Raw genomic sequence first — 66,572 nt, 5'->3', positions numbered from 1 at the left:
ACTTTTTGAGAAACTTTTTAAAAAGTTTGAGGAGTGTAACATTTACTCAATTATTATAGGCAAGTACGATATTTTGCCATTTTGATTGATTTTACATGTGTAAGGTGTCTTCAGAGGAACCCATGAATAAAATGCAATATTATTATTATTATTATAGTACATTTAGTCCTATTTAAAAAATACTAGTGAAACTCTGTCTTTGTGTTTGAATTACTTTTCTAATATTGGTTGGTGCGGTGCTTCACTCCCACTTAAGGTAAATCAAACGCACCTGTCTCAATGACGCAGTGTAATTGGGCCCTCGCGTCTCACCTGGTGCTGGACTCACCTGGACTAACCTGGCTAAGCTAACCTGGCTACCCGCAGTGAAACGCGCTTTAAGGAGGACACCACCGTGTTTTGTCGTTAGCACAGTTAGCAGCTCCCTGAACAGACACTTAACACGTGGACGCCGGTGTCCCGCCGGGCGGAGACTGAGACCAACAACTCCCACCAGCTAAGCTAAGTATCTGCTACTTGTGCTAACAGGCTGTGGCTAATGTCCTGTGGCTGCACGCTCAGATTTGAATGTGGACACATGCAGAAACACCGTGAGCTAACGTGAGGCTGCGGGTTGTTTGCTGTCCTGCAGAAGTTGACACTGTCTGGTTGATTGTGAGGGGTTTGAAAGGCTGCGACTGCTGCTGCATGTTTGTGTCACTGCTGGGAATCTGTCTTGAACATCTATTACCACTGTACCTGGACATGATTGACAGCCTGGTGCTTGTCCACACTGGTGTTTGTGCATCTGGATCTGTGCTGGTTTATGAGGGGAGGCAGTGAAACCTGCTGCAACGACAAGGCTTGTCTTGTAATTGGACTTATGTAACAGCGACCTGTGACTGGCAGCTGGAGAAAACAGATGTTCGAACAGACTCGCTCACAGTGCAGGTGGTGGTCACAGAAGGAAAGTGTTTCCATAGAAATGTGGATGTTAAGTTTGCTTCACACACAAACACTGGCTGTGAGCAGAGGCGTAGCACAAGATTCTGGGCCCCATACACAAGCAATCTCTGCAGGCCCCCTTCCCCCTCTCGATTCATGATGTCCCTCATGCATATTTGAATTTCTTATTAGAATCAACTGTGCACATGAATGTGTAGTGTACTGTGTGTTAGTGTCACTAAAGAACAGTATACAGCATACCCAATTTAGTGTAAGTACACCTCTTGAGATTTAGAGGTGTGGAGATACTGAATTTGTGGAAACATGATGGATACTGGATATTAATTGTTATCGTGGGAGAATATGTTGATGGGTGCTATAAAGAAAGGGGTATTTGTGTTCTCCCACACCCATATAAATGTATTTCAAGTAGAGCTTTGACTGCTTTATGTGGCCTTCGATACCTTATCTCCCACTCAGGGTATATTTTCAGGGAAGCAAAATACAAAGTGTCTCACCAGATCTTCAGTTTAAAGGTTTTTGACATTGTCCTCCATTTCCAGTTGTTTTCAATAATTTAGCTTACAAAAGATACAGCTGTTGTATTTTTGCATGGGACTGTAGTGGTGAACTGACAGAGACCAGATGAGATACACATCACTATGAACAAAACAAACAAGAATGATGGAGCAGTAACTTGTACATGAGCCAGACAATGAGATCAGCATATTCTGAACACCTCTCCACTTTTGGATAGTTATCTTTAAGTCTGACATTAAGCTCTAATGCTAGTGGCATCCCTCAGACTAAACAACTAGAGTAATGAATGTGTTATTTAGTTTCATGGAACATGCTGCAGCTTTGACCCAATGTGGGATTACATTATGTTCAAGCATGATTCAGCCTGCAGAGGTTTTTATTAAACCAATCAATTCAGCTGTAACTGTGTCTATCAATCTCTATCTGAAATACATTCATGATTTGGTTAATTACCATTAACTTATCACACAGTAGAGTAGAGCCTACCTCTGCCGAAGCCCAACAGTCCCCTCATGAAAACACATTCAAATTTCACACAATCATAAATACCAGAAAAAGAGAAAAACACAATTTTAAAGAAAGTAGGAGCAAATCCAATCTCAATAGACCCCCCTGATCTGAATCCATACCAACATTTCATGGGGTTTTCCTTGGGTCATACCCCCCCCTCCACAAAATTTCATGGAAATCTGTGGAGATGTTTCTCTAGACTGGTAATTATGGGTGAAACCAAAACCACTATTCCAATTCTGTTAATTTGTTTATGTGAAGTGTTTATGCCAGTTTAGTGGCATGAAGACAGTTTGGTTGACTTTTATGGGGAAGCATTCTGGCATTTTCTCTTGATTATGAACAGCAGTTAGGATTTTGGTCTCAATTTATTTCCCTGTGCCTGTTATACATGCTCTTTGTCTTCCAAGAGAATGAGGTCAGCAGTGTGGGAAGCAGGAATTACTCTACTCATAGTCACGTATACAGTAGCAGCAGCTGATGTTGGATGACCTCACCACTTTAAAGACTCTGCACAATGTAACTTTAACAAGAAGCTGGAACTCTCATATCCCTGTTATGTGGTTGTTTAAAGCATCGAGCCTGCAGCATTAGTGAATGTAAAATAGAGTGGTTCGAAGGATGTCACACTCTCTGTTCTGTTAGGTGAAGAATGTGATGTGATGTGTTAGGTGTCATAAGTGGCTTAGCAGAGACAGGCCTGCACGTTTTTTGCGGAGGCAGTGACGTAGATCCAGGACGGGCAACGTCAGGTCTTGGTCATCCCACCACTTAAGCCCTTACTGAAATATTTCAAGAGATCTTTGACATCCACTCATGGTCCCCAGGTGATGAATTGTCGTGACTTTGTTGATCCCTGGAATTTTCCTCCTGCGTTACCAGCAGAGCAAAGATCTTATCATGTGGGATATAGTGATGATCTACTCGATGAAGTGGAAATAATATTGTGCAGACTGGGGAACAGAGACCAAAACAAAATGAATCAGCAATTCTTTTGATAGTTCAAAATTAATAATACAGATTTTTCAACCTTCTGAAATGTAATAATTTCAGAAGGTGAATATTAAATAAATGGAATATTTTTGTGTTTTTGGACAGTTTGATAAAACAGTAATTCAGCAATCTGAATATATTTTATTACACCTTTTACTATTGTCTGACCTTTTATTAACGGACTAAAAATAATGTTCAGATTCATTGATACCGAAAATTATTATTGTTTGCAGCTCTAGTATACATACATGTTCCCCTCAGGATGAATTATCTTTGCTGATCCAATGACTTTGCATTTAGGTTAATTCATGATATCCAATACCCTTTGTGATACCTGATATTCCCATCATCCTTAGCTGTTTTAAAATAAATACTCAGACACAAAACTGTGGAGTGAGGTCTGGCTATTTGAGCTTATAGAAATTGTAATTATTTTATTTATTTATTTCTAGCTATAAAATTGTACATTTGATCCTACTTATTTTTCCCTATTAATTAGAGTCAAACTTTTAAATCATCTCTTGCCATGTACTGTATTTTTATTTGCATTAGTGACAACATTCCCATATGGCTCAGATACGTCCCTGTAGTGGTCAAGTTCCACATGTTTTCTTAACAGACACGTGGGAAATGTGGCATTCACAGGAAATACTTAACACAAGTGGCACTAGCAAATACCGCAAACGTGGGATATTGGACATAGTCAGGTATGATACCTGCTTAACATCTGCATGTTAGCACTGTCTTCATGGACTTGTTGCTGGCATTAGTAGTACTTAACTCAAAGTATCACTGTGTAGTACAGCCTCACAAAGTCGCTGGCATGACTGCTCTGTAGACTCTGTCTTTATTTCTTCACTAGCGGCAGACATTCATGAACTTTAGAAAAAGACTCCTGTTAACAGAATTCATTTTCCTTTGTCATCCAAACATTTACTTGTGCTTTCATGGGTGAAATATGCTTCCCTTGTCTCACTGAAATGACTGAAAACAAATTTTCATGACGGTGATTGTCATGGCACGTTTGGTCTCCAATGTTTGTTGGCAGTTATTCAGAGGGGATTAGAAAGAACACCTGCAGATCCTCTGTTTATTTAGTCTTCATACTTTTGAAAGTTGTATTCCAAGAAGCACGAGGCAGTTTGAGGTTGCCAGGAAGCACAGCAGTCAACTGTAAACAACTGAAATTGGTTCTATGAGGTTCTTGTAAAGCCTACTGGATATAAATGTGTCTTTAGCCGTTTTCAGACAAGAGATCTGGAGAATTGGCTACAGAGTTTACCTGCAGTTTGCCTTTTACACATGCACGACACAGTTGGAGTTCCCTGCACAATCGCATTCACAACAGCAACAAATCATACAAATCTCTTAAAGGGTTTTTCCTGGCTTAAAATGAGGTGGTGGTACCTGATCGTGGGCTAACAGGTGCACATGTACTGTGCCTTCAACTGGCTCAAGCAAGTGTTTAACTAGCAGTCTACTTTAGGAGTTGTAATTACATGAAGTATTATTTTAAAGCATATTCATTTATTTTTTATGTGCTTTGTTTAACATTCAGTTCAGTTACATGGCAGCTTAACCACCACTTACTTGCACAAGTAATTTATCCTGATAATCATGTGACAATTCCATTCAAATTCAACATTTTTAAAGAAAAAGGCAATTTTTCATCTGCTGTCTGGACAGGTGCTGTCAGGGCTTTTGCAGCTGCAATGCTGAGAGCAGGATACAGTAGAGAGGGTTCAGGGGAAACAAGCCATAGAAGCACCTCCTCCAATGACTTGTTCTGGAGTAAAACACAAGTGAGAACAAATACACAAACATTTCATATTTATTTATCCTGATAATCATGTGACAATTCCATTCAAATTCAACATTTTTAAAGAAAAAGGCAATTTTTCATGTATATTGGGTGATTTATTGATTGATTGTACCTTCAGATCAGGATTTCTCCCTCTCAGTCTGTAGGAGGCCCACTCAGACAACAGGTCAGGCTCAGTCTAAGAAACAAGTTTGAGAGTGTCTTCAGTTCAGCATCCCCATACCCTGCAGAGTTTGTCAGAATCTTTCTGGGACAGAATACATTGAAGACAGACTGCTGATGTTGGGGAATCGGCTATCGATGTTTTCAGTCAGTGCATTCAACAATAGCTTCATCACCTGTAGAAGATTCAAAATTTAGGTTAAATTTGAATAATACAAATATTTCAATAAGAGTTCTTGAATATATATATTCAAAGGTAATTTTATATCATATAAAATACTTACAGTGTTTTTGAACCTCTCCCAGACATCTTCTCTGAAGAATGCAGGGATTTCATCCTGCAGAGGCTTCAGACCAGCATCTGACTGAAGCCATGCCTGCCAGCGGTCCTTGACTGTGTTGGTCTCTTTCAGCTGTGTCAGAGATGCTTTTAGCACTGTGACCTGTAGTCAAATGTAATAGCTGAGTTAGGAATATCATTCACTAAACAGGAAAACAAGTACTGTGGGGCTGATCTCATTACCTCTTGCTCCACCTGGGAGAAGAAAAGGTTTCTCTTCCGAAAAACTAGAAACTGATGGTGGGTCCTCTCATGTACAATTTGAATTAGGCAGAGTGCAGGGGGAAAGAACTTGTGCTTTACAAAGGAATACAGTCCCTGAGCTGTTGGTTCAGTTCGGGCTTTGAGAGATACGCAGATGTAACATGGGGAACACAGCAGAGGGGATCATACATCGACTTACTGTAATTTTTGTGGATTTCTACAGACTTTATACTATGGGGCAAGTCTAAGAAAGTCTACAGAAACTGTGGAGCATTTCATTCGGACATTTGCGTTGGTACATGCACCTCCGCCAGAGAAAATAAGGAGGATCTGCAGGGCTCAGTGCATGTCTGAAAGCAGCTTAGGAGAAATCCATCAGCTTCAAAATGATAGAAAATGCATCATTTCACACACAGATGTCTGTAAAAAGTCCTAATGAGTTCAGGCTGTAAACGATGTGTGGACTGTGGCAACATGGTGATCCTGTGGATTTTACAGGAGCCACAGTTTCCATTGCTCTTTCTTGGATGCTGTTTTAATGGTTGAGACTTTGCAAAATAAGCTGTCTAGAGTTTATTAGCAGGATTAAGACCATTAAAATGCCTCAGCTGTTCTATTTTTGTCCATCTAAAGTGGAGCAATATTTAATTGATACAGATACATAGATAGATCCAATTGTAGACTATTGTAAGTGACACTGATAAAGCCCAAAATCATTGGCAGGATAATTAGAAAATTTGAGCTGAAATTATTCGTTAAGAAAATTCAAAAGATGAATAATGGTTAAAATAACATTTCAAGTTAAAAATCCAATTATTCTGATTGCAGCTTCCTCATTGTGATGATTTTCGGCTTTTCTTATGTTATTTTCTAACATTATAAAATATATAATTATGATAGTGAGCTTATAAAATTATAATTCTTAAGTGCAATGCACATTCAATTATTTTATTTTCATTATTGTTTTGATTTCATTCTTACTTACTGAACTGAATATGTTTTGGACAAACCCCTTTGACTCTTGGAAGCTGTTATGGACATTCAAAATTTGAATTGCTAATTATAATTAAATGGTAATTGAGCTTGAGAATAATTGTCAGTTATAGCCTTATAGATAGCAGTTATTCCTCATTTACAGTAACATACGTCAGGAGTGTTTTAAAACCTTTTGCACCACATTCTTCATGAAGATGTCCAAGTCAGGAGTGTGGATTTACAGACATCCACACAGAAATCTCTACTGATGTCCTCCTCTGTGCTCGCTGTGATTTGCTAAGAAAAGACTAAAATAAAATAAACCATTCTGATAGCTCAATACTCAAAACATCAAAAACATCTGCCAAGAGACTCCTGTCTAAGAATGGTTATGTATTCTTTGTGCCGTATTGTGCCATGTTCTTGTTTGCCACCATGTCCCACATCGGCTCACTAAATGCTTTTCAGCTATGAAATTAGGTCACTCCCCAGGGTCTTGTCAATACATAATTAAAAAGACAGGATACAGATAAACTTCCCTTTGCACACTCTGCTTGCACCAAGCAAACCATCAGTGGTGGATAGATCAGGTCAAATGTTAAAAACATTTAATTTCTCTTTGGACAATTTGTATAAGTGTAATTTGAGAATTGATGGGGAACATTTTCTCCATAATATTCAAGTTAATTAAATAACAATAAATCATCAAATCTGAAGTATAACGACTGAGTAATAAAGTGCTTTGCTGATGTCAGTAGTGTCACTGTAACTGAAACGTTTACATGACCAATGTTACTCCCCTGCAGCTGATTTATCCTCCACCTGGAAGCCAGTGAGCTCATTCAATAAATAGTTTCTCTGTAAAATATAACTCATACAAATTGTGAGACAATATATTAGGATTTGTTTCCCATTGCATCACATAATGAATTGCATCTTAAGTGTCATGTAATCCTTCACATTGCAGTTTTGCTTTTGGATTGGAGGTTTGTGATGAAACATACCACAAATAACAACATGAAAATATAATTTATATAGAGTTATATATTTATGTAGCACCATTGAATAACAAGGCCAAAAAATTATGAAAATGGAAAGCAGCATTTCTTTCATTGATGACATATCGAGCTATTTGCTGTATTTCCTCTGGTAGGGACGTGTGGTGGGGTAGTGGTTTGCACTGTTCCCTCACAGCAAAAAGGTTCTAGGCTAGAATCTGAAAGCCAGGCCAGAGCATTTCTGTAAGTGTGTATGTTCTCCTTTGCTGTGTCCCAATTGAGGAATGCATCTTTCAACGGCAGCATTTGTAGACTGATTGCGTCACGGCGGAGCGATTAGACTGTCCCAATTGGAGGGCTCCTCCAAATGCAGCTGACAAATGTGTCCCTCCGGCCCAGAGCAACGAAGGCTCACAGAGTAAATCCTTTCTGGCTCAATATATCCCATGATTCATTGCGCTTTAGTGACAAACTGTTTTTTCAAAGAGGTAATGGCATTGGAGGATGCAGCTGACGTCAGCTGCTTAGACCATGGTCCTCTACATGTGTCTTTCTGGGTTTTCCCCTAGGTACTCCTCCAACAGTTCAAATGCATGCTACTTTTGTACATTACTATGCTATAATGAAGTATATAGATGAAAATGTGTTAAAACTAACAAAAATCAAGTTCAACCAGTGATTGTTATACTATACCATTAAATAGGATTGTATAACTATAGCTAGGATAATTTTAAACATTGATAACTAAAGGAATGATGTATAGAGTATATTCTGTAGGGTGACATCACAGTATAATGACATCCCAATAAATGTTTAGCTTGACATAGCATGAGTTCAGTTTTATTGTTGTTTCCAAAACAGCAGTTTCACTAAAATAAATAAAGGGTCATGTTCCAGGACTGTTTTATTAGTGTTCTTGGATCAAATAGCTTTGTTGAACAACTTCCTGAGAACTACCAGGGCCACCTGGGGCCTTGTGCTCTTTGGAAAGACTCCTGGAGAAAAGACAATGTTTATAGCTTGAGCTTTCATATTCACTACACTATTAATGAGATTGCCTGCTACAGGACATGTTAGACAGAATTGCCTACTAAGAAAAACAACATGTGGAAAAGCACCTTTTAAGAAAAGGTTTTGTTACTTGAAAGAAATGATAAACTTTAGTTGGAGGGACATTTCACAATTTGCCAATCCAAAATAATGTAAGAATGAATAGCTTAGAAATTACAATTTATAAACAATTCAAGGTTTCATTATTAGAGGGTGCTTCCATCCTTAAATGAAGAGAAGCTCAAAAACATGGTGTCATTTAAATCTGTGATTACCCATGATCACCCCAAATTGTTGTATCAACTTCCAGTGATGATGTCGTCTCACAACTACCTGATATATTAGATTGCTTTCATCACCAAGCTGATGTTGGCTGTGGTTACGTTTTTGCTTTTTCTGACCCAGTTATTCATCTTTGAAAGTAAAAGTCTAATGACACATAACATTATGAATTACAGTTGTTTGTTTTGTGCCAAAATACACATCTGCAATAAGAATAAGAACTCCTTTACTAGTCCCGCAAATGTTACAGAGGCAAAAAGACATCAAATAAGTAGCAGACAATACTTGGGTGAAGGAAGTATATAGAAATATAGAAAACATAAATGTATTTAAACTGGTATTAACAGTGTAAATACAACACCAATGAATCCTGCATGTGAGAAATCTTAAACTCTGCTGCTGCGTCCAGCCATGATGGATTCTTAATCTCATCCAGAGCAGGCAGCACTGTTATTGTTAAAAAGTTTAATGATCAGCCAAATATGCAGAGTCAGGTCTTTTGTCAGCCACTTTTGGAAAATATTTGTATTGATGCTCACTTTGCTCAGTCAGAGGTTTCCTGGAAACCAATACTAAACACAGTCCAGAAAAATGAGGACATTAGTCTGTGGGGATTTTAGATTTATTTAAATCATTGCTAATAAGAAATCACTGTCTTGATTACTTTAAAAACAAGTGAAAACTAGCTTGCCACAGTTGTCAGATTTAGTTTGTGAAACTGAATTCAACAGCATATAAAACTCAAGAATCAATTTATTTACAGCCTGCAGTTATTCCCAAGGTTTGGACTAAACTGTTTACAACATCACTCAAGTAACAAAACACAACCTGTTTGGGCTTTTCCATGATTTTATTCTCAGAGGGTGGGAATCCTGAAGCACTTGGCAGCAGCGTTGTGTGCAGGCCTGTTTTCTTGTTGAGCTCACTTGGCTCTAGTTACATAATGCTAATGGTGCTACATGAACTATGCTCTTACAGTGATGCATAATATAGCTTACTATTACTTAGGATACACTCCCAGTGCTGGTTCCTGGTCAGAAAAAGACCCACATTCATTCAGCTTGATGACGAACAAACCATTTGTTTCTCCATGATTTATTTTTATTAGCAAAGAAGTAAATGTGAGAAGCTTCGGATTCATAGCTTGCAATAACTGTTGTTGCTTCCTAGTTGATGTAACCATGGTGAATTCAATCAGATAGCAAATATTTATTGTTAATCTAGTTTTCCTAAACTTTAGTCTGGTTGTTGGACTATGTTCAAGCCAATGACTGGACTCTGTGACTGCTGCTGAAGTGCTTTGGTAGTTCAACGTAGTGGAGACTCTTATCAGGAATAATCAGCAGATTCTGATATATTTTTAATATTGATGAAGAACTGGAGCAGTGCTCATTCTACCCATGCCAGACTGATAGACAGACAGACAGAGATTTCTGGAGTTGTTACAGATGAAATGCTCTAAAATGTCTCTGTCTTATCTATACTTTCAGTATTGTGAACAAGAGATGTGTATTGGAATTTTAAGAATGACACATCCTTGATACGCTGCAGAACACGTAGCATAGCTACTGTTGTGCTAAAATGCAATGGTAGCTGTCCATGCAATGCAAAAGGAAAATATACAGGAAATAAAATCCACAACCAGATGAACAGATACCAGGTTCACCAGCTGCTGCTGCCTCCTCTCTCCAGGCATCTTTGATGTCTGGCAGGACCTGTATTTATGTTAAGGTGATTTGATTGAACAACTGCACTTGAGTATTTATTAAATTAGGATTTGATTGACTGGTGCCTGCACTGTTGCTTGAAAAGTTGAGCTTTGCCAGAACCAAAATGTAGTCTGGCAAGGCATGATGTCACTTCATTCAAAGTGACTGAGAAGTGTTTCTATTGAAGCCATAAGAGCAGCCTGAGCTGTTTGACTGTTCTTGGCCTCTGCTGCAGTGATAGAATCATTCTGAAGCATTATGGGCATTATACTGTAACTCTCATGGCTAATGCATGGAAATAAGGTTGAAAATTGTCCAAGTATTTCTTATGGGAATGTGAAGTCAACTGAAGATACTCTGAGGAAGCATTTAACATCCTCAGATTTCACAAGAGAGGAAAACTGGTGAAAAAGTCCTGATTTACTCATCACCTCCCAGTCTCAAGAAATGCCCTGAGGTAGAATTAACATCCAACATTTACAGTGAAAGAGGGAAAGTCTTATTTTGGTCCTGGAAATTACATAAGTGTTAGTATTGGCTAGCAAGTTCTGAGAACTTCCAAATACTTTTTGTTTGTCAGGAACTACATAAATCAGGGGCCAATTGATTAGTTTCCCAAGGATCCCTTCAGGGAAGCCTCTGAAGGAAACACATCAAAGGTGCCAGTAAAGTATCCATGTCAGCTTTACTGCTGACCTCTAAACAATTTGAATGCAAAATATTTTTTTTCGACAGATTTAACACAGGACCTTATGATGCGTTGTCTCTTCTGAAAATGAAAGGTATGTGTTTCAGTGTTGGGCTGGTTGTAACTTAACCCTGCAGAAAGTTCTTCTTCTATAGAAAGTAAAACCCCTAAAACATAATGCCTCTTCAGCCAGGAGTTGTAGACATTCAATCAGAATTAAAGCTACATTAATGTCCATGTTCAAGTAAAGAAGATTGGATTTTTGTCAGATTAGACTAGAAAAAATTTAGTTTTATGAAATTTGGACATTTTCATTATCACTTAAACATATTATTCATAACAAATTAAAATGGCACAATGTTTAAACCTTTATTTTTAAAGTAAATAATTTTGCAACGAGTGATACATGATTAAAGCAATTTGTTATAAGGATCTTGTTATAATGAGAAGTCTCCTTTTATTGAGCCTTGAGTCCAAAATGTGCTTACATGCAAGATTGTCTAAATGTCTTTTAAAAAAAAAAAGAAAAATGACCACCCCTGTCATTGTATGCACAGGCTATATTATATTGGCAAAACGTAGATTCACTAAAATTGATTTCACCTGTTTTAGTCGAGGAAATAAAATACTGCACAGTAAAAAAGGGGATCAAGACTAGCTCTGAGGTAGGCTAGAACTTAAGCTATAATGTGTTAGAAAACAAGAAAAAAAAAAAAAGGAAATGGCCATCTATATGTGTTCTAGTAAAGTCATAGAGACAATAGATTTTACAGGACATTTAATGAAAGGAAATGATGGTAGTAAAACTTCCTTTGGCAGTGTTGTGGAGTGTTCAGACCACTGTACCCAGACAAGCACGCCAGCTCTAATCTGTCTCAGTCTGGATGCAATGACCTCTTTTGTTCAGTTGATGGCTTATTACCAGTATTGATTTTGGCTCCTTTATTTTGCAGACTTCCTGCAGGGAGGCAGATGACCCGTGCACATATCAACCACTGTTCGCTACGAGAACACCAACAAACATTACCAATTTGTTCCGCTCAACAAAAATTAATTGCTTACTTTTCTTTTAAAAACATCAAACGACGGTTCATAATGGATAAAACCTCTCCTGCTGTGATACTGGATCATGTTTGAAGCTCTCAGACATTAGTCCGTGTTCTATTTTGCCTTTCTGTTCCACCTCGCTGATGGAAGCGTCTACTACCGGACTTAATCTGCTTCAGTTGGATCTGAGCTGAAGTCTAATACTGTAAGTGCTGAATGATGACTGATTTGTCTTACTCTGATGCTTCAGTTAAATTGACAAACGTCTTGTTAGAGAGACTATGCTTGGTCTTAGACAGCAGGCTCATTGAAATAGAGCACTTGATGTTTTGTAATGCTAATAACTAGAAAACAACATGGACAAAATAGCTCACAGCTGTAATGCCACTTTGGGTTTTGTTTAAGGGTTGCTGAAAACAGCAGCTGGCTGATTTTTCAGCACATCTGTTTCAGACCGACGACATCCACCGTTCAAGCTCCCTGCATCACTGAGCTTTCCCCCTATCAGTCTCACTGTTTGAGATGTTTGTGTTTTCCTCACCATGGTTTTAGAGACCATAGTCACATTCTCCTGGAGACAACTGGCAGTTTTGAGCAAACAAAAACAGATGCCATAAACAACCCTTAAAGTGTTTCAGAGGTCAAACTGTTGAGGTCAAATCTCCATTATCCTCAGGGGACCGGCATCACAGTTGTAGAGTTGCATGAATCACTCATGCAGTACAATACAATATTCTACATGTTTGTCTTACCGGACGACAGTGAGTGTGATTGCTTTTGTTGAAAATAACTTGTTAATTGTAGGATTACAAGTGTAATGGCAGTTAGGGTTGCAAACTAGGGTTATTCTTCATAATAATTCATTTATATGACCAACACTTCGAAACAAAGATAGATATTAAATGTAGAATGTTAGAAAACAGAGAAAATCTTAGGCTTAAATTGGTCATTTGTGAAATCTAAATTAATTTACCATTAAAATTAGCCTAAAGTTTAAATTCACTGTGGGATGAATTGTGTGGTGTGGTAAGTGTGTGTGTGCCATGAAATCTTTGAGTAGCTTTTACAGACATTTTGTACCTCCCACAGTCGCCCACATCTGAAGGCAGCGGTCCAGTTGTCATGGTCACAGCAGATTGTTTGGTTGGTTTGGGGTTTTGATGGAGGCAGGGGTAATGAGTAGCTCTTCCCCACGTAAACCATCAGAAATGTCCCTTATTGACCTGATGTGCATGGAAAGAACAGCTGGTGCACCATTTGTAGAGTTTGGGTTGGATGGGGTAAAACATGAGTGAAGCAGACTGGAGATGAGTTTGCCAATAGATGTATCAAACAAAAAACTGCACATGTTGGCTGTCTGGGTTGAGGTTATACGCCACATCTCATGAGTCATGAGAGTTTTGTGGATTATGATTTCTTTCATCTCCTGCTGAAAGTTCAGTTTCAGTGAAGTTTATCTGAAGGTGATCCCTTCCACTGCTGTCTTCCACACAAATGTCTGTGGTACTGATCTCCTCCTGGCCCTCACCACTGTCTGACTTCATATTTGGAAGCACGTCACTCATGTTCTGCAGAAAGATTTGGTGGTTTGTTGCTTCCCAGTCCATTGAATGTTCACTTGCATCAAGTTTCAATTTCACCTTGAAAACTATTGTCTCTGATGGGGAGAAATGGTGTGGCGGTGCCCTAGCACCCTCTATTGGTCAGTCACCTCTGCTAATACAATGGTTTATGACCCAATATATGAAAAACTGACATTGTCATCCGACCTGTAGAGTTGTTGTCTTTCTTTTTACCCACCACACCGCTATTGCTAGGGATTGGTTTTGTTAAATAGGGTGCGCGTGGCATGCGTTACAACTACCTGCAGAGAGCTGTATGCTAGTTGCGTGAACGTTCAAGCAGAGTCCATGTTGAATCCTGCCTGCCAACAAAGGACAGTGAAAACTTTATGGATGTTTTTAAAGGGCCAGTGTTGTAGGTGTGATTTGTTCCACAGGTCTGACTGTGAGACAAAGAGAGGGACAATTTACACAGCGCTACAATAAACAGTGCAAAATACTTTGACTTTCACATTTTTGTAATCTATCTTTTATATGATGGGGGCAAAGTCTTGAAAGGGAGATGGCTGCAGTCACAACTAAGTCTTGATGACAAATCTAAATTGTATAAATTGTATACTTGAAATGTAAACTTGTTCTCAATCCTAAATTTCTAAATGACAGTCGTTTCATATCAGCTTTTGATTACTTTCCAGAGTAATTAATCCTATTAATATACACTTGACACAGTAATGTTTAACTTAACATAGACATGTTAATCCAGTAGTTTGATCAGATTTTCCAATAGCCTGAAAAGCATGACATCACTTCTCATTTTCCTGGCTGTGTGCAGTATCTGTTGTGTTTAGATCACAAAGCAGCTGCTACATTTTAAACTCCTCTTCATCTCATATTTATCTCTAACAATGATGATATCTGCTGGAAATGACAGATATGTCTCAGTTTGGTATAAACATAAAACAAGAGTAAGATTTCCTGCAAAAATGGGCAAACAATAAAAAAATAAAAAAAAATATGCATTTGTTTCTACAAAGGTGACTGAAGGGTGACTGAACTGCTGTATATCTTTCTGGAAAGTTGTATGAGTTGTTCCAGGAAATAACCTCTGTTGATTGACAGCACGTTTTGTTTTTCTTCCTTTTCTAAATTTGTGTGCAACACTCTTGTAAATGGCTTGACCACATCTGGTAAATATTTGGTTGCACTTCGTGTTTGTGTGTGCATGTGTTAATGTTTCCTACAACGTTTTATACAATTAGCATCATGTTGTCACGCATTGACCATGCTAAAGTTTTCTCCTGAGGTGGCTTTGACTTCTTCAGACTGCAGCTTCTGTTGTGTTGTTGTAACGGTTGCTATGTGAATGAGAAGAGATGAAGCTCTTATCTCTGCATACACTCACTCTGAGTTAAGAATATGTGCAGTGAGTGCAAACCTGCCATCATCAATGGTGATCTGACACTGTGATTCACTATGGCAACAGGTAAAGAGAGATATTTTAATCCACTGGAGCCAGAAGGCTTAATGTGTGGTAAAACACCTTTATCGATCAAAAAACAGCAGTAGCACTGAAATATACCAGTTGGAGAAAGAGTCAATTAGTTTTTCTCACTATCACATTTTATCCAGTGCAGTCCACAATATTTAGCATTATTTCTTCGATGATTGACCAAGTTCTGCGATCCCACTTTTTGCTAGATTAAATTTTCAAATATTTATATATTATGCTGTAACTTGATTGGGACAAAGTGATTGCATTTTAGATTACATTTTCAAATTTTCAGCAGAAGAAAATATTGATCAAATAAAATAAAATGAAAAAGATTAAAGATTGTAACCTTCTGTAAGTTTGAACCTGTGGTCTACATTTAAAAATCGTGATCAACAAAATTTAATGACCATTTCTTTCTTTTTGTGAATTTAGAAACTGAAATGCAGTTAAGACTTTTTGTAGCCCATCAATGACTCTCTTCTAAAAACCCACGTCCAGTTCTTGTTTCTTATGGTATCTTAAAGGCACTGATATAACTATGATAGGACTGTTCCATGAGTGTGGTCAATTACATCATTAGAAATTATTATTTATAGATCAATGTCATGTGTATAAAGCTTCACACAGATATTTTCTGAGCTGATATAGTGAAATATTGGAATGTAAGAGATTGCTATCTCTTGATCAGAACAAGCAATGTCAGCAAAGGTCTTGGACAATAAACCCATGTCCAATAAGGATTCTAAACTTCTCCCAATGCAAATTTCAGCAAAATAATATGCTTGCATATGTGCTTTCATATTGACTGTGTGAATGAGGAAATTAACCCTAACCCTAAAAACACATGGATAGAACCAGCCTGATGATGTTGTGGAGCCTATGCACAGAGCTCCACCAAAACAAGACTGGGTTATTCACAGAAATGCACTTGCTTTTTCCTGCAACTCAACATTGTCCAGCAAGACACAAAAAGGGCCCATAAAATACAAGGAAACCCTCATTCCTGGTAGATTATTTTGCACTGTCAAGAAAGCATCTCTAATATTTAGTCCAGTGTGTAAGATTTAGGTGAAAGGGATCTAATGGCTAAAATTGAATGTAAAATAATTCTTATGTTTTCACTGTGTTTCATCTAAATTGTTTAAAAAAAGTTGTTTTCTTTACCCTATAATGGAGCCTTTATATTTAAATTAAAAAAAAAATATTTACATCAAGGGTGTCCTCTCTACGGAGAGCACCATGTTTTTTTTTTTTTACAATAGTTCAAACTGGACAAAATAAACACCTTTTGAGTTTTTATGACAACTGAAGGTTTCCACATGTTCTCCTTCATGTTTGGAAAGGGAGGGTGAGCTGAGGGGTATTCAGCTGCAACATGCAACTTCACCACTAGATGTCACAAAATTTTACACACTGTACCTTTAAGTCCTCACCACTTCCCTGGGTTTACCAATGTAAAATATCTAGGACTGACTCCTGTGCCAGTAGATGAATGTGGTGATGGTGGTCCAGATGTAGTTACGATATTTCTTTCCTCCTGATGAACTGCAAAATATCATCTCCATGTCAATGTCAGTACAGGTTTTGTTGAGATTGTTAATTACACAGAGGAACCAAATTTCATTTTCCTATCTAATGTATGCATCCCCAACCTGCTTTTATTTTATTTTATCTTTGATCAGTTGCAGACATCATTGTCTAAAGAAATGGTGCTCTGTGCTGCGTTAATGTGGCCTGAGAGCTAGTATGAAACATGCTGTCTCTCTATGTATTTATTTTAGACAAGCTGTATTTTATATGTATTATGCCCTCCATGCTGTAGATCCAGTGTTGAAAGATATATATGACTGGCTGGTTCACCTGCACATCAGTCAGCAACAGACTGGAGAAAATAATTTAGCGCTGTCTGATCCCAGACCAGTTATGCTGTTGTCGTGTGTTAGTGCTGCCTTCACTCAACCATGCTATGTATTTAGTGTGTAAACAAAGCATTTGAACTAAATACAGTGTTTTTGTTTTTTCTTTATGGGATTTTGTCTGTGCCAGCAAATTTATGCCACAAGTTTTGGCACCATAATGTCAATTAAGTTTTAGAAATTGGCCTTAGATAAGAAAAGTGTTATCATTAAATATTTCTTTATAGATTTACCACATTTTAATTGACTATTCTTATGTATGCAAAACTAGGACCTCACAATGAATGATGTCATAGGAATGAGAACGATCATTTCGTGCTCCCACACATTTTCCATGTGCCGTCGTCCAAGTGTGGAGGCAGCAAAGTTCCTGCATCAGCGTGCATTGGAGCACTGAGTAACTGCTAACTAAGGCCAGACTGGGTAGCCTCTGTGAAGGCCAGCCATCTCCCACAGTGGGGGAAATGTCAGCTGGATGGAATGAGGCAGGCCTGGAAAACGAGACCGTGCTGCAAACACAGCTCTGCAGAGAGCACCAGTTATAACTTATCTGAGACTCTATTCAGCTGCATGCCATGACTTCTGAAGGATAAGCTGAACACAAAATGACATGTTTTTACACCACAATATTAAGCTGCCAACATTGCTCGGGTCACATGTCAAAAAGGTTAAGAGAAGCTGCATTCATAAATAATAAAATGACCCTCAAGCTGTCTGTCATTTAAAAGTTCAAAGCTCCTTTGTTCATAGAAATATGCTAAGCAGAACAGAGATTTAGCAGGACTGAAGCTGGCATGAATGTCATCAATTCCCGAGAGACAATTACTGTCTAACTGGGGCCTTGGAATAATTGTTAAGCATGATATCTTAGTTGACACATTTGCAGCTTCACTTTGGGAGATTCTTGTCTTTTGGGACTTTGCTGATTTATTTTGGGGCAGTGTGTAATGCTAGCTCTTAGTGCTTAAGACGATTTGTTGAAGGGAAAATGCAGTTGTCACTGTGTCCTTGAGTTGGAAAGCTTCACTGCTATTGTGATAAAAACTTTGCACTTTGTCACCATTTCTAGTTAAAAAATATATATTTATAATCAGGCCAATGCAGAAGTAATGGGTTTATTATAAACTTCTAGCTGAGACGAATAATATCTACACGCTGAATTATCTCCTGTGCTTTCATGAAGCTGTGTGGTTAATAAGCTCCGAACACCTTTACAACACTGAGTTCACTGAAGCATGCAACAGTGACAAAAGACCCTCATAACGCAGTCAATGGCTGCTTTTATTTCTTTGTCTGTTTTAATTGACGATGGTAATTTCTCTCTCCTTCTCAACAAGACTATTAACTCAACAAATTAACTGATCAAAAGGAGAAAATGAAGTACGGAGTGATAACTGCAACACTAGGCTAAGATTACTCTAGTTTTAATGATGGGGCACTATTTTAAGATTATCAAAGTTTTCAAATAATGACTAGTCAGTTTTCTGAATTATTCCGCCCATTCAATTATTTTTTTTTTCATTTGGCACACTTGGTGGGGCTCTCGGGATGAGGACCGTTCCACCAAGTGTTGGAGTGATTTTCTGCAGACCATCACAATCTCTAGAGGATGAAATCTAAAACTTAAGTGATCCCCAGAAACAACAACTTTTGCCAACATTAAAGCAACTCAAAGTTTTCATTTGTCCAGTGAAACATTTTCGTCTGTTAGATGAGTGGAAAAGATTTTGTCGAGAAGGTTGTCAAAGGACATATCGTAATGAAGTTTTTTATCTTCTTATTTTCCACGTTTTTAAAGACTTCGCTTCATCATCAAATTAATTACCTTTCAGTCTTAGCTGCACTTTGTGTTTAGTGCTAATTGACAAATGGTAGGTGATAAAAATTATACCTGTTAAACTTGAGTTAGTGTGGACCAAGGTCCAAACCAAGGTTAATGTCTTTGCTACATTATCTATATTTAATACAGTGAGTTTTTGTTTTACATTGGAATAGAGTGCAGTAAGAAATTTAGTTTGACATGCATATGTTTTGCCGTCAGCACCATGGAATGTATCTACCTATACATGACATTGATTCATTTGTAGACTAACATGGTGTTTTGGGGGATAGTCTGTCCTTTTGAAAGTAGAACATTAAAGAACTGGTTCATAAGAAGAATTTTGTTGCCACTGTAATGTCATTATGCATGAGTTTGTAATTCAATCATTATACCATCAATGTACAATTTGAATTTGTAAAATTATGGTCCATCAGTCAACACCTTGGTCGAAAGCACCTTTCACAATTGTTTTTTCATTTTGGACTGAATCGTCTCAAAGTCTTGGCCAAACATGGTAGGTGTGAAACGCCCAAACAGGTTTCTTTTTTACTTACAGAGCTGCTAGCATGGCTATAGACTCCTACTCTCATTGCAGTGATAGTTATACTGAAACAAAAATAATTTCATGTAACTTTAAAAAGGTGTGTACCTGTTCGTAAGGTACAGTCAAGTCAAACCCCACTAGACTAAGACATACTCCAAACACAATACATGCATGTACCTGACCTTCTGAATATAAGATCCAAGCAGCAATGCAATTCTTCTAATCACAACTCTATTAGTAATGATTGACTGATCACTGATCCTATTAAGGATACCAGGCTTTGTTGTTGATTAACCTCTAACTCAACACAGCATAAACAGCTGCTGACAGAGGGTCAAATTCAGTCCAGATCACTTACCAGTGTCCCTCTAATCCTTAAACTAATGCCTGGACATGCAGATCCTCTAATCTGCAACCAGCACAAGCTTATTAGAGCGACCGCACTGAGACAACAAAGCGAGTGGGATCTCTGTGCACAGTTTGCAGTCTGCGGTTGTGGTTGAAGGCACCCTCAGTAGTGACTGCAATCAGAAGCTCTTGGCAGCAGATGTCCCTGCAAGCCTCAGGAATGACCTGTGGGAGATTTGTGATGCCTTCAGAGCCATATTAGTTCATGTTTGTGTGAGCTGTGACATCTCTGGTCTGCTCTGTGTCTGCACATGGACTGTAGCTGACGCAGGTTTAGACGGATGAGGATGTATTACTACATTTGAGGTTGCAGAGCTCTCTGTCTTTGTGGTTTTGGTCTATGTAACTCATCTCACCAGTGTTGAGATTTTTGATATAATATGATGATACAGTATTTTGAGCTTTCATAAAACAAAGCTCCAAAATTGCTCACCTCACAGCGCCAATATTTTGTCATTTGAGAGTATTTGATTTATTCTGTAGTGATGTTATGCACCTGCTCTCATTATTTGACCAGCTGTGATCTTGAAACCAAGCACTGGCAGATGTAGTTTGTCATGTTATTGTAAAAGTTGTAGTGGGTCATTAAAACAAATGAGGTCATCTGAGAAGTAGCTTCTTTGTGTTGCTTTGTTTATGAGTTACTGACAGTGTGTTGATTATAAATCTAGTGAGCCCACTGGAAAAAACGCAAAATCCTAAAGTCCAGAGGAACACATTTGGCACAATGCTATCTTGGACTATGACCTAATTATTTAGTTGTTTTTGTTTGTTTGTCCTCAAATTATTCTTGTATTGAATTTAACAATTAAGGATAGTGCCTCCAAAAATTATTAAACTATATTAGTAATAGTGTTTTTGCAGATTGTGAATATATTTTTTTGCATGACGGTGAGCCCAGACATTGAGGGTGGCATAGTGTACAGATTTTCTGCGTTATATTGCTAATTCTTATTTGCATAGATCAATGTAAAGGTAGCGGCCTCTTGTTTTCAGCTGACAGCGACATTTGCTCTGGAACCATAGTAAAATATGAGCAAGCACAAGATGGCATTTCTAACACAGGAATGATGCAAAACAAAAAAATACATATATATGATAAGGATGAAAAACAGGTGCCATGCATGTGTTGACGTTGACAATGAGATTCAAAAGCTTTTGACGTGCTGCAAACAAAAATGCAGTGGAATATAGACGTCATTTCTTGCTCTCTCCATGCTCTGCTCAGATGCTACTCCTCACCGGAATGTTGAAATCTCTTGATGCGTTCTTAATGTGAAAGGCAAACTTTGGCTTGACTCTACTTTGTAAAGGACCCAAGAACAACTCCAAGAAAAGTTGATTGAAAGGCACAAGTGCAGTGATGTTTATAAGCAAACTTCTAAGTCACTGAACATCCCTTTTCAGTGTAGTTAAATCTGTAATTAAGGGATAGTTGGACTTTGGCACTGCTGTAAATATATATCTAAACTGTGCATGGAGACAAGTGAGGCAGGTCACCAAGAAGTTCCAAGTTGGGTTTAATATTACTATAACTTTGTTTTTAGTCATACTGCTCCCTGTTGTTTCCTCCTCAGGTTTGTCCTCTTTAACTAGTAAAGATCAAACAGAACATACAGTGTGCCTCCTTAATTAAAGCCACTTGAAAGTTGATTGTACATTGATTGTACACCCTACGTAAATAAACACTATGTAAGTATCATCAACATCAGTAACAGAAGTCTTCTTTGGCAGGGTGGTTAGATGTATCTCTGCCTGTCTTATTTCAATTATTTTAAATCAGTCTTTGACAGGTTCTTGGGTGTCACATGGAGTGTGTAAACATCCAGTGTGTAAACATCCAGTGTTTTGAAGCATCCATATTTTATTTCTATGTCATGTTAATGCATTTAGCCCATACCTACTTGGGATTGCGAGACACCCCTAATTTACAAACATATACTAATACATACATATCTTCCTATGGTATTACATATACAAACTGTGGATGTTTGGGAACCTCTTAAATTAGGTTACTTCAAAGATGATCAAGTTACTATTGATCTGTTTGATTTATCGATAATCAAACTCCACTATCTAAAAACTCTGCTCTAGACTGAATGGCCCCCTAACTGTCACATGTTCCTAAAAACATTCATATTTACATTTGAGCAGGTTGAACCAATGAACCATCTTAAAAATTTTAAAAACTATTGTTTCCAAATTTGATTTTCTTTGTTGCTATGTATTTAGGGTGTTCTTAAATCCTATGCTTTACTTTTCTCTTAAATCCTAACTTCACATTTATCTCTGCCATGTTGAAGCTAAAGCTGAGTTCTTCTTCTAGTCTATATTTTAGACTCATATTTTTTGGCCATATGTTGAATCAAAGCTCAGGATCAGGAATTGGATCCTTTTAAAGTTGTGGAATATAAGTGTCAGTAACGCCTACTTTAATCTCCAACACAAGAACACCTGTGTTGTTTTAACAGTCACTGGTTTTGGTCTGGTCTTGGTCTCCTCATAGAGCCATCTGCTCAGCAGATTTCTTCATGTGTGTTTGACCTACAGAGTTGGCTTGAGTTGCTAGCATTGTTTTCAGGGTAGTGTTTGGACTGTTTGAGGGTCTGTCCACCACTTCGGTCTGGACTAAGGGGGCTTTCACACCTACCTTCTTTGGTCTGGACCTTCTCAATTCCCCGATTAGTTCAAGCCAAAATAAAAGGTTTGTAAGGTGCCTTGGACCACGGTCCAGACCAATGGACCAAAATTTTGTCCGACAAAGGTGGTTTGAGTCTGGATCAAACCGTACTATAGTTCAGAGTGTTTGCTGTGTGAGAACATTATTTAGTTCAGACTTTCAGACCAATTGCAGAAAGTTGAGACAGACAACAAACAAGCGGAGGCGGCTTACAGGATTGATGGTAGTGAACGAGGGAATTCATTTTGTAGTAAATTCTTGACGATAATACAGTGGCAAGTGAAATGGTTCATTGATTTTCTCCCTTCAAATAGAAGGACTTCCTTTTTTCTTTTTTAGATAAAGTGCATAAGGCCAGTGTCATTGCTCACATACTTGCTTGCGTATATAATGTGTATCGAGAGCATTACAAAGTATATCCACAAGGTGGCACATTGATGACCAACTGATCCCTGAGCGTAAACAGAATATCTCCCTGTGAACTCCCCCTTTTGTGCATTGGAAATAGAAACCATGGCAATGGCAGATCAACATGCTCCACAGTAGATCAGGTGAACAACCTGAGTTTCACTTCAAAACGTCATCATTGTTCTTGTGATCTAAAATCCCCAAAATACATTAGTTTGTGATACTGCCCCACCATGATCATCTGCTAAATTGCTTCTCACTGATGTGTGTAATTCTTTTTAGGAAGCAAACATCATTACTTATGTGTCTTATTTCATTTTTCTCTTCATTTTCCTATTGTAATAAACTGACATTTGATTATAGCGTCAGTAGCAATATCCTGCAAATGTTCAGTGGTTTGGGTCTGAACCACATGGGCTGTATTGCAGTGTGCAGTGCGTGTGAAACACATGTGGAGCGTTAAATTAAAAGGGGCCACAGTGTGACCTATTTACTTTGTTCCACACACATTTTCTCAGTCTTCAGAGACCCTCCCTCAGACCAGATCCCTGGGGTCTTCTGAAACTCAGCAGAAGACTTGATTTGATGAATGGTAGCAGATTTTATGATTTTATCATCCTGCCTATAAGAAGACCGTTAACACATTGTTGAACTCTGTATGAGACATGCACACGCTTCCTGTTTTGAATTACAAGTACAGACAGTATAGTGTCTTTGTATTTTTGTGGCTTCATTTGCCACTAAGCAATGAAAAGTGACAAATCCATTTAGGCGCTGGATTAGATTATGCTCTTTGTTTATTTGCATTCAGACGTGCACTTAAAATCTCCAAATTCAGATACACATTTTCTAAAAGAATATTTACATACAGTATATTTATAAGGGCTTGTTCACATACTTAACACTCTGTGTGGTACCTACGATATTAGTAAAAAAAAAAAAATGTAACTCCTCACCAACAAAATATGAATTCAAAAAAAATCTTTGGGCTAGCCTATTTTGATGATGGAATAATAATTTCAAGCCTAAATACCAACTCTTGTAAAGGTCCAATTCAAATGAGTAACCTTGAGAAATAGTTATTTACAATATCAAATTTTTTTCTGATAGGATAGACCAAGTTGTTGTGTCCATATTGAATAAAGGGATGATAATGAAAGAATACTTCAACTGTGGCCTTAATCTTCATTATTGTGACAACTGAGATTACAGCAACAGCAGTTAACACAAATCAGCTTGTATTGTGACCAGTAATTGAATTATTTATCATTCACTGTCCTTTCTTAACCTCCTTCCTCTGTTTATGTAACATTTTATTTTCAGAGTGCAGGCCTTTATTAGTCTCGCTACAAGCATGGAGCGATGGCAAGGTCTGTCTTTTAGTCCACCACTTCAGTCCAAACTAAAATACCTCAACAACCAGAATGGTCCTCAGTATGTAAGGGAAATCTTTCAGGGTGGAGTGAAGGATGATGTACGAAGAATTAGTTTTTTTTCTCAATACCTGATACCCAAACAAGTTAACATTTATGTTGCCATCAGGCCCAAAGTAAGACAACGTGTACTTAATGAAAGATAATGTATTTAACAATACTAAAAATCTGAACTGTTCTTCTTATCTTATACTTGGCATGTTCATTTTTTAGGGCTCGACAAAGTGCAGACTGAGATTTGGACAACTGACTCTCCGCTAGTAGAAATACACAAGAAATTGAACATTTGCAGAAATGTCCAAAATGCCAAGTATTGCTATGTTAAAAAAAGGAAAAAACTAATTGTGGATCTGCCCCTTAATCTGCATCTGGGCCAAAATTTTCCAGGCCCACACAAAAAAAATGGGTGAAAACTTTACCATTAAAACATGTGGGTTTGAGTTAAATGTCTGAACAGCAATTGGAAGGATTTTAAAGACATTTGGAACAATCAGAAGAACTAAGAATTCCCATTAGCCTCTTTTGTGTCTAAAATCCGGCTTCTATCATTGTTTCTGTGCACAGTGTTCAAGGGAAACCTCAGACGTGTGTCTTTGCCAAGTTTAAATGCACCGCTGGTACAGAGTTTTGATGTTGTTGTTGGAAATCCCTGAACTGAGTTGCTCACAGGACCTCACAAAATGAACAGTATAACTGGCCTCCATTAGAAATGCATGCCTTGAATCAAACCCATTCAGTTTAAGTTGTCTATTATATATCCGTATTCACAACAAACAAACAAAAACAACAACATGCACTGCTTCTTTTTATCTGAAACAGACTCACTTTAAAGATTTAAGCTGATGCTTGCCTTATCCTCATTTAATCATATTAAGATTAAACTGTGTGGAGTCTTGAGTCCGTATGGTGGCATTTTGCCTGTGTCACCAGCTGAGCTTCAAGTAGTCTCACAGTTTTACATTCATGTTCAACTTGTCACATATTCCCTCACAGCAGCATGCATTTATTTTAATCTGTTTCCTGCTCTTCACATCTGTTAAATGTATAAAAATGTAAGTGTTTGTGCAAGAAATAAACTGTTAAAGCAGGAAAACATTTCCTCTCTGTTACTTATCCTCTTTTACTTTATAGTTTTATTAATGTATTACCAGTTGGATATTTACTTACTAGTCAATTAGAGAATCTGCCATGCATTTCTTTCTTCAGTTCAGTTAAAAGTGCCTAAAATATGAAATGATCCATCCAGCACTATGACAGAGCTGGAGGAAGATTCACACTGTGATTCTTTATGAGCTGAGGGATTTAGTGTGAAATATGAAAATAAGTAGACTTTAGATGATTGAGGAACAATTTCCTGATAAATGACATGAAGTTGGAGAAAATTGAACGATTCAAGATTATTTTTTCAGCCATATTTGTGCAGACTGGAATCATAAATCATTATCTTAAAGTTAATATGGTTCAAGGGAAACGTCTGTCTGCCCTCACAGTCTGAATTCACTTTCCTCTCATTCCCAGTCTTTCCCCTCTAATTTTCCTGCTCAACCACAAGCACCGCGCGTTCTTTCATGACTCCCAGTCACACTGGCATCAGCCGAGCGCAGTATCCATTAGTTGCAGTAGAGGGAGGGAAGAAAGGACTGTGGAGGGAGGGAAAATGACGGCTATTTAAGGGATGGAGTTAAAAAGCAATGGGGGTCAGACCTAAACACTCACACTTTAAAAGACATTTACTCCCACTCTCTCGCTGTCCCTCTCTGTCAGTGAAGGAGCTGAAGCCCGGTCTGAGCTGTGAAGGCTGAGGGGAGGATAAGCAGCTGGCTGAGAGACGACTGACAGAGCTGCCACTTTGCTGGAGAAGCTGCAAGACAACAGGGCACCGTATTGTTTTCTTGGCTTCACTGAAGGTGTGAAGACTCAAAGGAACACCTCATCTTACATGCTGGGGCGTGTGGGGCACAGGTAAGAAAACCTTTTTTATAGATTTCAACTTTCCTTGAATTCCGTGCAGCAAAAGTCATTTTTCTTGACTTTTTAAATGAGTTTCTTTGTGCTTTTGGAGTTAAATTCTCTTTAAATTTAATTAGAAATATTCACCTCAAAATATAGACATTTATAGTCACATACAACATTTGCTGATACTGTAGTAGATTTCTGTCTGGCACATATTATAGCTTATTATAACTACATTCCTGGTGTATAGTGCAACTTCTTCCTCAGTCAGACACACACAGCAGCCATTGGCACGATCAGAGGTGATGACTGACTGCTGAGGGATGTGAAAGAGCTATCCACAGCTTTGATAACTGTAGTAGAAGGACCAGCACACTCCAGAAACCTTCTCACTGATTTAGTCAAGGTTGTAGACCAGTGTCCAAAACATACACAAAACTCTCCATTGTGTAAGTTTAGTATCCCTGAGTTTGGCGAGGTTTTGCAGCTTGATGATTCATCACATTACCTTGAGCAGTGCAGTTGAGTTTTCATTGTGTTCAATTTTTCCATTATTGAGATGAAAAGATGGGAAGAGTGGGTGATGCTTGACAGGATTTCTGAGTGTGGGCTAGGAGGAAAAAAGATCTCATCCGCTCAGCCCATTAGTGCTGCTTAATTGAAATCAAAGTCTTGTGGTTTACAGGGTTTAAACGTCTGTTATATCCTTTGTGTGGTGGGGTTGAGTCACCATTTCCAGTCCACACTCAGCAAAAATGAATATTTCAGCTGAAGAAGATTATAATCACTCATTTCCTCATGTACAGACTCATCCCACTCCCCGCAACTCCTATCTAAAATGCACATCATGACACATCTGCAGATATGGGGGCCAGGATGTTTTGCATCTTGTCTGCCGTGCATCCTGGGAAGTGCCTGTGCAGCAGAGTGTGAAAGGTCTCTCGCTGAACAAACCCCTGTGAAAGGGACAGCTGGTTTATTTGCTGGAGATCCCCCAGGGCTCGTCCTACACTGTTCCCCTCTCTGTGACCTCTACACAAAGAGCCAGGGGTTGATTGTAATTCAGCTTCAAACGCCTCTGCATTTTATGTAAAGTGTGTTGGATCTTTTTTCACTGTCCCAAATTCCAGGGAGAAACAGAGGTGTAGTTGTGTGGCCTGAAAGTGGTGACAGTGAGGGTTAGCGAGGGCATTGTACAGGGTTATGTACAGATAATGTCTGTTTTTATCTTAAGTCAAAAGTTATGAAGTGAAGTCCTAATTTTACAGGACAGAATACTTCACTACATATGTGTTTAATATTATGTAACAGCAGCATGTGGGTCCTGCAACCTTGTAAATCTGTCCAGATTCAGGTGTGGAGGTTGTGAGCACTGACAGCTGTTTCTAGCTTATTCAAATCTGTTGCTTTTCTTGACCAATATCCATCACCCTGATTTCATGTGTTTAATTTCACTGTGCTAATGAAAACCGAAAATGAAAACTGTTTTAATTTCATTGCCGATTAATCTGCTGATGACTTTTTTTTTTAAATGTCCATTACAATGTTGCAGTGCAAAGTGACATTTTCAGATTTTTTGGTCCAAATATGATACATTTAAGAACCAAACCAGCTGAAACCAAAGTAATTTAATAATTTCTCACTTAATCTCTTAATCCAAATTGAATTCAGCATCCTGTTCAGACTAATAACGCACAAGTTTATACTTTTGATCAATTGAGAATATCTGATTTGCGATCTGTTAACGAGGTGTTGCAGTTTCTGTTATTTTTTTATCGGCTACAGTAACGACTCTAATTATTTTTCTTCTGAGGCGATTTCCAGCTGTTCCAGATGCTAAGACAATCAGACTTGTGCCATTCCTGGAAAATAAAAAAGCTGAAATATCACAGATGAACATATAAAGCAGATGCACTTAATTTACCACCACTGACCAGAGTCCAGACAACCCTCTCCTGGCCACAAATGCTTCCCATCAGAAGTGTGTCCAGACATGTTGTCTGTGTATTGTTCTCATGAATGTTGGCGTTTTAAATCAGAGTGGAATCCTGACTGTGTTTTGTCACCAGAATCAGACCTTCATCTGGATGATGGCATACATGGAGACAATCAAATTCACCCTGCAATAATGCCGTTTTATGAGACGTAGCTGTTGTCTGGACACAGGACACAGAATCTCGATGGGGTTTTTTTCTTTGACTCGGCAAAACAGATGTCGTCAGTCAAGGGCCAACATTCCCAGTTTCTCTTTTCCACGCGGAAAAGTTCCCTTCTCACTGCCAGGAGGGGGAAAAGCACTGAAGATACAGCAACTCTGGATTATAGTTTAGTGAACAGGTTATATTTATTTCAATTTTCTCTCCAAATTTTCTTCCCATGTCCCAATAGCCTAAAGAAATGTCCTCGGTCAACCCTTAGGTCAGCTTTAAATGACGGATATTTGGATATAAAACCACCTTTGTCACACGGTAACATTACAAATGACTTATTTCACTTAGTTTAATCTGGTGTGAGCTGTCTGGATACATTATACATCTATAAACTACAGTAAATCAAACAGTGGATTGTGCTGCAGGAGGTTGTTTATTCGTAATCTGATAAACCAGTGCCACTGTAGCTAAGAAGCTTATGTCTTATGTTGGCATATAATTTATATATATTTTATCACAAATTTAAATGACAAAAACTGAGTATACAATTACTTTTTATTTACTCCTTCCATCCTCCTGGGTCCATGTATTTATTGATGCTTTACTGTCATATGAAGATGTGGACTATAAACTATATAAAAAGTTACATACATTTAAAATTAATGATCCAAATATGTTATATGTTAAATATGTGTAATTTTTTTAGAATTTTTTTTTTCCAGTTTTCTTTCACCAAATGGATCAGTTCACATATGATTAAATATGTCTTAAAATAAAAAAGATATACATTTCATTTCACAGCATCCTTCTAGACACTCAAGGACACCATACAAATAGCATTAAAATCCGATTAGGAAACACAAACACTCAATACAACACATTTAATAATTGCTAACGTAGCTTGGAAGAAATGAATTGAAATTATAAATAATTGATGAATTTATAAATGTAGGCTTTTTTGCCTCCACACATTTTCCACCGCTCTTTGACATCTTAGTTTTATATTTAATTTGGTGAGCACAGCTCAAAAACATTCAGACTAATTTACAATGAACATATAAACATTAATTAAGCCACTTTTGAAGCAACCAAGAGCATCTTAACACCAAACATATGTAGTTAGAGGGAAGCTGAGGATTTGAAAGGACTCATTCTTTACCTCCAACCCTGTAAATGATCAGTCTTTTGTGTCTTGTAAAGTTTACTAGAGGGAGATCAGAAACACGTTACGAGACCTAGTTTTCAGATTTGTAACACCAGCTCTGACCTGCCTTTTCCTTGGCATTCAGCAGATGTCCAAGTGTGAAACTCGAGCTCAAAAATGGATCACTTGAAGGAGTGTATAAATACTTGAAGAGAGAGAGAGTTCATCCGGTCAGAGGTGAGGTCAAAGGTCAGGACAATAAAGAGGAAGAGGAGACGATTGATGAGGCGTCTTTGTACATATATCTTGACTTCAACAGTTTAAAGGCACTGTGGTTATAGTTATGAAAACTGTTTGTCATATTGGTAAAAAGAATACATGATGCTGCCTAATAAGGAAACATCCAGTCTCTAATCTTCAAAAAAACACCAGTGGTTTTCTTCAAATGTAAATCTTAGGCTTCTTGTACAGTAAAATTAATTCTAGTTCTCCTCGAAATTGTCCACAAAGTGAATGCAGACACTTAAACCAGAACCAGTCTGATAATAACAGTAAAAAAAATTTATAGTGGACGAGTGACAATAATTTGCCACTTAAAAGGCTGTGATATTGGAGAATCCTATTGGATGGATTGTTTATATTTTAAATGTTGAATTCATATCAACAATAGAGTTGGATAGATGATATTATTAAATACAGCAGACTCACAATATAATGGTATATTCATTAAATAATTACATTTGAACAATTGGGTTAGGCTAACATGAGGTTTCAATACTTGTGGAGGGGTTTTCAGATACATTTGTTTTTGTGCCAATAAATACAGTTTCCCAGATATAGGCACTAATAACCAAAGAACACAAAAAGAATAGCACTAAGAATGCATTGAACCTTAAATTCAATCCAGTAGCACCAAATTACGCACACTGTTGGATATCAGTTCCCTAAATATGGCTGTGAAATCAAGCAATGTTTAGGAAAGTGAAAAAAAACATCTTGGCTTCGCTGCTTTGTCTGGATCCATGCCGAAATGTTATGGGATAGTTCTTGGCCCTTGTCCCATCCTTCCTCCAAGCTTTGTGAGAATCCATTCAGTTGTTTCTGCATAATCCGGTTGACAATGGACAGGGGTGACAACATAACCTACTTGGCGGAGAGAAAAAACAAACCAACATAATCAGGTGTCAAGCTTAAAGTATTACAAACAGGGTTAAGTCTGTCATATTATTTGGTAATCCAAGTGTAAGTGTCATTCCAAGTAAATCAGTGATTGTAGATGGTTTGTATGGATTAATGGATCATTTTTGAAATTGTTTGTGAGGATGTAAGTTAAGAAATTTCATATACGAGGGAAGATTGACGACATCTGTCACAAATAAGGTTGAGTTCAAAATGTCTTCTATACAGCCAGACCATATAGTTAAAGGTTAGTAGTAAATCTTGCATCGTATTGACCTCTGCTCATCAGAGGTGGAGGAAGACTGGCTGACTTTTGAGGCAAGGTTTGGTTTCTTTCTTCATGTAACAATCTTCGATTTGTAAAGTTGAAAATATTCAGGAACTTGTGGAGGGAGGGGGCATGATCTGTTTTGATTTTGTATCTCTTGAGGATTCTTTATTATAATAAATATACTTGTCAAGGGGGGAAAAAATCATTGAAAAAGATGGAATGCAGTCATGGTTACACTGAGATGCCTGAAACACTAAGCTCCTTTGAGCATCTTTGTTACCTGACTGCTGAGTATCACCATCTATGTAATGATAATAAAAATTCCAGGCGATTTCATGAGAACTCTTGAGTGCACCACATGCCTTTTCATTTCTACTGCATAACTGCATGGGCGATTCCCTTGTGGAAGTCATATCTCCCTGGTTTGCATGTCAGCAGTGCTCGCACAAAAAAATCTGCACCTATCCCATAAATCTGTCACTGGCAGAAATGCAACCCCTTTACAGAGGTGTGGTTTTCTGCCAGCCAGACATAGCAGCTGACAAAAGGGTGAACCAGATGGCAGACATCCTTTCAGGTGGTTAGACAGGTTGATGGATGGACAGATAAGCTACAGAGATAGATACAGATGGATAAAAAAGTTAAATCAACAAAGTGATCAAAACAGATATTTTTATCCGTCCTGTTTTTTGTCTGTCGTGTTACAAACAGTAACATGGCGACAGGCAGGAAAAGTTGCGTTCAGTGCATGTCTGAAAGCACCTATAGTTGGAAAGCAGAATGGAGGGATAGATAGATGGAAGGATGGATAGACATGTCAACATTTGTTGCTTGTTTGATGAGATGTTTGACAAAAGATACTGAAGTCAGCCAGACTGAGGTTTGAAGGAACAAATTGTGGACCACACACAGTACACTCACCTGCAAATCTACCTTGCAGTTTTTTTTTTTGGTATGTCTGTGTTGATAATGGCATCATTGCTCTTGGTATATAACTACTCCAGTGCTCGTTCTAAACATGTCTGTTTGGAATGGGCCGTTTTCTTGGCCTTTGGTGATTTCTTTCTGAAACTGTAAAAGTGACCTGCAGTAATTGAGCCCCAGTAAGTAGAGACTGGCTGCTGGACTTAGTCCACAGAATCCTGACGCTGCACCACCACTGCTGCACAAGGAGCTGTTCACCTGTTTATTCAAGATTCAGTGAAGCGCGACCTGAGCTAAAGAATCAGTTGCCATTGTCATGATGAGTTGATGAGTCCCAGCTGCTGCTGCTACACTGAGCTGGTCATCTGTTCATTCAGAGGTTATTAATATTGAATGTAGCATGTGTCCAAATCGTGCAAAATTTGATACTGCAGTACATTGAGCCCTCAAAAATACACATACGTACATATGTGAAGGTGATAAGAGGTATGTGTATGGGAATAGACAGACAGAGATGAACTAAATAAGATATCATATCATTGGTATCTAAGAGTAATAAATCAAGTTGTTTCCAGTAGTGAGGAGGAAGCCGGTATTCTCCTGTGCTTACCCAAAGTTTTGGATACTCAGCACTGTGTGAGGCTTTCCCACGCTGAGGATGAATCTATTCATTACTTTGAGTTTGTATCCCACAAATTATAGTGTTCCTCGTGTCCAGCTGATGAAGTCATCTGAGCAATTTCGTGGGCGAATAGGAGTGGTGTCTACAGGATTATTCTCCTCAGGTTTTCACATTATTTTATAAATACAGCAGAGTTAATACACTGTAACATGAAAAACAGCTGATGTGCAGCAGTGCTGTGAATGAAGTTGATGTGCCAACACAAGTGTAAATTCTTGGGGTTAAATCCTTTCTCAATCAGCACTACATGTTCTCTGTCTCCATAATTTAATACTTTACATGCAATAAATCATATTTGTTGTAGCAATGAATCAGGGCTGTGTACGGCTGTTTCTTGCTTTTCGCTCAGTACTGTATTTAGTTGCTCTTGATCTCCAACACTGCAGACTAAAAAGCAGCTGGATATGCTTTAGTATCTTCAGCTCTGTTGTGTGGGGAAGAGTCTTGCAGTATTCTGTGAGTGCAGTTTAGAGGTCGGCTCCTTTTACCATGTTGGACAATGTGTTTGTGGTTAGCTTGTATCATAAATGGGGGGAGCTGCATTTTCAGACTGCATTCTCTTGGAAGTCCTGGAAGACCAGTCAGGATATGACGTGAGTGAGAATGTTGGATTGTTTCGGAAACACTGACACATCCGTAGTCCAGCGTCAGACAGTTTGTGTGGTGAGAATGTATCATTGGATGCATCTGTAAACTCAGGCTGGGTTTTTACCCAGCCTGAATTTACCCAGAGGATCCATTTTACCCAGAGGATAATTTGGTCTTTAATTTCGAGTGGGGGAAATTAGTTGTTTTAGAAACTTTTGCCGGCAATACACGTTTCCAAAGATGACACATTGTTCGATTTAGGGTTTGCATCCAATTTAAAGCCCAAATAATCCCAAATAGCTGATTTGGCATTCTTTGCATCAGGCTCTCCACACACACATACATCTGCAGGAATGTATCACCAGCTGTTGGGCTGACAGTGGTCGGTTGGCAAATTTTACTATACAGATTTTCTTGCTTGTCTTTTTTTAATGATGAATATTAAGCATTCAAAATTACATTACATTGAAGTTGCATTTGTCTGTTTGTCTATCTGTTTTTCAGAACCTTCACCATTAACCAGGGTCAGCCTTTAGTCAGAGGTTAAGCTGATATTTATTTTTTGTAAATTTACATCCTCACACCTACCATGGGTAGAAGAAGCTTCCTGGGCTGCTTCCTCCTGACTGTTCTGCTCAGCTTATCAACTGCTGGGCTTGTTAAGAAAATCATACGTCATCGAAGACAGACTCTGGTAGCCCCTAATGAACATAACGTCACCCTCCCCAGTGCAGACCATCCTGTGGTTTTCAACCACGTCTATAACATCAATGTTCCTGCCAGTTCGCTGTGCTCAGTAGACCTGGACGCCCCACAGAGCACACAGCTTCTTCCCAAAGATTCGCCAGCTTCGTCAGGCCATCACATCACTGAGCACACCGTCGACGGGGAGAACCAGATCGTGTTCACCCACCGCATCAATATACCTCGTCAGGCCTGCGGCTGCGCTGACGACCTGCCCGGCCTGAAAGAGCTCATGAGCCGCCTGGAGATGCTTGAGGGAGAAGTTTCAGCTTTGAGAGATCAGTGCACCAGCGACAGGCCCTGCTGCAGTGCACAGGTCACAGGTGGGTGTGATTTGTCTGTCAGTTATATTTGTATATTACAGCAACGACAGTAAGATAATCCATTATTTCTATGAATTTGCATTGAAAAGTGCTCCATTAAGAATACCCATGAGTCTCCTTCAGTAAAAAGCACATCTGTTCCATCCATTTGTCAGACAGCTCTTTGAAATTCAATGAGGGGGTGTGTATTTCTCCATCATACAGTAGAGGACAAAAACTGCTGTAATATCAATAAAAGTAATAAGTGTTCTTTTGTAGCTGCCAAAAATAAGCCTTGGACCACATCTAAATGATGTATTCATGAATGAGTAGTTTGACGTTTTGGGAAATAATTGTATTCACTCTTGTGCAAAGTAGGAAGACAAAATGGCACACAAACAAGAAATAATCCCACTCATAACCTTCCAGAAAACTATAACTTTCTACTTTAAAACTTGGATTTTTGCACAGATTAAACAAACAATACATTACATATTAATTTGTGATCTTGAGACATGTTAGTAAGTGGATTTTACCTTGTATGGACAGAGCAAGGATAGTTCTTGTTCCCCCACCTGTTTTCAGTCTTGATGCTAAACTAACTAACTATCTGCTTGAGACTGACATTGTTGTGAAAAATTCCATGCCACAGGATTCATAACAACAAAATGAGTGTCAAAATATTCCTTTACTTTCTTTATCATAGGTGAAATAGGAACAAAACCTTACTGCAACGGTCATGGAAACTACAGCACTGACACCTGTGGCTGTGTGTGTGAGCCTGGCTGGAAGGGACCCAACTGCACTGAGGCCGAGTGTCCCGGTAACTGCCAGGACCGGGGCCACTGTGTGGACGGAAAGTGTGAGTGCTTTAAAGGCTTCTCTGGAGAGGACTGCACGCTCGAGCTCTGCCCTGTGGACTGTGGAGCTCATGGCATGTGTGTGGAAGGCATTTGCATTTGCTCAGATGGTTTCTTTGGTGACGACTGCTCTCAGACCGAGTGCCTCAACAACTGCAGAGGCCGCGGCCGCTGTGATAAGGGAAACTGCGTGTGTGACATACCCTGGACTGGCTTTGACTGCTCTGAGCTTATGTGTCCAAAAGGCTGTAACGATCATGGGCGCTGTGTGAATGGCACCTGCTACTGTGATGAGGGCTACACCGGGGAGGACTGTAGAGAACCCACTTGTCCTAATAACTGCCAAGGCAACGGTTTCTGTGTTGATGGTCGATGTGTCTGCACTGCCGGCTACAGTGGAGAGGACTGCTCTAAACTCACCTGCCTCAACGACTGTAACGGCAGAGGGACGTGCTTCAACGGGATGTGTATCTGTGACATAGGCTACCAAGGAGAAGACTGCAGCCAGTTAGCATGTCTGAACAACTGTAACAACAGAGGCCAGTGCATAAATGGACAGTGTGCATGTGATGTTGGTTTCCAGGGGGATGATTGCTCCGAGCTCTCCTGTCCCAGCGACTGCCTGCACAGAGGGCGCTGCGTTAACGGCCAGTGTGTGTGCGATGAAGGCTTCGCTGGCGAAGACTGCAGCATCATGACCTGCCCCTCCAACTGCTATGGCCGCGGCGAGTGCATCGATGGACGCTGCGCATGTCATGCAGGCTTCACTGGTGAGGACTGCGGTGCACTGAGCTGCCCAAACAACTGCAAGAACCGCGGGCGCTGCATCGATGGGCAGTGCGTTTGTGACGAAGGCTTCACTGGGGAAGACTGCAGTGAGAAAGCTTGTCCCAACGACTGCCTGGCCAGAGGTTACTGCGTTGATGGCAAGTGCATGTGTCAGGAGGGGTACTCTGGGAATGACTGCTCTGTGCTTGCCTGTCCAGAGAACTGCAACAACAGGGGGCGCTGCATCAACGGGAAGTGCACATGTGAGAGTGGATATGAAGGAGAGAGCTGTGCAGAGCTCAGCTGCCTCAACAACTGCCAGGACAAAGGCCGCTGTGTGAGCGGTCAGTGCGTCTGTGATGAGGGATACATTGGAGAGGACTGCTCTGAAGGTAAGAAGCTCTGTTAAGTTTGGTCCAAATATACAGGAAAAAAAGGTTTTTGGCAGTTTTTGATTCTTTCCATGTGTCAACTAGATGTAGTATATGAGCATATCCAGAATGATGTCATTTCCTTCTTGTCTCAAACTACACTCACAACTCATTCTGAGAAACTATTTCAGTGAATTTAAAATAAGGTTCTGAGTGTGTGTGTTGTTGCTGTCTGCACTTTGTTCGCAGTTTTTTGGCGGCTCCTCACACCACAGCCAGATGTGGCTCTGCAGTTTACATTAGCGTTCAGTGGTGGACATTTAGTGATTGGGGTTATAAGAAAGTGTCAGCAATTTTTTTTCCAATTTTCCAGTGTCTCCTCCAAAGGACCTTAATGTCGGCGAGGTCACCGCTAACACAGTGGACCTGTCCTGGAACAACGACATGTTGGTGACAGAATACCTTGTGACGTATGTACCCACCAGTCCTGGGGGTCTTCTCCAGGAGAACACAGTTTCTGGGGACAAAACTTCCACCACTGTTAAAGAGCTTGAACCTGGCATCGAATATCTGATCAGTGTCTATGCTGTCCTGAGCAACAAGAGGAGTGTCCCTGTCAGCGCCAGGGTGGCCACAGGTACCTCACAGTCATAGAGTCGGCTGGTTTAATTAGAATCACTATGGAAAAAGATGAATAACTGTTTTGATTGTTGTTTCTATATCTCCAGCTCTCCCACAGCCAGAGGGTTTAAAATTCAAATCAGTGAGAGAGACCTCAGTTGAAGTAATTTGGGACCAGCTGGACATCTCCTTTGATGGCTGGGAGATCTATTTCCGCAACACGGTCAGTCTGCACATCACTTTTGAAGGCTTGCCCGAGAATTTTTATGATCTGACAGGGAAAGGCAAAGTGACAGGTTCTGCCAGCTTATTGGAACTGTCAGCAAAACATGGATTTATTTCAGCACTAACCATTAAAATTATTTTGACATATGGAAAAATTCAGTGAGGGCAAGTCTGGACGTCTTACATCTTCGGGTAAATCCTTTTTGCTTTGAATTCAAGCCAGTAACTTTAAAAGAAATTAAAGTGCTTGCAGATAAGAGGTCTTCCTAAAGTGAACTGCCTCTGCAGAGTTTTTACCAATTTTAAAATGTGATTCCATACAGAGTCACGTTCAAAGGAAAAATGAGGATTCCAAACATATCTTAACTACTTAATATATTATTTGTTTATACATTTCAGCAGGAACTTGATTTGTTTCATGAGAATTTTTTTTAGTTTCAGGCATTGGAGGAATCTAAATACCTGGAGTTTGTAGAATAATTCTACTACAGCCAGTATGTGTCTTACCTGTTTTCCTGTGTGGATGCATTTTACTGGATGTTTTACATTGGTTTATGAATCATGTGTCTGTGCAGAAAGAAGAAAATGGAAAAGTGGTGAGCACCCTTCCATCCTCTCAAAACCAGTTTCTCCAGTCAGGCCTGGGACCAGGACAAGAGTATGAAGTCTCCATCAACATCATCAAGAATAACACAAGAGGACCCCAAACAACCAAAACAGTCACAACCAGTGAGTTTCACGCTGGAAAAGAAAAACATTTTCTCAGCACACTGATTATCTAAAGTCAGTTGGTAAATCATAGATGCTCAAAAACCTATCCTGCATATCCAGCTAATTTTCCTGCTTTGTCTGGCAGCAGTTTGATTGGGTACAAATAATCTCCACATCAGTTGAGCTTGGACTAAAAAAATACTATAATGTCATAGAGTGAAATTCCATAATGAAGAGTAAAAACAGGAAATCCCTGCTGGCTCTATGTGGTTCCATCTAACAGATTTTAGGTAAAGAGTAATAACTCAAGCAAATTGAATTTGAGTCAAGCATGACCATGTCATAGTTCTCCCTCTAAATCTTCCTCTTAGCTCTCTTCCTCTGCTCACTGAAACTTTTATTGCAGTGTTACTCCATACGTTTCATTGTGAAATACTTTCAGTTGCCAATGCAGTAAGTACGACACGCCAGGCCAAGCAATCATCTTTGTGCATGGAAAAGTGATTTAGTTTTCAGATCTGTGTCGATGGACTCCCTGAGTATCGCACCATTTCATTTCTGATGTCATGTATTTGTTTAAGCTGAAACTTGACACTGCTCCCAGGAATGAATGATGGAACTAAGGCTAAATCTTGTACCCCCTGAGGTCCTATCAGGAAAGTCCCAAAACATAAAATGATATCTCCTCCATACGTAAACACAGGAGATTTGTCAGATAGTGAACACAAAGGCACAGTGCAAGGAAACATTATATTTTATGATAGTATTTCCTGTTTTGAGCCAATCTCAGGCTTTTGTCTTATGAGAAAGCCAAGGTAAGTTTTACATGAATTGTTTTGTGTACTTGAACTTTCTGCCATACAGACAGAATCTTGGGCTTGCACCTCTTTAGACTTAGATGTTAGCTAGTTGACTTATTAATTTAAAGGCTTTCTCTTTGCAGCTATTCCTAGAGATCAATCCTTTGATAAGCTATGCAATTCAGCCTTCTATTCATGCACAGTGAAACTTTTACTCATGGTCCAGACCATATATAGCAGCATTTTGGTCTCAGCTTGAAAATCGCAAATCTTCATTGTTTGTCAACAGTGTGACTCTGTTTAATTTCAGTCATACGGGTTTATGTTCCTTAAAATCCAGATTGTTTTCTTTTGTGATTCTTTGACAACCAAGAGCACCTCCTTTCACTTGGAACTTACTTCTACCTCTGCTACTGTACTGCAGCTTTAGTGTTGTCCCTAAGTTTTTACTCTGGATAAAATAATCTGTCAAATGAGTAAATGTAAGTATACTTTTCTCCTTAAGAAGCTTTAAGGAACAGTTAATTTATTTTGGGAAATGTGTTTATTTCACTCTCATATTTATGGTAATTAAATATGAAGCCAGCAGCTGATCATTAGTTTAGCATATAGAAAGGTGAGTATTATTCCATCCAAAGCTAAAACACTATGAATCTGTAGCTTGCAGCTGCTTATGGTTTTGTCTGCAACTTTAAAACTTGATTTGTGTCAACCATGTTCACAGTTGTGTCATTTTTATTGCGCGTCAGACATTCACTGTCAGTAATGTTATTACCAGGTATTGGATAGTCAAGGACATCATTTCTCCAGCATATTTTCTCTCACACTCAAATATGTTTCACTTTTAACACCTGCCACCCTCACATGACCTCCTTCCCCAGAGACTGACGGCCCTCAGCAGGTGGAGGTGAAGGATGTCACAGACTCCTCGGCACTGGTGAGCTGGACTCAGCCAGTTGTTCCTATGGACAGAGTCACCATGTTTTACAGGCCAACTTCCGACCCCTCAGACGAAAGCAATGCAGAGATTTTCCCCCCAGACAAGCAATACAGCATCGATGGTCTGAGACCAGACACTGAGTACACAGTGATGGTCTCCTCCAGCAGTGGAAACATCAGCAGTGACCCTGTCATCACCACTTTCACTACAGGTAGGTTTGTCATAGCAGAAATATTTCCATTTCATTTACTTTAAAGCTGAATATATATATATTAATTAATTAATAACAATTGGATTGTAGATTGTGAGCCACACTGTTCTACTGCTGTTATATTTGCAAAAAAACCACTATTTCAAGCTGTTTAGCTTTTTTAAGATATAAATGTAGATGAAAAACAAACGTATGGTTTAATATTCTTCTTTTAACTGGAACACCAGATTTTTTAAAAAATATTACAAGAAAAACTTCAGTGATACCACACAGTTATTTTACAGTATCAATATTTATTAAAAGATGATTTGGGATGCTCATATATGTTTTTCATACTGTGGCCCAATGTCTAATAGTAACTGAAATGAATACATTTGTTGTCTGTGTAAATATTAAAATACTATTGGATTGTTATATTTGTATCTTAGCTCTGGATGCCCCCAAGCACCTGCGGCCCGTGTCTCAGACGGACAGCAGCATCACTCTGGAGTGGACTAACAGTCAGGCTGATGTCGGCATCTATCGGGTGAAATACACCCCGATCTCTGGAGCAACTCACGGTGAGGAAGTGTTCCTGCGAGGACCAGGAGACACCACAAAAGCTACTATCACTGGTAAGGATCAAATAGATGAACATTTACTTCATTAAGTATGAACATGCGAAAGCTCAAAACTTGAATCTGTCACGCCATGGATAACTTTTCTTGTGTATCTCTGTTCGGCAGGGCTAAATCCAGGGGCGGAGTATGGGATTGGTGTTACTGCCATGAAGATAGAGAGAGAGAGCCTCCCAGCCACTACAAATGCAGAAACTGGTGAGAGGCGCTTTCGAGCAGCTGCACAAACACTCTTCCTTCACACCCGTCATAAATACACAGGCCTATGCCCACATAATGCTTCTGCTTCGAAGCTACGCAGTAGCCTACTCAGAGACGTGTACCCTAGGCAGATGAGCCTTACGCCATATCCTGACATGCACCAATCACATTAGGCAAGGTGATTAGTCTGCTGGTAGCATCGCATCTCCAGCAGACTTGCCGCTACTTTTTAATTGAGTTAAAGGAACGAACACTGTCTTTCTTTTCTTTGTTGCAGTTCTTTAAAAAAAAAAAAGTAATTGCTCTTCAACATCTATGAATAGGCTATGTGAGCACGTACGGCAGAAGCCTTTTGGTGACAAAACAAAACAAATAGAGTGAAAGGTAATTAATGAGTTGTGTTGGGTATGCAACACAAGCAGAATTACATGCAGTTAAACATACTTATTTGCTTCATATTATTATTGTCACTTCTGTCAGACATCGATCCTCCCAGAGATTTTGAAGAAGTCGAGTCCACAGAGACCTCCCTCACTTTGAAGTGGGAGAAACCTACAGCCAAGTTCGGTGGCTACAGGCTGGTATACGTCTCCAGAGACGGCCAGGTCGAGGAGGTGGAGATCCCGGCCACTGCAACGAGCCATGTCGTGACCAGCCTGACTCCTGGAATGGGCTACACTCTCACGTTGACTGCAGAGAGGGGACACAAGAGAAGCACGCCTGTCATCCTGTCTACAGCCACAGGTGGGTAGAGAACTATTTTAATGCAGTTGGATCTTTGAATCAATGACAACACATGCCATTTAAAATAGAAGAAAATGTATTTTTCATGCAAAATAAGCTTTTATGTCCCTCACATTTTAAAGGTTTTGATTCATTTAAAGGGATGGTTCCCTTTTAGCTGGTAAGTATAAGAGTGTTGGGATCAATCAATAAATTGATCAATTGTAATGTCATCCAGCATAATTTCACTCATTGATTTAAAAACCTCAGTGTTTAGTCAAACATGTATCAGAGCTTGATAACATTGGAAATGCACACTGCTGCTGCTTCACATTAAAAGACTTGAATTGATGTAATATAGTGACTTTTGTTGTGAAGCAGCCACAGGAAAGGGTTGTTTGTCACTGAGGTTCATGCCGACCACGATCATTCATTCAGAATGCTTCCACAAGGCAAGACAATATTTGTCACTTTTTCATCCCTGAATAATTTCTTTATTTTTGCAAGGGCGTTACTCAAGAAGAGTTCGAGCAGTCGATCTTTTAAATCAATCAGGACTGAAATCTTAAGGATTAAATCTTAAAAAACTGGGTTTTGGAATCAAAAGTAAAGAGATATAATGGCTGGAAATAAATCTACAGCCAATAGCTGCAATGAAAATGGGATGCACTTTCACCTAATCGATGCTGTCTTCATTTGTGCTTTTTTGTTTTTCTTTTAGCCTCGTTCACATTTTATTTAGCTGATTCAGACGACGCTGAGCTTACAACTCTTACAGCCTCGGAGGACAATGTGATTAGCTTTGTAAATTTAGAGCCCTCTGAGTCCCAGTTCTCTGGGATGGAGTCTGAGGATGAGCTTGGAACGCTGACTGTTTCAGGCATCACGTCTGATGGATTTGACCTCTCATGGAGACTAAAGGCTCACAGCCTTTATGATAGCTTTGCAGTAGAATATAAAGACCCTCAGCGATTATGGGATGTGAGAGAGGTCCAACTTCCTGGAAATGCCACTGGCTCTAGATTTGAAGGCCTGGCGCCATTGACAGAGTATCAGATAAAACTTTATGGAATAACAAGTAGCCAGAGATCTGCGCTACTTGAAGCTGTTGCAGTCACAGGTATAAGCTTCTCTTTGACTGAATATTGACACTTTTGTCACCATCTCTTTTTAGTGGAAATTCTGCTGGCCTGACATTAACATCTGCACTGAGTGATCCACTCACAAGGGCCAAGTTCAGGTCTGAATTCCTAAATGTGTCCTGAGTGCATCCTGAGATCCATCACTCAGACCATGTTCGTAGGTGGTCTTGGATATATGTCACCACATTCTTTTCGCTGTGTGAACTTGAATGCATCCTGGGCCGCAGCCTGGGCCAGTTTCATGATATATCAGACTCATTTTTATGATCCAAGCAGGTGTGGACAGACCAACCTGAATGCTAACTGCTTGTGATCATATCTCTCAGGAAGGATGTTAATACCAGGTCTGACAGATAAACTCAGATAGTTTCTGAGATCAGAGTAGTGACGTGATTTGCATGCTGGCTAACCATCATCTGTAAACTATAGCCTGATACAGTATGATGAAAAAAACCCTTCACAAAAACTCATTCAACCTCATCTTTATCATTCAAGGCTTCCGCACTGCTGCAAAATCTTGCTTAAACAAATTCAACCACTGGAAGAAATCTACAGTCTTCTCCCTGAGTCATTGTTGGCTTGGGTTACCGTGAACTGGCTGCACTCATTACTTCTTGCATTTGAACTTGTCAATGCAACCATTTCTTTCTCTGGAAACTACCATCTCAATCCACCTCATTCTTTGTAGTCTTTCCCATTTACAAAATTTGATGATTCTCTGCCAGTCAGAGAAAATTACACCACACGTCACTCGCATGCCAAAAAAGTGACTCGACAGTTTGTCTTTAGGTCAGCAGGAACGTAATGGCTGTGCATGGCTTTTCCATGAAGACTACTGTGTACTTCCACTGTGGTGGGCTACTCAGAACCTTCAAATAATTAACAGCACTGACTCAGGTGCTGTTAATGCCTTAGCTGTTGCTTTAAGATATAAACTGGGATCCTTGAGAAACAGTGATAATAATCCGGAATTATGTTTATTCTATTATGTGCAAAAATATTTGTGTTTGTCTTTGCAGGTTGCTTCTTGTTCACTTCTCAGCAGAGCCAGTAACACATTTAATACTTTAACCTGCTTTTTTTCACTGTAGCACCCGAGCCTACCTCTCCAGATGTACTTACGCTGAGTATTAAAGATGCCACAACAACCACACAGTCTGCTCTGGATAATGACACAATTCAAACCACAGATCTCCTCCATCCTGTAAACACTGAGCCTCCTTCCATCTCTGATACTGTTGTGATGAGCTCAGGGGCTGAAAGCTCAAACATGGATGTACTTGGGGACTTAAAAGTCACAAACGCTACCTCCACTAGTGTAAGCTTGGCTTGGTCTGCGCCCAACGAGGCGTTCGACAGCTTTATGGTGGAGCTCAGTTCTCCATCAGGGGTGACACAAGCTCATGTGACTACATTACCAGGAAATGTGAGGAAGGCTGAAATAGAGGGTTTGACCCCCTCGACACATTATGATGTTACTTTACAAGGGCTGGTGGATGGAAATCGATCTTTGCCTCTCAAAGTTTTTGCTACTACAGGTACATGAAGCAGATACTGCATTCATCACAACCCATCACCATCATCTCATGAATTTATTTTTTTCACCTAAATAAATAATGTGCCTTGTGTGACAGTAATGTTTATAATCCATCTTGCCATTCAGTTGACCCGCTCTGATCTTTTTATCTACCAGAGGAGCTGAAGCCCATGGTGGTGAACCTCACCATCTCTGACATTACATGGGACAGCTTCACTGCGTCCTGGACCCCCATGGTTGGGGACTTTGACAGCTTTGTCATTGAGGTAACAAACTTGGAGAATTTCGCAGAGAGCCAGAACCTCTCGCTGTCTGGAGACGCTTTCAGCCTGGGCATCCCTGGGCTGAATCCCAACACCAGCTACATGGTTGGCCTGTACGGGATGTATGATGGCTCCTTCCTTGAGCCTGTGTACAGTGAAGCCACCACAGGTACCTGCAACTTCGAGTGTTGCAGAGTTTTATCCTCTTTAACTCTTTAACATTCTTACTTTTCTTGGATTTTTAACAATTCTTCAATTTAAATTAGAATCTGTGCAGCCAACACACACACACACATACAAGACCCACCCTGTTGGGTTGACGTCTCGCTGCATGAATCCAGAACATAATAACCTAATTCCTGTGACTGTCCAACACTCAGCCACAGTGAATTGAACTGCTTCATCCTAACCAACATGCCATGAACCGATCTTTACCCTCCAGCCACTGTTTCTGCCTCGCTGAGAGAGGGCAGGGTGATGGGCGCCTGTGCCTCATCACCGAGCCAAGCAAAAGCCCCTCAAATGTTCACCCTTTACCCCCGGACTGCTGCCTCCATCCCAGTTACCAAAGTGCATGAAGCCCCAATTCCCCCTCCCCCTCCCTCTGTCATCCCCTGCATCGTGGTCCAGTTTGACGCTGATGTGCTGCAATGATTGCAAAGGCAAAGCAATAACTTCCACCCTCCAATGCCTGTCACCCAGTGACAGCGTGACCATCTCATCCCGTCCCATCAACCCTCATTCAGTGTGTAATTGATTAACCTTGAAGGATCATTTGCCCGTGAATGTATTCAGTAAGTGCTCACAGTATGCGTGAGTTTCAGTGGCGTTTGAGCTCTGTTAGTTTGTGTGAATGATACTGACGTAGTTTAGTTTTGTCGATTCTGATGAAGTTTATTTTCACAGAACTTCACAGTAAATATCCTCATTTCCTTTTGAACTACTAGGTGGCAAATGATTAAAACTTCTTTACCATATCAAGGTAAAATGCTATTTCATCTGCAGTTAAAACTAACGCCATTTTGATTTACAACTGAATGATGCCTAAATTGTCTTCTGCATGCTTGCATGTTACTGATTATATAGTTGCATGTACAGAGATGTTTTAGCCAGTTTATCTTCCTCTGGGGCAGTCCTATTCTGCTGGGAACTGCCCTCCTGCCACATTATTGATCCTGTACTCGGATCAAATCTTGCTCCATGTGCATGAGAAAGATTTTTTTATCCTGTTTTATTTCTTCCTTAACCACATTTTCTCATTTAAATCAACACTTGCAGGCCAGTATTCTTCGCCTATTTACCATGACGGCTTTTTGTGTCTTTCCTCTTTGAGTGGTAGTCCATGAGTTGTCATTATCAGTTTTATGAAAGAAAATAGGTTTAAAGGGTTTAAATTTCAAGCTGCTTAGGTAGTAATGGTGGTGGACATTCAATATGCATTTAATGCAAAAACCTTGGCATGTATTTAATCTTGTATGAAGCCACTTCAGACTATCAGGAATTGCAAGTTGGTGGTGGTGAGTGTCCTGAAGCATTATAAATATTTTCATTTGATGAATCAAACCAACAAGCTACCAGTCACACTTCTTCTTTATAAGTTTTACATGTGTGTTCTGCAGAGTGGTTTTTAATGAAAATCTAATAATGCTTTCTTTCTTTAGTGAATCAGCCGGTGCTTGGCAAACTCTATATCTCAAACTTAACCTCAGAGAGCTTTTCAATCCTGTGGAACGCCACTGAAGGAGAGTTTGATGGTTTTATCCTGGAGATAATTGATTCTGATTGGCTGATGGAGCCAAAGGAATGTAACATATCCCGCAATGATAAGTCCTACAAAGTCACAGGGCTCAGGCCCAGCACTGATTACATAGCCTACCTCTATGGGACATACAAGGGATCCCGAACCAGTGCTGTCAGTATTGTTGCATCAACAGGTATTTAGATTTTTTTCCTCCGTCTTACAATTAATAGAATTTTATAATATTCCTATTAAGTAAACTTCATTGTAAATTCCGGCCTGTGTGCATACACTGGACATTTAAAAGATACACATATATGCTTTCTAGCGCAATAAATGAATCTCTACTATATTTTCTCTCCCCTGTAGCTGAAGAGCCTGATTTGTCCAGGCTAGTTGTTTCTAACATTACCTCAGACAGATTCTTTCTGTCGTGGCGGACAGGAGAGAAGCCTTTTGATAACTTTATAGTAGAAGTCAGGGAGTCCGCTTTGCCCTCGCAGGCAATGGGGCGCGCTCTGCCAGGAGACGTGCGCTCCACAGTCATGGCCGGGCTCAAAGCGAGCACAAGCTACAACATAAAGCTGTACGCCAGCACTGCTGGCCAGAACACACAGCCTCTATTTGCTATAGCTTCAACAGGTATCACATCACACGCGCTTCTTAACACTGCATGTATCAAACACAATGTTGCGTTGTAGTTAACCGCACAACTTCACTGAAAAGCCGTGTTCTGTTTTTCATTTAGAGGATCTCCCACAGTTGGGGCCCATAGCTGCTTCATCTGTGAGTCCACATAATCTCAGCTTGTCCTGGAGCACTGTGTCAGGCCATTTTGATGGCTTTGTTATCCGGGTCAGTGACTCCGAGCAGCAGTCTGATCCACTGGAGTTCAGACTGCCTGGTGAAATCCGTAACATTACAGTCTCTAACCTGGTGGATGCCACAGGCTATGACATTGAACTGTATGGTATTTCTCACGGGCGCCACACTCCCTCTGTGTTAGCCCACGCCATCACAGGTACTATGTATTTTACTTATATTTTCAAATCCCATCACTCGTACGTGTAAATGAAAACTGTTTAAAAATTGTATGTTATTTTTTATTTATTTAATATTTGACTTATCGATTATCTTTTTAGAAAATATTGTTTTCCAATTATTTTTTTTAATTAATTGTAAGTTATTATTTTAGTTTCAAAACATATTCTTTATCTGTAGGGCCAAAATCCAAAATGCATTAAGAGCAAATTTGACTTGCATTATAAGCCACTGTTATTTTTAATTAAATTTTTAAAGATTGAAAGAAGCCAAAGAGTTGAGACATGGATAAACAGACTGTTAGAGAAACACCATCTTTTGTTAAAAGCTTTGAAAGAATCCGACTAAAATTAGTTTCTCATATTTCTCATTAAAAAAAAACAAGGCTGGGCAGGGGGTGCGTTGAGTTGCCTTAACAATTATGACCACTAGATGTCTAGGTTGATTTCTATTCAGGAAGAGCAAACTGCTTTCTCTCAAATTTCTACTTCATTATTCTATTAGAAGCTTTTATCTTCACATGTTGTGATGAATATCTTCTGTAGGAATGGCAAAGCAGCAGAGGTGATGTTTCATCACATTTCCATTCACTCTGAGCCCTCCCCCTTTTTTTAACGTGTGTTAGGGTTTTATGGCTCAGACTGAAAACTCAAATCTTAGTCTCTAAATTAAGCTTTAAAAACCTTTGGGTGAGAAAGGAGACGTATCAATCTTTCCACTATCTGTGACAGAAATATAAAGCACTATGATGTGTGTCAAATTTGCCATTAATGTGTTTGGCCTTTAAATTCAGGAGGTATTCTATTTTTAATAGATGCCTATTTTTGTCCCTATGAAGTTTAAAACCTCACAGGAAGAACAGACTCTTTTTGATTTGCTTTTGCAACCATTGCACACATTACGCTCCTAATGGAATCTCGTTCCCTTTCCCACATCTGTTCCCACTCACAAAACAATGAAACCCGCTCCCCTCCAGCTTCTTTGCCTAAAGTGGAAAACTTGACCATTTCCAACATAACCCCCTACGGCTTCCGTGTGTCGTGGGAGGTGAAGCAGCAGCGGCAGCAGGAGGATTCACCCCCCTCTAGTGGGGGCTTCAGCCACTTTGATATAGTGGTGACAGACTCCGGCTGGCTGCTGGAGCCTCAGGAGTTCACTGTGCCAGGGAACCAGAGTCACCTGGACATCTGGGGCCTCATCACCGGCATAGGATATGAGCTCAGGCTGACTGGGGTGTCAGAGTCAGGGCTTCTCTCTCGGCCTCTGAATACAGTGGCTGTGACAGGTACCACCCACAGTTCAGTGCAAGGCCCCTCGTCTTACTAAAAAGTGCAACTACTCAGTGCATTTTTACTGAAAATCATTTAACTTTACGATCTGAATATAAAGTTTCACCATCACAACTTGGCTACTCTATAAATTGTATAATTCTGTGATATCAATGCACTTTTAATGGTAATTTAACCGAGTAAAGGTTTTACCAAGATATCTTTAAATTTGGCTTTATTATTGATTATTAATGCCACGTTTCGATGGTGAGGCTTCAGCTCACCTAACTAACCCTAACACGGATTTACAACTTATCTCTTTTGTAGAATCATCTCTCTCTCCCTTTGTTCGAGACATTTTCTTTGTATGCAGTTTCGTCACCAGGAGAAAGATGTAGAGCTCCCAATTTTTTCTTCATACTTCCAAAATATGAGCAAGCAAATGTTTGTTTTCATATTTGAAAATGTGTTTTCCTCTGGATTTTTGATTGGTTATATACAGGAAAACACACAGACACTCTGAGCATGAAATGTCTTATTATTATGATTAATCTAATTTTTGTCCTTGTCTTCGAATGCACTGAATGCACCTCAGCTGGCCTTGAGGACGCATGGTGACCTCGTCTCAACCAAAATTAGCTGAAATCCTTCCAACAAATGAGATAGAGCCTTTTATAGAATGTGAATCTGTTAACTGACATGAATAAACGCCGAGTAAAAACCATATTGTCTCTTTCACACTAACGGATGCAAGAGCATGACAGATGGTGGTGGACAGAAACATTTGCCATCTGGAAACCTTTCTTGTCTTTCTGCTGACCTCTTCCAAACTGAGCCAATGTCTTTGGCCGTCTCTCACAAGTTGATGATTATTTCTGGGAAAAGACCAAAACCAACACAACGTTCTGTTTCCTTGTCTAACCAGAGGCTGAGCCGGAGGTGGAGCATCTTTTTGTCTCTGACATAACTGCCGACAGCTTCCGTCTGTCGTGGGCGGCAGATGAAGACATGTTTGACAGATTTGTGATTAAAATAAGAGACAGCAAAAGGCTAGCCCATCCTAAGGAGTACAGTGTCCGCGGTGACGAGCGAACCATGGTTTTAACTGGACTCATGAGTGGCACTGAGTATGAAATTGAGCTTTATGGTATCACATTGGACCAACGCTCCCAACCTATCACTGGGGTTGCTCAGACAGGTATATGAAAAACACTGCAGATTGTTAAGTTCTGTACTAACTACTAAACTTTCTGAGGTTTAGGTTTGCAGAGAACTAAACCCACATTCCTACTAATCATCTTTCTTCCTCTGCTTCAGGCTCCATGTTTAATGGAGACATTGTCTAAGTTATTGTTGTTCCCTTGAGCCAAAATTGTGTTTTTCTATTGGAAATAATTTATTCACTTGAATTCTCTATCTGCATCCATTTATTCAGGCCTGAGCACTCCAAGCGGAATTCACTTCTCTGAAGTCACGGATTCTTCTGCCGTAGTTCACTGGTCTATGTCTTCCTCTCCTATGGATACTTACCGCATCGTCTATGTGCCCTTTGAAGGAGGTAAGATGTCGATGAAAGGTTTTTTTGCATTTCTTCTTACAGATAAAAAGTTCATAAAGACTAAGAACTACAGTGCAGCTCACTTATGGAAAGTGCACTAAATATGAAATGCATAATCAGACAACTTCATTTCTATTGTACAAACAAGGCTACAAAGTGCTTTACAATATACATGGGAGCAAAACAACATAGAAATATTAAAATGAAACAACTTTAAACTGTTATTTAAGATAGGACATTAAAATATTTTCCTATAAAAAATTGTTAGGCAAGTAGCCTCAAGTTCCTGATGGCAAAAGCTTAGTCACCATTAGTTACCAGCCTTCACTTAGGAACTACTAGTGTTGATCTGTTATATAACTGGGGGCCAGACCGTGCTCACCTTTAAAGGTTATTTAAAGAATCTTAAAATCAACCCTAAATTGAATTGGCATCCAATAAGGGGAGGTGAAGATTGGATAGATATTGGCCCAATCCTCTATCAATCAAATTTTATTTGAATAGCCCATATTCACGAATCAAAACTTGTGTCATAGGGCTTAACAAGGTGTGACATCATCTGTTCTTAACCTTCAATAAGAGTGAGGATGCTTAGTGTTGGTTGTGAAAAAGCATTTCTAGCTGATTTGAGCAGTTAATTTTGATATGTGATGTTTTTAGTACAGGGCCCATACTTTGTCCTCTCTACTCCACAGGAAGCCCAATGACTGTGACTGTGGACGGCAGTGTGTTTGAGGTTGCGCTGCCCAACATGATCCCTGGCAAAACCTACCAAGTGACTGTCAGTGCTGTGAAAGGTCTGGAGGAAAGCGACCCCAGCACAGACACTGTAACCACAGGTCTGCTTTGTTTCTTTCTCATTTGACTCTCGTAACCTTTGTGTCTGCCCCTCTAACTCATACGTGCATTGGCATCAGATCCTAGAAAATGTAACCGAAGCTACTCCCTTTGTGTTCCTGTTTGTGTCTTCCAGCTCTGGACAGACCTCAGGGCCTGATTGCAGTTAATGTCACTGACACGTCAGCCCTGCTGCTGTGGCAACCGTCTGTGGCCACAGTGGATGGCTACGTCATCACCTACAGGGCAGATTCAGGTGACACTGTTTAGCTGTAATGTTGTTTTTCTTCAGGAGCTCAGTAGTAACAGTGGGTGATATGTGTAAGAAACATCTCTTCCTCTGACATTGCTTTTCTTCTATCGTGTTTCTTTTCTTTAATCCTGTAATTTTATGAACTGGGTGTGCCTTGTCTTGCAGTGTCCCCGGTGGTGGAGCATGTTTCTGGAAACACTGTGGAGTTTGAGATGGGCTCCTTAGTTCCTGGAACCCACTACACAGTTGGAGTTCATGCCATGAAAGAAGCTCAGAAGAGTGGATCTGCTGTTACTGAATTCATCACAGGTGAGTCTAGAGAGGAGACGTGTCTGCATGAATTCTGTAGAACCTTTATAATGTAGAAGATATATTTCATCATTATTGTACATATTTTAGTTCCTTTTATTTTTTGCAAATCGAGAGTGATAACAATGCGACATAAGTAGTGACACACAGTGAAGATTTGACAAATAGTTCTCTTTTATAGAAATGTATAGCGTTCCAGCTCATTGTTTACCTGCCTGGTCCACAGTTTAACTGTTGTGGTTTACTGTCATCAGTCCCCATGTGTTATTTTCAGCTGCAGAAGGCAAATGTTGTTAAAGACAGACACAGTCAGAGATTAATCTGCAGTGTGACTCTGTATTTGCAGATGTGGACCCTCCTCGTGATCTGACAGCTATAAACATCCAAACTGACAGTGCTACTCTGACGTGGAAACCTCCGCAGGCTGCTGTGACGGGTTACACACTCACCTTCTCCTCTGCTGATGGTGTAATCAGGGTACGTTCATCACTGTCAACAATGGTGGTTTACTTGTTAATGTTACTGAGGATTATTTTCATGACATTAACTTTCAGATAGATTTCATAACCTCTTGGTAGAAGTAACTTTGAGTTAATTCCAATGTGAAATTAACACCCTTATTGAAACTGACACCTGATTTGATGCCCGTTGTTATTGAAAAATACAATATTTTCACTTTGTCAATCAGGTCTAGTCACTTTTTGTTGCTTTCTTTACAGCACATAATAACAAATTGCAGCTATAAAAATAAAAAATGATAGGACTTTGATATTTGTTCTATCAATTGTTGTGGAATCTCTAAAATGGTCCTGCCTTTTTTGTAAATCCCTTGTGTGTACTTGTGTGTTTCTGTGTGTGTGTGTCTGGATTCAGGAAGTGGTGCTGAGCCCGACAGCCTCCTCTTACAGCATGGCTCAGCTCACTGGTTCCACAGAGTACAGTGTAAAACTGCAGGCCATCGCTGGGCCCCAGAGGAGTCGGCATGTTGCCACTGTCTTCACGACCAGTAAGCATGAAACACCATGCATGTACTTTTTTTTTATTCATTTGTGTGCAGTGGACTAAGATGAAAACATTTCCTCATGTATTGCACTTCAGTACAACTTTGAGGTACTTGTACTCTTCACTTCATGCTACTGTCTACTTCTATTCCATTACATTTCAATGATAAATATTTCATTGTTTAGTGCAATATCTATAGTTTCATTCTCAGATTAAGATGTTGTATAACATACATATGTTGAGATTATAAAACAAGATTAAACAATTTGTTCCCACCTCTGACCCTTAAAAATACTAGTTGAGCTGCTTTTCTTGTCTCAGAAAACTACAAGTTGATATCTGGTAAACATCCAGTGAAGTGAAATAATTTGATAATTCACACAAACATTTAAAATATGTATTTATTTATTTGTTCATCTCATTAATCATCTCTGAACCTTTTAGATTTATATTTGACCTTTTACCATTTGTCTTCCTAAAACTAAAGGAATACATCAGTTACATGGACCAGAATAAGGCATTTACTTTGGATTACCCTTAAGTACCATTTGCTGATCATTTTGAATGCAGCGCTTTTACTTAGTATTATATTAGAAGTAGTAAAATAACAGTATTTTTATTCTGTGTTGTAGCTGCTTTTACCTAAGATAGGTACTTTTTAAACCTCACTTGTTTTTGCTACTCTTGTGAAGGGTTATGCAACTGTCCAGATGCACAGTAGAGAGTTAGAACTTCTAACCTAAATTCTTTTCATTAAATTCGATATCCCAGTCACATCACAGGCTTATTTTTCGTTCTGCATGAGCATCTGCTGATGGAAACTCTTTTTCCATTCTTTCCTTTTTCTCAACCTTCTTTCTCTCCGAGGTCCATTCTCTTACTCAATAACATTTACAGTCTTGTGCATTTTTCACGTAACAGCAATAAAGATAAAGCGACTGTGTCCTCTGCGGTCTGTAAGATGATTTCTTTTTAACATGTGCGTTTTAGTTGGACAGTTGTTCAGACGACCCAGGGACTGTGCTCAGATATATCTGAATGGAGAGACGACCTCTGGTCTATACACAATCCATGTGGGAGGAGAGGAGGGCCAGCCCATCCAGGTTTACTGTGACATGACCACAGATGGCGGAGGATGGACGGTGAGGAAATCAACCTGCTGGAAGCTTTTAACAACCGCTTTGACACCATATTTCATATTGAGTTAGATATGATCAAACCAGTTATGCAGCACCTGATTGTAATGATGCAGCATCACAGTGACCTCGGCCGTGCTTGATAAAATTGTTGTGACACTCGCAGGTTGCCCTCAGACGCCAGAATGGAAAACTGGAGTTCTACAGGAACTGGAAGAACTACACCGCTGGCTTCGGTAACATGAATGATGAGTTCTGGCTGGGTAAGAACACTTGTCGTTTAGCATTATTCACTATGCATCTCTCTACCTCTCTCTTATTACCATCTCAGACATATTAAATCTGGGTTACAGGTCTCTCCAACCTTTATAAAATGACATCCTCTGGGCATTATGAGCTGCGAGTGGACTTGAGGGACAAAGGGGAAACCGCCTACGCCCAGTATGACAAGTTCACGCTTGCAGAACCAAGAACACGTTATAAAATCTACATAGGGGCATACAGTGGAACAGCAGGTAGGTTCTACTTAAAGGAGTAGTTGTACATTTTGGGAAGAACGCCTAATGGGTGAGAAGATCCATATATGCATGTCAATATGTCATAAATGTGAGTTTCCATCCACATGTTTTTTTATGCAGTTTTACTTTGCACATAAACAAAATACTTGAGTGGAAACACCAGAAACCCAAAGAAAAGGCCAAATATAACAAAATGGAAAAAGACTTAAAGTAAATCCTCCCACACACAAAGCATGATACTTAGGAGATGAAAAATTGTTTCAGTTTATAATAGTGAGGAAAAAGGATCAATCTGAATCTGTAGCAGGTCTCCTTCCTCTGCAGGTCACCCGACACAAACCAGAGAAACCTGCTTTTACTGTCAAATGATTTAAATATAATCTAGAATAGCACTCAGTAGATACTGGTGCCAACAACAGCCCCCTTCTGAAACCATATTTGAAGTTCCAGATTTTTATTTGGATCTGCAAATCATGAATTTCAGTCCCCAAACAAACTTTTTCTTTTCCTCAGAATCTGTAAATTATTCTCTGAGAAATAAAGAAAATGTTGAAAACTGCCTGGATTCTTTCCTCACACTTCCTTCCACCAAGTTTCGTGGAAATCCTTTTAGTAGTTTTTGTGAAATCCTGCTAACTAACAGACAGACAGACAAAATCATAACCAAGGTAATAAGCAGAAGTTGTCCTGTGGCTCAGCCCGGCTTCTGCGGCTCACAGGGTCAGTTTCAAAACAGTGTGGTGTGTCCAACTTCATCTCCCACGTCCAGCACACTACTAGATTTAAGATAGGGAGTGATTAGAAAAACGTGTTCCCTTCAGATGGGGCCAAGTTAGCTGTCAATCTGTTTCCAGTCTTTATGCAAAGCTTCGTACTAAACACACAGAGATGAGTGCTTTTTCTCATCAACATCTCTAAAGACATTTCACAAGTATATTTCCAAAAATGTTAAACTCTCTATTTGTCTGGTTTAGTTTTTTACATTTTTCTGAGCTCCCATGTTTCTGTGCATTGAGTCAATGGTACAAGAAGATGGAAGCTTTACTGATCAGTTCTCATCTTCATCAGGTGACTCCATGACTTACCACCAGGGTCGACCATTCTCGACCTATGACAACGATAACGATATCGCTGTCACCAACTGCGCCTTGTCCTACAAAGGTGCATTTTGGTATAAAAACTGTCATCGCGTCAACCTCATGGGGAAATACGGCGACAACAGTCACAGTAAGGTACGTACGGTTCCAACATGTTTCTTTTAACTTGTCGTTACAAGTACAAAATTAAACAATGACTAAGAAACACCCTAATCTATGTCATTATACCTTCTGTAGTAAATAAAGTCAAATATATATCCTAGTCTCTGTTGGATGTATGATATAGGCCCAAGATCATACAACTACATTGTGGGGACAAACTACTTGGGTTTATTAGATATCTTAGACATTTTCATCTGATTTGTTTTTCTGCCTCTTCACAGGGAATCAACTGGTTCCACTGGAAGGGCCACGAACACTCGATTGAATTTGCGGAGATGAAGATCAGACCAGCCAACTTCAGAAACTTTGAGAGCAGAAAAAAACGATCATAGACTTGTGAACCACCTCCTCCTTCTCCTCTTCCTCACCTCCTCCTCTGCCTCACCAGCGGTCATGACCTTTGGTGTCCCCTCATCTTTAATTTCTCTCTAAATTACTCACAAACCAAGGTAATCACACTGAATGTAATCAGTTCTGGCTGTGAGAAACAAACTTGGTCAGTTTACGCCAAAGAATTTTCCAATTGGCACCGTCAATTTTTTTGTCAATATTTCTGTGTTCCAGGGGAAATTAGCTTTTAAGTGTGAATGGACATAATAGAGCATGTGTTATAGGGACCTAAACAGCTGTTCATATAAGAAGTAATTATAAAATTGTATAAATGAATCCACTGAATCAGTAACATGTCAAAGGCACATATAGTCGGAAGGCGTCGGACCACATCCTTCACGTCCGCTGAGGTCAAGGGAATTTAACTCATGTGTTGCATTAGTTCAGTTCCTCCATCCTCAACAGAGTTATGTTACAAAAATAATCAATTAAAAAAAAAATAATAATAATTTGTTTTATTTCCAAATACTCTGCTAGGTTTCATGGAAAGAACCATATAATTTGTGTAATTTTGTTTAAAATAGAGTGATGACTTTTGTAAATGCTGAGAAAGAACAACTGTGAGACTTTTATTCAGAGGAGATCAGCTGAGCTGAGCAGAAATATTTAATGTGTCTGCAAACAAACATCATGCAACGGTTGGATAGTCAGTGGCAGATCTAGGATTTTCCTAAATCTGGAGCCACAAAGGGGACACAACTTACACTGAGGGGCCAATTGTGTGTCAAATACAAATCCTTATTCAATAAGTCACTCCTTGTTTACTGTTAGCTTTGAGCAGAGCCACACATCATGAATAGGAAATGTGGTCCTTGTTAAGCACAATGTGAACTTCAAAAAGGTTCAGAAAAAAATAAGAAATAAATTCAATAAATTAGTAACAAATATTCTCTGGCGTTTAAATGGAGCTAATTATTTGCTATTAAATTTCAGAGCATGGTCAATACTGAACCCTGCTGATGAACTAAAACAACAATCTTTGCTTTGTCTTTCTTTCCTGTGATTAGAAACAAACCACATGGTTCTTTCCCAGAAACTTACATGAAGTTAATGATGAATTAAGGGACCTGTAAAATGAGGCCTAATATAAATGTATGAAATCATATATATTAATCAGCAAATAAACTCCATGAAATGTTGCCATATATAAACTGTACAACTGGGATATTGAGTGTATTTGTAGGCCACTAAGTTGAATCCATATTTAAAATTTGATCAACACATTTTGATTAAGAAAAAAAAAAGAACAAATTGGATGCCCTGTAAGTTTTAAGAAAAATAAAATTTTGTTTGATAAAAGTGTGTGTGAGCTCTTTATTCCTTAGCACACATTTAAACCGTTTCCATAGTTTCAGTCCAGCAGATGGCAGTGTTTACTCTCCATTAAACTCCGGTTGGGCAACTAAAGTGTGATGAATGTGGTTGTCACACAAGATTAGTCTAAAAAGCAAGAAGCATAAATATTGATCATTGAGGTTATCTGCAGGGCTTAAAAAGTATTAAAGACATTGAGGTCAATTCTAAAAAAAATTGCCTGGAAGATTTATAAAGTCTGGTAACACTTATTAATGTATCATTTGCCATCATATAATGTGAGAGAGGATATAACTGCTAACAGATAATGCAAATTAGCATATATATATATATGACTCCACTTCTTCCCACTTTTTAGAAATAAAACCAAAATATCAGATTTGAATGCATCCTACACATTTGTCAACCAATCATCAGTCAGACTCAGCTGTCAATCATGTTTCACCAAATTCTTTAGCATCAAAAAATGAATTAAAACCAAACTTATCAGAAAAGAAATAAGAATGAACTCAAACAACACAAACCATATTTGTGAAAAACATGTAATTTGACTTTAATGTCCATGTTGGAAAATATGATTATACTGCAGCCAGCCACCAGGGGGCAATCAAAATGCTTTGGCTTCATTTTTGGGGAGGAGTCATATCCTCCTTTATATTCAATCTAAGGTTGTAAATAATGTTTTTATACATTTTCTACCACTATTACACACATAACCTTAACTTACATTTAAAATATGTTCTTTTTTATCACATATCCAGGTTCAGGTCATGTTAAAAATATATATTGTTCAATACATTCAGAAGTTCTGACAGAAATGTTGCACCAATGTCAGTTCATTTCTGAACCGATGGACTGACATGACCAACAATTACTTACTGAGACCAGTATGACCCCAAAAAACATATTCAATTATATCCTATTTGGTTTGATCACGCGAACATTGCAGAAACCTTGTTATAATATAATTTGATATCAGAAAACATTCTCTGGGTTATAGAAACATAAAACAGTGGTTAACTGTATTGCAGGAGGAAGGCTGACACTCCCAACCAAGAAACTTTAACCTCTTCTTGTTTCACTTTGAGACTTACAAAGTTTCCTGATGACGTGTATATTGAGGCTCAGCATCATGCATGTGTTATACACTTCTAAAAGAAATTAGACCCAAATATTACTGTTTAGCTTTAAATCTGTCTTATCTTTCTTTTGCAGTTCTTTGGAGCCCTTTGTGCAAGCCATAGGCACTTTGCAAAATCAATATCTTTTCATCATCAGATCCATTGTTTAGCTAAACTGCTCCGGATCTGAAGGGAAACTTGTGGCTCTGTTGCACACATTAACTGAAACAAGGGCGGAAATCACAAGAGCCTTTAACCAGGGATAATTTAATCAAATACTATTCGGCTACAAGTTCTACTTTTAGTTGCATTTGGCTCGCAAGTAAACCTGAGGTAATTTCAGTCTTGTCTTTCGACATCAGGCAGGTGACCCAGTTATCTCTTCCTCCACCGTGACCAGGTCCTCTCTGTACCCTCGCTCTGTTTGTTTTGCAGCTCCGGCTTTAATGGGAACATTTTGGTCCCTGGCATCTGATCCTCCAAGAGACGACTGAATGTTTCATCCAGTCATGATCATGTCTGCGGTTTCTAAGTATTCATGCTCAGGGTAACAGTCATGTGTTCAGAGGAGCCTGCCACTCCCTCAGCTGTTGAAGGTTTAGGGATATTGGAACAGTTTGTTTAATTCTGACAATAAGGAATGTGAAGAGGAGTGACGAGACACTAGATGTCGCCTGGCACAGAGCTGGGAGTTTTCCGCCTGAAGTTGAAGATTTAGAAATAACTTGCCCTGGATTTACACCTATGCATATTGCTGAGATCTAATTTCGCCCTGAGATGTTGCTAAATAGGGACTCGGAGGTCATCAGTCAAGTGTCTCTGCTCCAGAGAGAACTAGTGATAGAAATACCCAAATAAAATCTTTCTGATCAGTGTTGAGAGTTCGAACAATGGTCTGCCACTTGTGTTGTGGACCATACTTCCTATGACCCCTGTTTCTTCCTGTGGTGAAGACAGATGAGAGCTGGTATTGATAAGAGACGATATGCTAATTGTTGACATAGATTGTTGCTGTTTGGAGCTGCAAACCAATTTCTATCTGTGTCCTAAATCTGGGAGATAGTGGTGTGGGTCAATGGGAATAGCAATATCCCACAGTGGGGTTGGTTCGTCCTCAACTCTGGTCCAAAGTGAAGCATCTGATTTAATATCTGAGATCCCTGTGATTAACAAGTTTGAATGTTTTTGGTGAAATATCGCAACTAAATGTTTTCTTTTAAATACAGATGTTCCCCTCAGTGATCCTCCACTTGACTGAAGTCTGTGAAACCTCATATGGTGTGATAAAAGCATTGTGTTCTCCTTGTTAGATGATAAAATGAGTTTGTCCCATTTTCAAACTTAGTACCAAATACCTGCAAAACATTCCCATCAGCCTCAACTGCAGGCTCTCAGCCATCAGCATCACTGTTTATTCGCTATATATCTAGTCTGTACATTAGCATTAGCTCATGCAACATTTTATTGTACTTCAGAGCTCGGCCCTCGGAATGATGTCACACCTGAATAACTGGAGTTTACAGAGTTTCAGTTGCACTGGAAAAACTTTTACATTATCCAGCAGCCATTGTTGACAATACCAGATAACATAACGCATTATGCAACATTTCTTACCAACACAGTAGTAACACGTCCACAGACAGTAATTGGACTGTGCGATGTGTAGGACAGATTTAAAGACAAAAGTGCTAATAAACAGTAAACAGCTTTCTCTACTGTTGATACACGAAGCGCCCATCTTGGTTTTCTAAGTGAGAGGTGGTGAGGTTCCGACAGTCCGAGTCCAAATTCCAACATGAGGGGTCATTCTAGTTGCAACTTCCGACTCTGGGGTCGGTTATTTTTTGAATCAAGGCCTCACAGAGCTGCAGCCTCTGAAGTTATCCAAAAGTAGAAAACTGCTAAATGTGTTTTAAATAGTGATTATACTATAATATACTATGTTAGTATTGAATACACTGCGCTGTAGCTACATGATATTCTTCCATAGGGTAAAGTGAACATTCCAGGCAGTTCAATGGGGACTTGCCTCCATATGAACCAAAATTAGCCAACAGTTCTCAGAACTGTCATGGTGTTGCTACACATTGTGATACTGTCAGTATTTGCTCAGCGTTATATCATTGTTTGCTCAAAGAGCAGCCTCAGATTTGCTCAGCCAACTCTCTCCTGCTGATGCAATAAAACAAGTCTCCCTCTGGCTTTTCACAGCCCAGTTTCTGTTCACTGTAAAGAAATTAAGTTTTTTTTTTTTTGTTTTTTTTTACAACTAATCTTCCGAGTATTATTACAACAGTGTGATTGGTTGCAGTCTCCACAGTCATTTTGTAAATTTCAAGTGAGCAAATATATATTCTGGAAGCAACGCAGCACACACTATGGTGCTTTTTACTTCATGGGGTCAAATAGGAGCCGAAATAAAAATGTGATTTCCGAATATGCCAGTTGAGCAAACGGTTACTGTGTTGCCTAAGAAAACCTGTTTGCATTAGTCACGCCATGCAGCCTCGCTGAAACATGCTGGCCTGCCATTAATCATGTTTTTCAAGGAAACTTTTTCCCAAGAGTCTGTGCTATATTTGAATTGGCTCCGCTCTCGGTGTAGAGTCCCTGGCGCTGCGTGAACATGTATCTAAATCATCTGCCTCGACCCTGTCACTGCACTCCACACTACTTTCCACTCCACCAATAGACATGTGTAATTGAAAAATAGGCAATTTCAAGCTCTATCTGATTATTCTATATCTGTAGAGTAAAATCTTTATGCATGTGCTGTAAGCTTCAGATTACTGTGGCATAAAGACCATTCTTTCATTTGATGTATTTCACATTTAGACCTGAATGTTTCGGCAGGGGATTCTGACACTCAGGATTCCAAGAGTTATTTGCTAAAAACGCATACCCAACAAGTTAGACTCCAAGCTGTCAGTGCAGCGTGCACGCCTCACATACCTTACCTGAGGGATTGCTCAACACAATCTTCAAACAAAAGACTATGCACACAGCACTGTACACTATAGCAAACACTATTGAACATTGAGTATTGCTGTATATGTTTAATGTGCTGCAGTAGGCTTCACGTAACTGCAGCACTGCAGAGGAAAAGCCTGTCAAACTAATGCTGAAACTATCACAGCATTATTCTTATTCATGCATTGTCATGGTTCATGACCTTACGATGATTACAAGTTAAATGGTGTGAAATACTTTGTTGTTATTGTACTATGTTTATACATATTGTGCTACTTACCAATGGCTCATGCAACAGTCACACTCTGATAACTTGGAACATAAATATAACTTATATCAACATTTACTTTCAGCCACACCTTTATTTTGTTAGCTTCCGTCATCAAATCCCTTGAACATCACTGAACGTTCTGCTCTGCTCTGCACCAGACACCCAAACGCCATGCTGTCTGCTAGTGTGAAAAAAAACTTTTAATATGTGTTGATTTAAAGTATCAGTGATGCAACAGGAGGCTGAACAGGAAACACAACATTACCCTCCACATTCTGCTCCAAGCTAAATGTTAACACCTAGCAACTCAGTAAGAACAATGTTTACTGTTGTACTGGAAGGTAATACACCAATTAAACTACCATATTTTTACTCTAAACCAAAATGTCAGCTTCATGGAAAAGGCAGACTATCAACAAAGTCAGTTCATACTGAATCTATCGATAAAGTGTGATTTTTGTAATTTACCATATAAATGGAAACTGCTGGTGGGACTACAAAAGGTCAAGGGACACTCTGGTGGTGACCATAGTTTCATGGTGATTCACCATTGCCTCATTTTAACCAAAATCTGTCAGAGAAGTGAATGGAGGATGGTTAGATGCTTTATGTATAAAACTATAATGGCCCTCAGAGGACACATTTCTCAGCCTAGGTCCAACTGTCCCCTTAGATTCAACCCAACTGCACCAAATTATCCACAAAAAATCTTCATCTTCATCAAGATTTTTGCAGATCAAAATGATTTTTTGAATTTCTGTAGAAATTCACGAAAAATATAGAAAAGCCCTCTCTCGCAATTTTACAGCTAAAGCATGTCCACCGCTTTATCCAGAGCTCAATTTAATGGGTTCTTCACTCACCCATACCGCATCCTCCAATTTTTTGAATCATCATGATAACCATCATACACAGACAAAAAACATGAAAACAGGTAATAAATTAATTCTTTTATTTATTGAAATGCATTTAGAGGCCTCAAATGTTAAAACTCATTAATCCAAAGTGATCACCAGTTTGGATGATCATCTAATATAAAGCTCTTTATGTGCATGACACCGTAGAGACACTTAGATGACACATGAGGATTGTGGTCTATTATCCCATTATACTCATTAATCATTGTGATTATCTCCTGACATCTGGGGGCTCAACAATGGCTGCGACCATCGGATGTGTGTTGAATGAGAATGGGTTTAACGTGTCCAGGCCGGCTGGGTGTTAGTGACCTCCTGTGTACAGACAAACACACACAGGGATTTATAACCTATGAGCAATGAGAGTTATCTCCTCTAATGGATCCCTATTTCATAGATTAACAACAGGGCTCATTTAGTTAATTTGGTATAATGTATAGATTTGATGCTTTCGTCCACTTTAGAAAAAGCAGAGCAATTACACAAAAGCCCAGAGGCCACATGTCTGACCTCTTATTAAAAGCCAAGAAAGCAGAGCTGACAGCTGCATTAAACTGAATTATCTGCGGTGGTTTGAAGCCGTTCTACTTTTGATGTCTTTTGTTTTGTGAACAGTCATTTTCCTTTTAGCCCAAATGATCTGCTCTTGTAATCCTCGGACCTCGGCACATGGCCGCGCCTCGTTGGCTTTACATTGAGAGCATTAAGGCAAAATACATTTCATTAGATCGCTGGAGATGTACGTTAACTTGGACCTGAGCCTAAGAGGATTGCGGCCGTGTTTAGGCCATGTAGAATGTTGTCCCTCACATATGACTCGCTCAAGCTACTGCGCCACAGTCCTTCATACTACAGAGATCACAACCCCAATTTCTTTACCGCATCAAGTGGCCATCTGGACATCTGGAGTTTTTTGGTTGAAAGCTCCTTAGAGCAAATTCTAACAAATTTCATCAGCCTATACATTAGTGAATGTATAGTCCAAGTTGTATGTCCATCAAATTGGAATAGGAGTGGTAATCCAGATTAAAAAACTTGTTTGCCAAAAGACATGCTGTACTTTGCTTTACTGCACATATGGGCATGTGCGTCCCATTTCTCTGACAAAGAACATTTAGCACTATATGTAGTGTTAACTGACTGCTTTCAAAGTTATTTTCATTTTGGAAACTATAATTGGTCACTTTCTTGCTGAGGTGATTGACATGGCTGTCTGTAAATGTCGTAAAATGTGAGACAACCTCTTTTTTTCTTTTTTTTATTTGAACCCACAGAAGTAAAAATGACAATTCATAATTTTGAGTTTTAGTCACTAGTCTGGCCAAGAAATGTACCAGCCCAACTCATGCCAGGTAGCTGTTTTTCATCCATAGCTCTGTTGCTCGGCAACAGCTGTAAAGGCGAGTCTGGTGATGCAATAAGAACACCTGACCGTCTCATTCGGGTTCAGCTGTCCGAGTCTACGTGCCCTGTGAAGGATGCAGCCCCTGAACTGGGAAACGCCTCAACAGCATTTTTCCAGTCTTTATGCTAAGCTAGGCTAATCAGCTGCTGACTCATAATTAACTCAGGTAATAGAGTGGGTCGTCCCCTAACCAGAAGGTTGGTGGTTCTATCCCAGTCTTCCTCATTCCCTGTGCTGAAGTTACCTCCGGCAACAAGCTGCTGTGTGTATACATATATATATATAAACTTAATTGCATATTGTAAATATGCAATTACAATATCACTCAGATCTGTCAACAGGTGGCTCAAGGAAAGTTGACTTTAGACATTATTTCATTAAATATTGGTCCTCAATAAATATATGTTCACCTCTTTAACTGAGGAAGGACAGCTGCAGTTGTAACATGTCAGTAACATGCCAGTAACATGCCAGTAACACGTCAGTAACATGCCAGTAACACACCAGTAACATGCCAGCAACACGTCAGTAACATGCCAGTAACAAGCCAGAACATTTCAAGCTGCTGTATATACAGTATATATAGCAGCTTGAAAGCAGCTTATATATATGTATATATACATATATATATACAGCAGCTTGAAATGTTCTGGCGTGTTACTGGCATGTTACTGACATGTTACAACTGCAGCTGTCCTTCCTCAGTTAAAGAGGTGAACATATATGTATTGAGGCCCAATATTTAATGAAATAATGTCTAAAGTCAACTCTTCTTCAGCCACCTGTTGACAGATCTGAGTGATATTGTAATTGCATATTTTAAATGATCTGCTGTTTTTCTCATAATGTTGAACTTTTCCTTTGATCTGCAGATACACTGAAGGAGGATGATCCTGTAGCTGCTGTAGGTTTGTGTATATGAATATATACAAGGGGCTGCATTTGTTTAGTGTATACTATATGTTTCAGAGAAGATCATCCAATAGCCTCTGTAAATCCTTTCATGCTCTCTGTTGTACCTGCTCTCGTTTGATGACGGTTTTAACTGTGCAGCTCTGACTGTGATATAACATCCCGGTTCAGAACGGGAGCACACAGGCTCGCTGATGGGGATTACGGCTCATTCTTCAGAGCGCTGGGTTTATTTTAGGGTCCGGCTGGATAAAACAGGATTAGGATCACAATGAATCCGCAGGCATTCAAACCCGGAGGTCATCTCCTCTGTGGCCTTTGACATTTGAAATGTTTATAAATCTCCAACTGTGTTGTGATAGCTAAATATAGATTTGATCAGCTGTCATTCCAGCGAGGTGTCCACTTTTGATAAGAGCCCTGTTCTTTTAGAGGGTCGGTCAGGTATCTACTGGTGCAGTTTCACTGTAGTCTCCACGAAAGAGGATATACGCAAGTTTTAACTATTGCCTCATTTCCAGCGTTAGCGATAAGAGCAATTTACAAAGCTATGTACATTTGAATGTCCTTCCTTTACACCAATGTAAACTCTTGTTTTTATTCTACTTCTATCATTATTTTGCTTCTACTGAAGTGGATATCAGGGCTGAGACTCCGTCTTCCATTTGTCGTCCGACTAGTTTCTTTTACCATGAGTCAGAATGTGTCTCCACACAAAACCTAAACAGAGATAGTAGGTGTTTTAGGTCCAGACAACATTTAGGTGAATTTCTTTTAACAGTTATCTCCTTATGAATGCAGAACAATGGCTGAGAGCTTGGAGAGTGAGCGACAACACCACCTGCTCCTGGAAGGAAACCAGAGAAAACAGACGTATATCACCTCTAAGCTTTAATCTGCAGGAGTAACTGGCCAATCGTCTCGTTAAAAATTTCTTGAGGTAATACTTTACCTTTAACCTGATAGCTGGATGGACTGTTTTTTTATTGATACGTGTATTTATTAAAACACCAAATTACCTTCTTGTTAATCAGAGTTCACCAAAGTTGATAAATTAAATCCTCTGGTAACCATGAATGTCAAATTTCAGAGCAATCCACTTACTAGTCTGATAGTGTTTGATGCTGTTAATTTATCTTCTTTTAGGCTCCATCCCCTTTGTTGAACAGGCCATGACTGAAAAACCTGACAGGGTTCAAGGTAAGTCAAATTAATGGCTTTGTATGGAAGTGTATAATTTTATAGTATGAGTACAAGAGTGTATAAGAGTGTCTGATTTCTATGCAGGCTTTCATGTAATGAACATTTGGGATACTTAGATACTTGGTCAGTGTCAGTCCCAGTGAATCTGGAAACATTTATATCACGTCTGTGTTTGTCCTGATTTGACTGAGGAATGACTCTGATTTATGACTCACATTGTGGGAAAGGAGCCCTGAGGGTTTTACAGCAGCCGTTCGTACAGAATATCCTCTGTGTGACATTGTACCACACTACTTGGAACACTACCTGTGATGTGAGGCGCTGCAGCTCTTTCAGCACTTTCAAAAATCAAGCTTGTTAAAAGCTGCTCAGATCTGCACTCAGTGATTTTGACGATCACTTAATGATCCTTGTGATTTAAATATTTGATGAGGATATCTGTGTGTGTGCATTTGCGTGTAGAGCTGCTCTCTGTGTGTAATTGTGTATATTACACTACTCTGTATTGTTAGTCATTGTGCTATTAGCTGCCTTTGTCCTGTTCTGACCTTCCTGAACCATAGGCGGTATGTGAAAATGGAGGATGTGTCTCCACTTCCTCCCAAATACAAGCGCTGCCATCTTGTGCATTTAAAGCCAGAGTCTGTGCATTAGCGCTGCAGGGACGGAGCCGAGGTCCCAACAATACTCAACCAATCATGAGTCAGTCTCAGC

General features: G+C 39.4%; 1 protein-coding gene across 7 annotated transcripts; it reads left to right on the top strand.

The window, feature by feature from the left end:
• Positions 1-11,554: 11,554 nt before the first annotated feature.
• On the top strand, positions 11,555-57,044 carry tnca (tenascin Ca). 7 transcript variants are annotated; one of them, XM_069513776.1, is made up of 30 exons: positions 11,555-12,449; positions 26,279-26,471; positions 33,905-34,467; positions 35,153-36,466; positions 36,819-37,082; positions 37,174-37,289; positions 37,867-38,020; positions 39,684-39,953; positions 40,382-40,567; positions 40,679-40,768; positions 41,252-41,515; positions 42,216-42,614; positions 43,728-44,174; positions 44,330-44,605; positions 46,098-46,370; positions 46,544-46,816; positions 46,923-47,195; positions 48,192-48,500; positions 49,409-49,681; positions 49,919-50,041; positions 50,737-50,880; positions 51,015-51,134; positions 51,297-51,440; positions 51,787-51,917; positions 52,314-52,446; positions 53,433-53,584; positions 53,745-53,841; positions 53,932-54,093; positions 55,165-55,328; positions 55,577-57,044. In XM_069513776.1, the coding sequence occupies exons 3-30, from the start codon at positions 33,990-33,992 to the stop codon at positions 55,685-55,687; spliced, it is 7,140 nt and encodes a 2,379-aa protein (XP_069369877.1). In that variant the 5' UTR covers positions 11,555-12,449; positions 26,279-26,471; positions 33,905-33,989; the 3' UTR covers positions 55,688-57,044. The 7 variants fall into 7 exon arrangements, with proteins under 7 accessions (XP_069369877.1, XP_069369875.1, XP_069369878.1 ...); XM_069513774.1 differs by having other exon boundaries at positions 26,274-26,471; XM_069513775.1 differs by lacking the exon at positions 11,555-12,449 and having other exon boundaries at positions 19,093-26,471.
• Positions 57,045-66,572: the final 9,528 nt, after the last annotated feature.

Source organism: Paralichthys olivaceus, chromosome 18 (assembly GCF_024713975.1).
Source record: "Paralichthys olivaceus isolate ysfri-2021 chromosome 18, ASM2471397v2, whole genome shotgun sequence".
NCBI classification, from domain to species: domain Eukaryota; kingdom Metazoa; phylum Chordata; class Actinopteri; order Pleuronectiformes; family Paralichthyidae; genus Paralichthys; species Paralichthys olivaceus.
The sequence above is the reverse complement of the archived record's forward strand: the minus strand, read 5'-3'. Positions and strand labels throughout refer to the sequence as shown.

Excerpts from the sequence above, each read along its gene's own strand:
- tnca (XM_069513776.1), top strand. The coding sequence starts at position 33,990 with ATGGGTAGAAGAAGCTTCCTGGGCTGCTTCCTCCTGACTGTTCTGCTC. Across the intron at positions 40,568-40,678 it reads CACAAAAGCTACTATCACTG|GGCTAAATCCAGGGGCGGAG; the intron begins GTAAGGATCAAA and ends TCTGTTCGGCAG. Across the intron at positions 53,842-53,931 it reads GAATGATGAGTTCTGGCTGG|GTCTCTCCAACCTTTATAAA; the intron begins GTAAGAACACTT and ends TCTGGGTTACAG.